Raw genomic sequence first — 72,089 nt, 5'->3', positions numbered from 1 at the left:
GCATGATGACCCGGTTTACCACATACAAAATAATGTCATTTCTTTTTAAAGGTGGGATTATTTGTAACGACCCCAAAAAGGACCGTCACCGGCGCTAGGATTCAGGTCGGCTTAAGGCCGCCAGAACCCGTAGCAAGCCTGTTATACTCTCTGTGTACCTGTAAACCTCATACATGATCATACATTTTCAGTGAAAATAAAACTCTTTGCTGAACCAAGGCTTAACCTGTGCATGCACTATCTCTGTACTCTGTACTCATGTACTCTGTACTCTGTATCCCTGACTAGAGCTTGCTCTAGATGGGTTCATTCATACCTGTTAAGCCTGGTTTTCACATACAGGAAAACATATATACATATACAGATCATGTACAAAACATACATCACTAGGTCTAGCAACAACTATTATATCTCTTTAATATTACATGTCTACTCTAAGCTATTACAGATCTCTTTACTTTTTCTGTACTCTGCTGGACTGTCCCTTCCTGTACACTGTACACTGAATACTGAACCTGCAAAACTGGGGTTAAGGGAGTGGGATGAGCTCTATAGCCCAGTGAGTAGAACAGTAAAACATCTCAGTAAAATATGATCTCATGGAATGCACCATATCACAGACAAGCCACATCAAGAGTAAACCTGTCACCACATAGTCCCAGTAACTCTGTGCCAGGGCGTAGAATCGAGCACCTGGTCTTCCTGTCATATATGTATATGTGTATATAACACCTGTGAACTTACCATTGCCAGGGCGTAGTCAAAGGCTCCTGGACTTTGCTATATACCTGCCAAGGCGTAGTCAAAGGCTCCTGGTCTTTGCTATACGTGCCAGGGCGTAGTCAAAGGCTCCTGGACTTCCTGTCTGTGACTATGGGATCATTCAACATTTACCCACATCAACAAATAACAATGCAATGCAACACATTCGTGTATACTAATGCAATCAACCTATGGCATAACCATGATGCATGAGGTATGCTAAAAGCAGTTTATAGTTCAATTTAAAGTCATAAGTTTAGTTCCACTCACCTCTGGCTGTCTGGACTGACTGACTCTGCAGGTTCTGAACCTCTGGAGCAGTACTCACTGCTGCTCTCTCTGGTTCCTCTGGTCTGTACCTATACAGATGGACTCAAATGAGGGACCAAATAAGCTTATGAATAACTCTCTTAAACTCCCCAAGAATCCCCTTACACTCACTCTAATATCCATGCAAAGCATGCAAAGGAAAGCTGGACAGGACACTTTCGGCGGCAGGTTCGGCGGCCGAATGTCCTCTCCAGAGACGAAACTCAAGCACCTTCGGCGGCATCTTCGGCGGCCGAATCCCCCAAACAAAGCCGAACATGCAAAAACACTCGGGGCAAGCTGTGGCAGCCTAAGCTACCATGCAAGAGGTTCGGCGGCCGAATGAACCTTCGGCTGCCGAACCTGAGTTCATCCAGAACTCAGCTTCAACGGCAAACCATCTCCTCCTTCCCTTCAACCACTCAAAACATGCTTACCTCCTCTACTCAACTCACATAGACTCAAGTATATGGTCACAGGGGTCCAAAACTATCTAATAACCCCAAACAACAAAACAAACATAACACATAATCATGTATACATGCATAAATCATCAAAACGCCCATTTAAAACCTCAACATGCATCTCTCTCTCTTAACTTCCATAAAACCTTCAGAAAACACATAAACAGATTTTTAGATCTTCCCTTACCTCTATAAACAGGAAGATGCACGTACTGAACAAGGGAAACGGATCAATTCGTCTTTACCCTCACAAACTCTCTCAAACTCACTTTTTTGCTTCAAACCCTTCAAAACTTGGTGAATGAGCAAACTCCTGCATGAGCTGCTCAAACTCAGCAAATAAAGCATAGGAGACGTGGCCAACTTCTGGACATGATCTGGTGATCACACCTGTCCAAAAGGCTGACTCAGGGATACAAACCTGCTGGCTAAGCAACTCAGCTTCGGCTGCCGAATCGCATGCAAAACCATGCAACATTCGGGGGCCGAACTTGAACTTCGGAAGCCGAACATTGGGTACTTTCGGCGGCCGAACTTATCTTCGGCGGCCGAACTTGGCAAACATCTCCATAGACTTTTCTCTTCCAATCTTAACCCAACTCAACTCAATTCACCTAACAACAACACACATAAAACACATAATAGCACTTAAGAACATATAACACACTTCGACATCCTGGATTCCACCGGTAAACAGGAATGCCGACGCCGGACTCTAGCCGGGTATTACATTCTCCCCTCCTTAAGAACATTCGTCCTTGGATGTTCCTAAAACACACAATTTAACAAATGAAACGGAGAAAACTAACCTCAAAACAAATATGGATACTGCTGGAGCATAGACTCCCGCGTCTCCCATGTGCACTCTTCTAGGTTATGGTGGTTCCATAGAACTTTCACCATCGGAATCTCCTTGTTCCTTAGCTGTCTGATCTGCGTGTCCAGAATCCGCACTGGCTGCTCTATATAGGTGAGATCTGTATGAATCTCCACCTCAGGCTCACTCAGAACCTGATTCGGATCTGACACAAACTGTCGTAGCATAGAAACATGAAATACCGGGTGAATCCTCTCCATAGAAGCAGGTAAATCCAGCTTATACGACACATTTCCGATCCTCTGCAACACCTCAAAGGGTCCAATGTACCGTGGAGCTAATTTACCTTTCTTTCCAAAACGAACCACTCCTTTCATTGGAGACACTTTCAGCAATACCCAATTACCCTCTTGAAACTCTAACTGCTTCCTACGAACGTCTGCATAACTTTTCTGTCTACTCTGAGCTGTTCTGATTCTTTCTCTGATCATGGGCACCATTCTACTGGTAAGGTCTACTAACTCTGGCCCTGCAAGAGCCTTCTCTCCTACCTCTTCCCAGCAAACAGGGGATCTGCACTTTCTCCCATACAAAGCTTCATAAGGAGCCATCCCGATGCTAGCATGATGACTGTTATTGTAGGCAAACTCCACCAAAGGTAGATGCTGCCTCCAAGAACCGCCAAAGTCTAACATACATAGTCGAAGCATATCCTCTATGGTCTGGATGGTCCTTTCTGACTGTCCATCAGTCTGTGGGTGGAAAGCAGTACTAAAATCCAATCTTGTGCCCATTGCACTTTGCAGACTTCGCCAAAAGCGAGAGGTAAACTGAGGTCCTCTGTCTGAAACTATAGATACTGGAACTCCATGTAATCTCACTATTTCATCCAGATAGACCTGTGCCAACTTATCCACAGAATAGTTACTCCGTACTGGAAGAAAATGAGCAGATTTCGTGAGTCTGTCCACAATCACCCATATCGAGTCTATCCTGTTGGACACTACTGGTAAACCCACTACAAAATCCATGGCTATGTTCTCCCATTTCCACTCTGGAATCGGTAATGGGTTAAGCATTCCGGCTGGTTTCTGATGCTCTAATTTCACCCTCTGACAAACCTCACAGGCTGTCACGAACTGCGCCACTTCTTTCTTCATGGCTGGCCACCAATAGACCCTTTTCAGATCTTGATACATCTTGGTGGTTCCTGGGTGAACACTATACTTCGCATTATGAGCTTCCCTCATAATGTCTTCCTTCACACTGCCCCTATCTGGTACACAAAGTCGACTCCCATAGCGAAGGATCCCTTTGCTGTCAAATCTAAACTCTGCATTGTTGCCTGACTGAACAGTCCTGGCAATTTTCATCAACTCAGGGTCCTCATGCTGTCTCTGAGCTATCTGCTCCAGAAACACAGGTGTCACTCTCATCTGTGCTATCAACGCACCTGTACCAGACAACTCTAACTGTAATCCTTCGTCAAAGAGCTTATAAAGCTCCATCACAACTGGTCTCCGCTCTGTTGCTATATGGGATAAACTGCCTAGTGACTTCCGGCTTAGGGCGTCTGCGACAACATTCGCCTTACCCGGATGATACTGGATCTTACAATCATAATCACTGAGCAATTCAACCCACCTTCTCTGCCTCAAATTCAGCTCTCTTTGACTTAAGATGTACTGTAAACTCTTATGATCAGTGAAGATCTCGCATTTAACTCCGTAGAGGTAATGCCGCCACATCTTAAGTGCAAAGATAACTGCTGCCATCTCTAGATCATGGGTAGGGTAATTCAACTCGTGCTTCTTCAACTGTCTAGAAGCATAAGCTATTACTCTATCACTCTGCATCAAAACACAACCCAATCCCACTCGAGATGCATCACAAAACACTGTGAAGTCCTCATTACTGACAGGCAGAGCTAACACTGGTGCTGTTGTCAATCTTCTCTTTAGCTCCTCAAAGCTCTTTTCACACTGGTCTGACCAGATAAACTTCTGGTTCTTCTGCGTCAATTTGGTTATAGGAGCTGCTATCTTTGAGAAGTTCTGAACGAACCTCCTGTAGTAACCTGCCAGTCCCAGAAAGCTTTTAATCTCAGTCACTGTCATGGGTCTGGGCCAGTTAGCTACAGCCTCTATCTTCTTGGGGTCTACCTCAATACCCTCTGCTGATACTACATGTCCCAAGAAGGAAATGCTCCGTAACCAAAACTCACACTTCGAGAACTTGGCGTATAAACCATGCTCTCTCAGTGTCTGCAAAACAATCCTCAGATGCTGGGCATGCTCCTCTGCATCTCTGGAATACACTAAGATATCATCGATAAACACAATGACAAAGTGATCCAGAAACTCACTGAATACCCTGTTCATGAGATCCATAAATGCTGCAGGGGCGTTAGTCAACCCGAACGGCATCACTAAGAACTCATAATGCCCATATCTGGTCCGGAAAGCTGTCTTAGGCACATCTGCCTCTCTGACTCTCAACTGATGATACCCAGATCTCAGATCTATTTTCGAGAAACAACCTGCTCCAGCTAGCTGGTCAAATAGATCATCAATCCTAGGTAAAGGATACCTATTCTTGATAGTGACCTTGTTCAACTGTCTGTAGTCGATACAAAGTCTGAGGGATCCATCCTTCTTTCTGACAAAGAGCACTGGAGCACCCCAAGGTGAGGTACTAGGGCGGATGAAACCCTTATCTACCAAGTCCTGCAACTGTGCTTTCAACTCTATTAACTCAGCTGGCGCCATCCTGTAGGGAGGTATAGAGATAGGTCTGGTACCTGGCAATAATTCAATGTCAAACCCTATCTCCCTATCAGGTGGTAGTCCTGGCAAATCGTCTGGGAACACATCGAGAAACTCTCGGACTACTGGTACTGTGGCTGGTTCCCTAACCTGACTATCTAGCTCTCTCACAAGAGCTAGAAACCCCTGACAACCCCTCCTAAGCAAACGACGAGCCTGAAGGGCTGAAATCATACCTCTGGGTGTACCTCTCCTGTCTCCTCTGAAGACACACTCTGACCCATCCTGGTCTCTGAGACTCACTAGCTTTTCTCGACAGTCCAACGTAGCACTATATGCAGATAGCCAATCCATCCCTAGAATGACATCAAAATCTGTCAAATCTAGAACCACAAGGTCAGCTGGAAGGCATCTACCCTCTATAAACACTGGACTGAAACGACAGACTGACACTGCCACTGATGGGTCACATCTAGGTCCACTGACCCAGAGAGGATACTCTAACTCAGAACTGATCAAACCCAACCTCTCTATGGCTCTCGAAGCAATAAAGGAATGAGAAGCACCGGGGTCCATCAAAGCATACACATCTGAACACCCAATGATGAGATTACCTGACACCACTGTGTTCGACGTGTTAGCCTCCTCCTGTGTCACTGTGAAAATCCGTGCTGGGGCTACCGGATTTCCACCTCGGGAACCTGCTGCTGAAGTAGAGGCTACCCCTCTCCCTCTACCTCTACCACTAGTCTGAGGCATGACTGGAGCTACTGGCCGTACAACTGGCTGTACCACACTGCCTGAACTCATCTGCTGGGATGGTGCAAAAGTCATCTGCGGACAATCTCGAGCCATATGCCCTTCCTGTCCACATCGAAAACAAGCTGTAGATCCCAACCGACAAACTCCTCCATGTGGTTTTCCGCATCGTCTGCAGACTGGAACTGTGCCAGAGCTTGAGCCACTACCTATTCCCAGACCTGACTTGACTTTATTCCAGAACCCTTTCCTTGTTCCTCTCGCTCTATCCCATCTCTTACTGCCTGTAGAACCTGAACTGGGGGCCTTAGAACCCGAAGCCTGTGCCGTTGACTGTTTCTGAATATTGGCACTAGCTTCCATTTTTTCTGGCTGCATCTATAATAGAGTGAAAACTCTCCTTTTCTGCTGGAAGGATCAAAGAAGAATACCTGGGATGAAGTCTCATGGTATATCTCCTCGCCTTCTTCTGATCAGTATCATAGGCCTGACCCACGTACTGAAGCAGATCCAGGAACTTATCTGTGAATTCATCAACACTCATCTCATCTGTCTGTCTCAATTGTTCAAATTCAATTATCTTCATCTCCCTGGAACTATCAGGAAAAACCCACCCTGCAAACTCATTGGCGAACTCTCCCCATGACATGCTGTCCATTCTAGGCTCCACATAATTCTTAAACCATTCTCTGGCTTTCCTACACTTTATTGTGAAACCTGCCATCTCAATGGCTCTCCTATCATCTGCTCCCAATTCACTGGTGATCATCCTAACTGCTCTGAGGTAATCAAATGGATCATCTCCTGTGTTGTATTTAGGAGCATCCAATTTCAAGTACTCCGTCATTTGAACTTTACCTCCAGATGAGCTAGGTTCATGTCTGTCAACAACAGGGGCTACTGGTTCTGGTGGTGGTACTGGTTCATTTGGCTCTAGGTGTGCTGCACTTGGATGGGTAGGGGAAAATGGATACATAGGATATGGTGGATAGTAGTGAGGATATGGCATATATGGCATGTATGTAGGATATGGGTCAAAACGAGAGTATTCCGACATACCCTCCATCGGATACTCTGGCTCCTGAAACAAGGATGGATAGCCATAACCTGAGGCCTGAACACCTCCCTCGGAATTGCCCATACCTTCATCCATAGACGGATCAGTCTCCATAGCCTCCCTCTCTTCCTCTGATCTTCCTCCCCTCACTGTTCCTCTTCTGCTCTCGTCAACAGACCTTCTAGGGTCTATTGACATGCCTTCCCTGCTAGATCTCTGAGACCTTGCCCTTGGCAATGCAGGAGGACGAGCAGCTGATCTCTCATTCTCTGGTGGGACTCCAGTCAATCGAGCTGATCGACGAGTTCCTCGCATCTTTACTCTGGAAACACAACATATAACATACCATTTTAGCACATAAACATCACATATCAATCATACACATACAACACTCATGGCATATCATAGCAGATAGGACTCAAGACCCTATCCTAGTGGACATGATTTCCTATTGTGCTTGACCACTTCTAACCTATCTGAGCCCAACACTGTCTCTATAGGTCCGATCATGTGAACCTAGGGCTCTGATACCAATCTGTAACGACCCCAAAAAGGACCGTCACCGGCGCTAGGATTCAGGTCGGCTTAAGGCCGCCAGAACCCGTAGCAAGCCTGTTATACTCTCTGTGTACCTGTAAACCTCATACATGATCATACATTTTCAGTGAAAATAAAACTCTTTGCTGAACCAAGGCTTAACCTGTGCATGCACTATCTCTGTACTCTGTACTCATGTACTCTGTACTCTGTATCCCTGACTAGAGCTTGCTCTAGATGGGTTCATTCATACCTGTTAAGCCTGGTTTTCACATACAGGAAAACATATATACATATACAGATCATGTACAAAACATACATCACTAGGTCTAGCAACAACTATTATATCTCTTTAATATTACATGTCCACTCTAAGCTATTACAGATCTCTTTACTTTTTCTGTACTCTGCTGGACTGTCCCTTCCTGTACACTGTACACTGAATACTGAACCTGCAAAACTGGGGTTAAGGGAGTGGGATGAGCTCTATAGCCCAGTGAGTAGAACAGTAAAACATCTCAGTAAAATATGATCTCATGGAATGCACCATATCACAGACAAGCCACATCAAGAGTAAACCTGTCACCACATAGTCCCAGTAACTCTGTGCCAGGGCGTAGAATCGAGCACCTGGTCTTCCTGTCATATATGTATATGTGTATATAACACCTGTGAACTTACCATTGCCAGGGCGTAGTCAAAGGCTCCTGGACTTTGCTATATACCTGCCAGGGCATAGTCAAAGGCTCCTGGTCTTTGCTATACGTGCCAGGGCGTAGTCAAAGGCTCCTGGACTTCCTGTCTGTGACTATGGGATCATTCAGCATTTACCCACATCAACAAATAACAATGCAATGCAACACATTCGTGTATACTAATGCAATCAACCTATGGCATAACCATGATGCATGAGGTATGCTAAAAGCAGTTTATAGTTCAATTTAAAGTCATAAGTTTAGTTCCACTCACCTCTGGCTGTCTGGACTGACTGACTCTGCAGGTTCTGAACCTCTGGAGCAGTACTCACTGCTGCTCTCTCTGGTTCCTCTGGTCTGTACCTATACAGATGGACTCAAATGAGGGACCAAATAAGCTTATGAATAACTCTCTTAAACTCCCCAAGAATCCCCTTACACTCACTCTAATATCCATGCAAAGCATGCAAAGGAAAGCTGGACAGGACACTTTCGGCGGTAGGTTCGGCGGCCGAATGTCCTCTCCAGAGACGAAACTCAAGCACCTTCGGCGGCACCTTCGGCGGCCGAATCCCCCAAACAAAGCCGAACATGCAAAAACACTCGGGGCAAGCTGTGGCAGCCTAAGCTACCATGCAAGAGGTTCGGCGGCCGAATGAACCTTCGGCTGCCGAACCTGAGTTCATCCAGAACTCAGCTTCAACGGCAAACCATCTCCTCCTTCCCTTCAACCACTCAAAACATGCTTACCTCCTCTACTCAACTCACATAGACTCAAGTATATGGTCACAGGGGTCCAAAACTATCTAATAACCCCAAACAACAAAACAAACATAACACATAATCATGTATACATGCATAAATCATCAAAACGCCCATTTAAAACCTCAACATGCATCTCTCTCTCTTAACTTCCATAAAACCTTCAGAAAACACATAAACAGATTTTTAGATCTTCCCTTACCTCTATAAACAGGAAGATGCACGTACTGAACAAGGGAAACGGATCAATTCGTCTTTACCCTCACAAACTCTCTCAAACTCACTTTTTTGCTTCAAACCCTTCAAAACTTGGTGAATGAGCAAACTCCTGCATGAGCTGCTCAAACTCAGCAAATAAAGCATAGGAGACGTGGCCAACTTCTGGACATGATCTGGTGATCACACCTGTCCAAAAGGCTGACTCAGGGATACAAACCTGCTGGCTAAGCAACTCAGCTTCGGCTGCCGAATCGCATGCAAAACCATGCAACATTCGGGGGCCGAACTTGAACTTCGGAAGCCGAACATTGGGCACTTTCGGCGGCCGAACTTATCTTCGGCGGCCGAACTTGGCAAACATCTCCATAGACTTTTCTCTTCCAATCTTAACCCAACTCAACTCAATTCACCTAACAACAACACACATAAAACACATAATAGCACTTAAGAACATATAACACACTTCGACATCCTGGATTCCACCGGTAAACAGGAATGCCGACGCCGGACTCTAGCCGGGTATTACATTATTAAACTTAGGTTTGTAATCAGGTTTCTTATTTTCGTACCTGTTATTTAGTTTGTACACTTTTTCTTATATAAGATTTGCTCTTGTAGCCAGCTCTTTACCTTTTGTAGCTTTAAGTTCCCTCCTGTTTGTATCTTTAATGATGATATGAGTGATGAGATTTGACAGTGTCAACTGCTTGTGCTTGTGTTTCAATTGTTGCTTGTAGTCCCTCCAGGAATTTGGTAATTTTTCTATCAGTAGTCCAACCACAAATTCATCTTGTAGAGTGATATTTTTTGCTCTAAGATTTTCTAGAAGTTTATGGTACTCATCCATTTGCATTTTGATATCTTTTTCTTCAATCATTTTCCATTTATAAAAATTGCCAATTATAAATTTTTGTTTTTCAGCATCCTCAGCAGTATATTTCAGGTTCATTGAATCCCATATTTCCTTGTAGGAACAGTAGACATCAAAGAGATCGTTAGAAAGAGTACTGGTAATTGTATGTCTACATACCTTATTAGAATAGGCCCAGATTTCATGCAACTTTGGATCAACAGCAGGTACAGGTCTTGATTCTGTGAGTGCTGAAGGAACGCTATGAATGTCAAGTATTGAAAAAATTCTCTCTTGCCATCTTTTAAAATTCTGATCCGAAAAAACTTCAATTTTCAAGATGTCAGGAAAAAGTTTGGCGTATGGAACAATAGGTAGAAGAAACCCACTATTTCCAGCAGTAGAAAGCGTGGTAGCAGGAAGCACAGTAGAAGCAGAGGCAGTGATAATATTATTGGAAGCAGGCAGTGCAGAAGTAGAGGCAGTGACAACGTTTGGTTCAACTTGTTTAAATTTCTTAAATCCTTAAGATTGTTGGAAAAATAGGATAAAATAATAAAACCTGAGTCGTGTTGGACACTATTCTTAAGAATTTATTTTGTAATCCCCAAGATTAAACAGGTTTTTCTGATATTTAATTTCAAGAATCAAGACAACAAAGATTTATCTCTAATTTATAACGCAGTAGAAAGCATAGAGAAGAAAGAAAAAGTAGAAAAATGGGATTGCCTTTCTTTGTAAAAATGGAGGCTATTTATAGTAAAAAAATGGCTGTTGTAAGCGATTATAAAAATCTTGAAATAATATAATAAAATCATAACGGTCAAATTTAATATTAGATTTAAATATCAAATCTGCAACAGCTAAAAAATCTCATAAATAAAATTTTCAACGATCATAAAATCTTTTTTTTTTTGAAATGGGAATTGGAAATTGAGGAGTAGAACTTGAGACCTTTCAGATTTACTCAGATACAATTACCACCAAGTTAAACCCGTGAGTGCCATAAAATCTTGAACGATCATAAAATTTTCAACGACCATAAAATCTTCAACGACTATAAAATCTTTTGAAATCGAAACTAATTTTACAACAGTTTCGTGGATTATTTGTTAATTAGGATTAATTAACAAACATTTCCTAATTAATTTACACATAGAGAGAGATTGGGTTATAAGAAGTATCTTCCATAATCAGAATTAATTTATTGAAATGAATAAAGATATTTTTACTTTAATGATCAATTTTTACAACTAAAATGAATCATATTCTTTAACTAAAATTTATTTGTATTGATTTTCTCTCAAGTCTTATATTGCTTTCTTTAATTATCTTATTTTTACTATAGTTTCACCCTTCATCAATTTTTTTTTACTTTTATTGTTTATTTTTTTAATTATTAATTGGAGATATTTAATGTCAATCTCTTATAGATTCGATCATATTCACTATATACACAATTTATACTTGTCGTTGAGCCAAAACTTTCTCAATCAGGAAGATTCATCAAGCAGTCCATCAGTTAAAATTTCTCTTCGCCCTTTAATTGTTGAAGAAATAGAACCAACTAGCAAAGTGGTTAATCAAGAAGAATGGTGGATCCAAAGTGAATAATTGTTAGCTATAGAGAAACTCCAACTTCTTGATGTGTTTCTCTTTCTTCAATTTTTTTTCTTCTGTTTTATATATTACATTAAGTATGGAGCATAAATTTTCTTTTTTTTTTTTTATAAAAAAAAAAATCAATAGTGGCAAAATGTAGTGTCAAATGACTGATAACCGTTGGTTGAATTACTGGCACTTAGCTGAGATTGAGCCCTAGTAGAAAAGTCAGGTCCAAAATCCATTAAATCTTACTATGTAAGTTGATCCATTAGCATACCACCCGATCGGCGGTTGAAGCAGGTTGAACTGACCGACTCATCAGAGAGGAATCCAACTCATCTGACGTAATGAGAAGTAGAAAAGTAAGCTCAGTTATGCTGCGATCCTATTAACACGAGTGCCGAGAGAGAATTAAATGGTCATCTGATGATAGTAGGTAAAAAGGCATACCTGTATGTACGACTCTGACAGTAATAAGTGACACTATAGCAGAGTAATAATTATACATCATTAGAGGATAAAAAAATTCCTTCATACTAAATTTACTTGTATACATACCTCATATTGTTATCCATAAGTATTCATTTAGGCTTTTTTTTTATTATTTTTTTTTTTTATTAGAGAGAGGCTCTTTAACCAATAAAGAAAGTCAATTTTGTACGTCACAAAAGATAACTAATCTTATAGCAGAAAATAATTTGATCCCTGAAATAATTCATTAACGATTAATTTTAACACCGTTTTTAATTCAACAACTAACAGGGGGCAGTTGGCAAAGAAACAATAATCAATAGAGGCTAATATTTCCACGCGCATGGAAGTATCGGCAAAAGAAAAGTCTACTGCACCTTACATAATCCATTACCCAAGCTTACGCCTTATTTAATTTAAATGAGTTAATTTTTTTAAAAAATATTTTTTAAAGATCACTTAATTAAATTAAAAAAAATAAAAAAATTCTATTAAATAAAAAATACCACTTAATTTTATAAAAAGTAAAAATATTAATCAAATGGAGGTTATTTTAATTTTTTTTCAAAATTTCAAAACTTTTTAATTCCTTTTTCATAATTATAGTGAATTCTTAAAATTATTTTAATTAATTTTAAATTAATATAAATATTATATCATATATTTTTATTTATTTTTTAAATATTTAATTAAATATATATATAATCAAATTTTATTACTCACATACACTAAAAATATTTACCTCTAATTCTATTTAATTTATTTTTTAATTAAATTATTTTTTAAATCAAATCAAATCCAACGCAGTCATTAAAAAAAATTTGTCACCGATTGTCCCAGGGCCTCAGCTTTAATTTTTTAGAAAAGGCCTTACCCAATAATAATAATAATAATAATAATAATAAAATTATTATTTAATCTTTATACTAAAAAAAATTTATTAGATAGTTATTCAATTTTAAAAAATATATTAAAATATATGTAATATTTTAAAAATTTACTACTTAGTAATGTCGTTAATTTTATCATTAATTATTTTACTATTTAATTTCTATGATTTAAAAAAAATATTGAATATAAACATTGAGTAAAATATTTTAATATATATATTTATATATGATGTTTTATATAATATAAATTTATTTAATATAATATATTTAATAATATATAAAATAAATATAAAATGTATTTAATTTGGATGTAAAATTTAAATTACATATTTTATAAATAATATAAAACCTTAAGAACAATTTATCAATTCAATTTTTAATTTTTATGGTTCTTTTCATAAAAATATTAATTGAAACAATGAGATTTATGAATACATAAATAAATTAGTAATATTTAATTAGAGTAAGAAGAAATTAAAGGAAAGATAAAAAAAATATATATATATATATATAATATTAAAAAGTAATTAAATAATAGCGATTTTAATAACGGATTAAAATATATTATTAAACAATTAAAAAAGAAATATAACATTAAAATATAATTAAATAATAATAATTTTAGTAACAGATTGAAATACGTTATTAAGCAGAAAAAGATTATAAATTTGTTAGTAATTGATTTCAATTCATTACTAAATTATTAAATTAATAAATTAGTAATATGCTTAAATTTGTTATTAATTTTTAAAAAAATATTTATTTTTTAATCAATTATTTGTGCAAATCATTTTATTCTTGAAAAAATATAAAAAAATAAAAAATATTTTATAGTTTTTCTCAATTTCAATTCAAAATATATAATTTAATATTTCTTATAATATCGTGTTATTAGCAAATAACGATAATTAATTATAAAAATATTAATATAAAATTATAATATGAAAATATATTATTTTAATATAAATGAAATTTTAAATATTCTATAAATATATAAATTATGAATATATTTTAATATAAATTATAAATATATTATTTTAATACAAATTAAATTATATTTTATTTATTATGTTAATATTTTCTTATAATATTTAAAAATTACTATAAATATTAATTTTATATAAATTAAATTACAAGTCCAAAAATGAAAAAAATGATGAAAATGCATAATTTTTTTAATTTATCTCTAAATAAAATTATATGTGGACTGGGGTATTATGGGAAATTTAAAAAAGATATTTTCTAGATGTATATATAAACATGAAATATTATTTTAGAGAATAAAAATAAATAAAATTGTCATTTTAGGAGGGAAGTAATATAATTAATTATTCAAAATTTTCAAAGGTTAATGGATTAGTCAAATTATAAGTTAAGAAAGAAAGAAGAGAGAGAATCTTTTCAGAGGGAAAGGGACATATCCAGGAATAAGACAACGTACATATACCACCGATTTTCCAACATATCCTTTTCATTTAGGTAGTCACGTTATCTCCTTTTTTTTAATGTATATTTAAAATTAAAAAATTTCACAAAAGTTTAATCAATTTTATTTTTATTAATTCTTTTATTTAAACTAAAAAATAATTCATTTTAAGTAAACTACATAAATTTAGTATATTTTCGACTTAAATTTTAATTCAAACTTATCAATTTAATTAAGAAACTACCAAACGAAATTCAGGTAGATGAATTATATGTAATTCATCATTTATATTGATGATCGCTGAATTTCTGACATCCAGACTAAAATCGAGTCGTGAAAAAAAAGATAAATTCAAAACCTATTAGAGCCCACTAAATAGATCGATCCATCAATACACTATTTAACTTGTAACTAAAGCAAGCCGGGTTGACGAGAGTCCGAACCTATTAAAAGAGAGCCTATCTCGTTTGATGTGATGAGAAAGGAAAGAATAGACTCATTTATACTGCGATTCTAATAATATGGATACCGAAAAAAAATTAAATGGCCGCCTAATGAGGATGGATAAAGAAGTACACGTGTATGTACAGTTCTACGTGACAGAGAGACAGGTGATACTGTACTGTAATATGATAATGGTTATGCGTCATTAAAGGATAAGAAAAAAAGAATAAAAGGATGAGCGTGACTTCTCCAAACTAAATTTTTCCATATATACAAAAATATTACTTTTTCTAGGTACAGTTCTGCGTGACAGAGAGCGAGTAGTATTATAGCAAGACGGCGGTTATGCGTCACCGGAGAATAAAAAAAAATAAAAGGAGGAGCGTGACTTCTCCAAACTAAATTTTTCTAATACACAAAAATTTTATTTTCTCTTAATTTCAGATCATCGTATATTAATTTATTGAGAATGTTAAATTTACTCAATTCATATGCACAAAATAAATTAATAAATGTAATATTATTGTTATATTTTCCATATAATTAATTAATTAACATTAACTATAATTAAAATTTGGATTATTATTTCTACATTTACAAAAACTCAATAAAATTAAATTAAATATTTAAATTAATTGTAGTTTAGACTTCATTTATTGTTGCAATTCAATTTTTCAGAAAAATTTATATGTACTATTAGTTTATTATAAATTTTAAAAATAAATAAATAAAAAAATTAAATAGAATTTACTTGTATTTTGAGACCGATTTCAAGTAAATATTTTCAAATTTTACTGTTTTAAAAGTTGATTTTTTTAGTCAAATGCATTATTTCACTCCAAGGGTCCTCCCAGTAAGACTAGACGGCTAGTGCATGTGAGTTGTGAAATGAGGGAGAAACTTAACAAACACATCACTCGGACAAGGCTAAGCAACCGACTTCTTTAAACTAAAATATGTTCTGCTGACGAAGGTCTGACATCTTTAAGATATGTATATAAATTGTCTTAATTTGTTTATGTTGTGTGCTAGTGAAGCCTGACTCAGCAAGTTAGAAGAAGCACAAAGATGAGCCATAGCAAGGAGATCATCGGAGATATTTCAAATGGAGCAAAAGTGTTCAGCAAACAGCTTGGAAAAACAGATAAAAGTCATCAACTAATCCTTCCAACTAAAGTCTTGGAGCAATTCCCAATCCAGAAAGGATTTTATGAAAGAGATTTTACTGCGTTTGATGGAAAAGGAGTGAAGTGGGATTTCGTGCTGGCAATTCGTCATACTGGTGAGTATGATAAACCATTTCTTCGGCAATCTAAATGGCATGAATTTGTGGTGGCACATGATCTTTACGAGGAAGACATAGATTATGGAATAGTGTTTTATATAAATAATGAAGGCAAAATGCAGGTAACAGGATTAAGGAGGAGTCCTTACACCTTACTAGGTCAGCCAATATGGCAACAAATATGAGAATTTTCATTTGGGGATGGCATTTTTCTCTTTTTTTTTCTTTTTTCTCGAATTTCCGAAATAACTTGTTTAATATGTGTGGTAATTACTATATATACTATGGTTTATAGAATTTAACTCTTTGGATTATTGTTGTCATCCAAACATATATATAAAAGGTAATTGTTAATATTAATCTATCATGCCGGATCTTGTACGTCTTGATAAGAGGCTAGACTCACGTAGGTTGTCTTCAGTCCAAGACCTGAAGAGATTTTCTGTTGGACCAATCCGACTCCTTTAATCCAGACTTATCCTCAGAGGGCAAATCGAATTACCCATAAATTCAGAGACGCCAACTACGAACTCAGTCCAATGACGTGATATGAGGAAAAACGGCAGATCCAATTATTTCGCAGTCCTGCACGCACGCTGGGAGAAATTAAATAACTGTCTATCATGGAGAGAATGTCTGACACTACCTATGCGTACAGATTTGTTCAATAAAAATATGTAAGGAGGCCGTTAGGAATGGCTAGCGGACAAATGAAAAAAATGATAAAAAAGAAAAATATCATCCTCACGAATTAAATTTACACACTATTATAAATTATGTTCTCTGAATTTCAGAACATTAATCTAAATAAATCCATTGATGTGATGAAGTTTTTTCAATGACCCTATATCACTTTTATTTGGTCCTAGGAGGTGATGCTGTTAGTGTTTTCACACTCATGGGTCCTCCCTCCATGGCTAGGAGCATGGCCATGTGGATGTACTTCACTGCGCCAATCAGCCGACTTTTTGTTAGTTGGAAAAAAGCAAAAACAAACACCTACTTTTCTTTAGCTCGAAAAGACAACCGAACGACATGTTTTAGTTTATAAAATAAAAAAAAAAAAAAAAATAGTTTTTAGCAAAAATATATAATATATTCTATTGAGAAAGGTGATCAATTCAATTAAAAACCCATAAAGGCAACTGCCTTCTAGCTTTGGCATAAAGAGACGTGCAAAATGCAACCTCTACTGATATTCCCGTTACCCGCTTACTGTCTTAATTTCTCCTAAAAAATATTATTTAATTTATATAAAATAAAAAACTTATTAATTAATACTTTAATTTTAAAATATATATTAAAATATTTTTAAATAATACATTAATGATCCTTTAAATTTTTAAAAAAAATTACTAATTAATTCATTCTATTTTAGATTTTTTTAGTCATATCAGGATTATTTTATATTTTTTAAAATTTTAAAAAAAATTCATATCAGGACTAATGTAATTTTAATTATATTTTAAAAAAATTAAAATAAAAATCAATTTGATTTAATTTAATGGAAGATTCTATTCAATTTTTTTACTAAAATTTTAATTTTGTAAATAGAATGTTCATAAGAAAAGTCAAAACACATGATCAGCTCACGTGTGGAAGGGTGACGGCTTACATGACGTAGTAACTGAATGTGGGTTGACGGCGTACCTGAAATCAAAAGACAAAAGCCGACAATCGACTTGCTGTATCCAAAATTTGAATAGAAAAAATTGTCACCAATTGGCCCACAGCATCAATCTCTTATTTGTTGAAAAGATAAGAGAAACGACAAAGTCATTTTCATGATTACTCGGAAAAAAAACATATATAATCAGGACAAGTGAGTAGATGAGACAATTCTCTTTCAAAAGCCCAACATCAAATCAGTGGGACCATTAACCCCATAAACATCAGCACTGATTTTAATCCTTCACCCCCATTCACATCCTTACCCAATTTATTTTAATTCACTTAATTCATAATTATATTATTAAAAGGATATATTATCAATATAAATATTATATTTTTTTATAAATTGTTTCTATTTTTTATTAAAAATTTGTTTAATATATGTATTTATAATATTATATTGTCTTATAAATTTTTTGTTAAAATATTAATTTATTAAATACTAAACTCTCCCTTTTTAATATTAAATATTTAAACTTTGTAGTTTAATATATTACTAAATTTATAATTGTCAAAAATAAATATATAACTTTCATATAATATATTATTTTAAAAATATTAAATTTATATCAAATTATGTCAAATAAATAATATTATGTCGTATGAAAATGTGTTAAATATATTAAATCATATCAAATAGTGTTAATAAATTTATCTTGTCAAATCGTATTAATGAATTTATTTATGTCGTATCGTGTTAGATAAATCATATCGTGTTAACTCAATACGATTAAATTAATCGTATTATATTGTATAATTATATAATAAAAGAATTGTGTTAGTGTTTAGATTTTTAATATGAACATGACTCACAAACTTGAATTAACACTCTAAATCATAGAGTTCTTAATTTCTAAAGATAAATTACCCTTTTTAACTTTGTCATTGATCTATAGCAAAAGATTGGAGCCAACTCCTAAGTACTATTCAATTCAAACGAAATCAAGTTTTAGCATAACCCTATTTCAATTGATATGTCAAAGTTTATGGAGGAGGATGGCTTTGCGTGATGGATTTGGAAGCTTATTTATCCAGATCGAGAGTATCTTGTAGGATTGTTGTTGGATCTAGGTAATTTGACTTCAAGTTTTTTTTTTTTTTCAGTTTTATTTTTTTATTTTATGGGATTGCATTTTTTGTAGGATTAAAGGTGTGAATATTGATAGTATTAATTTAACAAAATTAATTATTTTTTTTTTCAATTTTTATTTTGGATAAACTATAATTTAGTCCCTCTGATTTAGTGAAAAACAACCTTTCGTCCCTCTGTTTTAAAAAATCTTTAATTTAGTCACTGTGATTTTTAAAAATTATGCGTTTAGTCCCTCCCGTTAGATTTTCAGTTAAATCACCGTTAATTTTAGTTAAGAAGACTAAAATACCCATTCTCTCTCCTTTCTCCTCCTCTTCTTCTTCTTCTTCTCCTTCCTGATTTCTGTCAGTCAAAGCAAAAGAAGAACGCCAATGCAAAACGAACAGCAACCAAAGATGCGAGACACTATTGTCCTGTGCCCAGCTCCAACCATGGGCCATGTAGTCTCCATGGTAGAGCTAGACAAGCTTATCCTCCACCGCTACGGCCACCGCTTCTCCATCACCATCTTCCTTATCACCGTTGAATTCTTCGAAACCCCAGGCCTTGTTTCATACATCAACGCCATCTCTCAAACCTACCCTTCTATCTCCTTCCGTCGTTATCCTCCTGTCTCCTACGACACAACTCTCAATCGCAGCAAGTCTGCCGTACTCTTTGAGTGCATACTCCTCAACCATCCTAACTTTCTTGATTCCCTTCAAGAAATCTCCAAGAAAGATAAAATCTCTGCTTTTGTTATTGATCTCTTCTGCACTTCTGCTCTTTCTCTAGGTAAAGATCTAAAAATCCCCACTTACTATTTTTTCACTTTTGGTGCTGGTTGTCTTTCTGCCTTCTTATATTTCCTTAAAATCCATGAACAATACGATGAGAACTTCAAAGATCTTGCAAACACTGTCCTTTATTTCCCTAACTTGCCACCTCTTAAAGCTATTCACATGCCGGAACCGATGCTATCAAGAGATGATCCTTCCTATTATGACTTGCTATACTTCTGTTCGAATCTCCCAAAAGCTGATGGAATTATTGTTAATTCCTTCAACGATCTGGAGCCAGAAGAGGAAGAGAAAATCTATCTTTTTGATTTTAAAATATAAGAAGGCAGAAAGACAACCAGCACCAGAAGAAGAAGAGGAGGATGAGGAAGGAGAGAGAATGAACATTTTAGTCTTTTTAACTAAAATTAACGGTGATTTAACTGAAAATCTAACGGGAGGGACTAAACGCATAATTTTTAAAAATCACAATGACTAAATTAAAGGTTTTTTAAAACAGAGGGACGAAATGTTATTTTTCACTAAACTAGAGGGACTAAATTACAGTTTACCCTTTTATATTTTATTTTATAGAATTGCGTTCTTTTGTAGGATTAAAGGTGTGAATATTGATAGTATTAATTTAACGAAATTAATACTTTAGGGTTTATATACAATATTCTATATTTATTGCTAATCTCTAGACTTGGAAGCTCCAACTTTACCAGTTCGATATGCTAGACGTTGTTAGATCTATGGCAATACTGTTTGTAATACTCCGCTAAATTTTGATATTGGAATTCCAACTTTTCGACAAAATCTTCATTGGATTCTGAAATTTCAAAACCAAAAATTTTAGAAAGATATAATGAATTTTTATAAAATGAATTCTAAGTATTTCAAAATGTAAAAAAAGTAAAATAATAATTTTCAAAACAACAAGATTTGGCCGCTGAACCTTCCAAGTTCAACCACCAAACACAAACTGGCAGACCCAGTTATAAAAGGCCTCCAACTCGATTGTGAGAGGAGTTTTCTCTCTTCATCCGGATAAAGGTGAGTTTAAAATACTCTTGATGATTTTTGATTTGATTTTCCATAAATCCTTTAGAAATCATGAGTTTTACCTTTGTTGTGAAGAATCAAGCTTCATTTTTTGAGGCTTTGATCCATCGAACTCTTCGGAACTCATCTCTTTCTTCCTCTCAATTTCTTTCTTGCTGTGTTTGTGCCTTTTCTGAAGATGTGAGTTAGACCCTTATTTTCCTTTCAGTTTTGAGAAGTTTATAAATTGTTTTAAGTGTTTCTATTGCATGCAAGAGTTGAGAATTAAGTTTAAAGAAAAGTTTGAGGGTTGGATGAATTTCTTTGATTTGATGGTTTTGTTGAATGCATGTTGAAGTTTAGATTAGTTTTTAGTAGTTCTTTGTATTTGAGTTGTAAATATATTATTTTGAGTTGTTGCATGTGAGTTTAGTTGTTTTTTGAGAGCTGTTGGCTAAGGCAAAATCGGGTTCTACATTGCAGAAGAACTCAGATTTCGCTGCTGAAACTGTCTGTGAATGCTGCCCTTTAGTCGCTTAACTTGCCTATGAAAGTTTGACTTTTGGATCTGTAAGGGACTTTAGGCCGTCAAACCTCTTGAGATTATAGGAAGAAAACTGTTTTTATTTTCTTACCTCTTGTGTAGTAAGTTACAGAGTTTATATAGTACATGATATGAACAATTAGACCTTTGATTGAGCCCTCAATTATGTCCTAGAATCGTGCTATGCTAAATATGGTAAGATTTGATCACTGACTGATTTACAATCATGGCAGAGGATTCTTTCCAACAACTGATTGATTTACAATCATGGCAGAGGATTCTTTCCAACACTCCCCCTCAAGTTGGTTCATGTGGATCTAGCATACCCAACTTGCCCAAAACCTCATGGAATATTCGTCCAGCTTGTAATACCCGGCTAGAGTCCGGCACCGGAATTCCTGTTGTCTGGTGGAATCCGGGGTGCTGGGATTCGATAAAAGGGTAGGATTTTTGTTTTCTACGTGTTATGATGTGTTTTAAGGTTTGTAAGTTATATAGTTTTGAGTTTTGAAGAGAAAATAGTTCATGGCGACTTCAGCCAAGTTCGGCCGCCGAAGATAAGTTCGGCCGCCGAAAGTGCCCAATATTCGGCTTCCGAATTCAGGTTCGGCCCCCGAATGTTGCATGGTTTTGCATGCGATTCGGCAGCCGAAGCTGAGTTGCTTAGCCAGCAGTTTTGTATCCCTGAGTCAGCATTTTGGACAGGTGTTATGTCCAATTTGTTGCCAGAAGCTTGGCCACGTCTCCCCTGGGTTATTTGCTGGGTTTGAGCAGCTCATGCAGAGTGTGTTGATCGTTCACAAGGGTTTGAATGTTTTGAAGCAAAAAGCTCCGTTTGTGCGAGTTGAGAGTTTGAGGAGAGTTGGTTCGTTTTCCTTAGTTCAGAGTGTTCAGCTTCTTGGTACAAGAGGTAAATAATGCTCTTGAACCTGTTTATGTGTTTTCTGAAGGTTTTATGGAAGTTAAGGGAGAGAGATGCATGTTTAAGTGAGAAGTAGTGGTTTTGATGATTTATGCATGTCTATATGTTGTTTGTTTTGTTGTTTGGGGTTATTAGCTAGTTTTGGACCCCTGTGATCATATACGTGAGTATATGTGTGTGTTGAATAGTTGAAGTATGCATGTTTGGAGAAATTGAAGGGAAGGAGGAGATGAGTTGCCGTTGAAGCTGAGTTCTGGATGAACTCAGGTTCGGCAGCCGAAGGTTCATTCGGCCGCCGAACCTCCTGCATGGTGGCTAGGTTGCCACAGTTTGCCCCCGAGTGTTTTTGCATGTTCGGCTCTGTTTAGGGGATTCGGCCGCCGAAGGTGCTTGAGTTTCGTCTCTGGAGAGGACATTCGGCCGCCGAACCTGCCGCCGAAAGTGTTCTGTCCAGCTTTTCTTTTGTATGTTTTGCCTGAGCTTTAGAGTAAGATTAAGGGGATTCTTGGGTAGTTCATTTACGGTAGTTTGGTCCCTCATTTAAGTCTTTATGTGTTTATACAGACCAGAGGAACCAGAGAGAACAGCAGTGAGTACTGCTCCAGAGTTTACTGCACCTGCAGAGTCAGTCCAGAGCCAGAGGTGAGTGGAATTAAACTTAGTACTTTTAATGACACAATGGAATGTTTTAGCATATCTCATGCATCATGATTATGCAAATAGGTTGAATGCATTAGTATTCACGAATATGTTGCATTGCATTGTTAATTGTTGGTGTGAGTAAATGCTGAATGATCCAATAGTCTCTGAGCTAAGACCAGGAGCCTTTGACTACGCCCTGGCAGGTATAGTAAAGACCAGGAGCCTTTGACTACGCCCTGGCAATGGTAAGTACAGAGGTGTTATACACATATACATATATGACAGGAAGACCAGGTGCTCGATTCTACGCCCTGGCACGGAAGTTACTGAGGCTATGTGGTGACAGGTTTACTCTTGATGTGGCTTGTCTGTGTTATGACGCATTCCATGAGATCATATGTTATGAATGACTGATTTTATTATTCTACTCACTGGGCTATAGAGCTCATCCCACTCCCTTAACCCCAGTTTTGCAGGTTCAGTGTACAGTGTACAGGGACAGTCCAGCAGAGAACAGGAAAAGGAAAAGAGATCTGTAATAGCTTAGAGTGGACATGTAATATTAAAGAGATGTAATAGTTGTTGCTTGACCTAGTGATGTATGTTTTGTACATGATCTATATATGTATATATGTTTTCCTGTATGTGGAAACCAGGCTTAACAGGTATGAGTTAACCCATCTAGAGCAAGCTCTAGTCAGGGATATAGAGTACAGAGTACATGAGTACAGAGTACAGAGATAGTGCATGCACAGGTTAAGCCTTGGTTCAGAAAAGAGTTTTTATTTTTCACAGAAAATGTATGATCATGTATGAAATTTACAGGTACACAGAGAGTATAGCAGGCTTGCTACGGGTTCTGGCGGCCTTAAGCCGACCTGAATCCTAGCGCCGGTGACGGTCCATTTTGGGGTCGTTACAGATTGGTATCAGAGCCCTAAGTTCATATGATCGGACCTATATAGAGAGTGTCGGGCTCATAGAGATTAGAGTTGGTCAAGCACAATAGGAATCATGTCCACTAGGATAGGATGTTGAGTCCTGTCTTTTTGATGCTATGAGATGCAAATGCATGTGTTTTATGTTTGAAATATATGTTTATGTGCTGATTTGCTATAGTATGTGTTGTTGTACAGAGAGGTAAGATGCGAGGAACTCGTCGATCAGCTCGATTGACTGGAGTCCCATCAGATAGTGAGGGAGTAGCTGCTCGTCCTCCTGCATTGCCAAGGGCAAGGTCACAAAGATCTAGCAGGGAAGGCATGTCAATAGACCCTAGAAGGTCTGTAGACGAGAGCAGAAGAGGAGTAGTTAGAGGAGGTAGATCAGAGGAAGAGAGGGAGGCTATGGAGACTGATCCGGCTATGGATGAAGGTATGGGAGAATCCGAGGGAGGCGTTCAGGCCTCAGGTTATGGCTATCCATCCTTGTTTCAGGATCCAGAGTATCCGATGGAGGGTATGTCGGAATACTCTCGTTTTGACCCATATCCTACATACATGCCATATATGCCATATCCTCACTATTACCCATCATATCCACCATATCCTATGTAACAGCCCGGAAACCGAACTGCCACCGGCACTAGGATCCAGATCGACTTAAGGTCGCCGGGACCCGTAGTAAGCCTGCTATCCTGTCTGTATACCTGTGAAATCCCATACATGATCATACATTTGCTGTAAAAACATAAAACTTTTCTTCATTCCAAGGCTTAACCTGTGCATGCACTCTCTCTGTGCTCTACCAATCCCTACTAGAGCTCCTCATGGCTCTAGGCGGATCAATCTCATAATGTTAAGCTTGGTTTTGCTCATAAATATACAACAATAAAGACACATACATAAACTGATCATGTGACTCCAAGGGATTACAAGTCTTATAAGTCAAGCACCCTTCTATACACTATACATTACATTCTCTCTATACATTTACATGTCCATACTAGTTATTACAAGACTCTGAACTCTTCCTGTACCCTGCTGAGTTCTCTCTGACCTCTGAACCTGCACAACTGAAGTTAGGGGAGAGGGATGAGCTACGATAGCCCAGTGAGTAGAATAGGCAAATACAGGTGATAAAACATGCTCTCATGGAATGCAACACATAATCACATAACCTCGGCCGGACGGATCAAAACTCCCTCTATCTCATCTGGGGTACCTAAGTACCATGTGCCTGGTCCCCGTAGGGCTGTTCCAGGTCTTTCTGTGTGTGCCTGGTCCCCGTAGGGCTGTTCCAGGTCTTTCCTCTGAGGGCTAATGAATCCTCACGAAGTCCGTGCCGTCTCACATAAGCAATGTACAAGGAGCAATGCCAAGTACAAGGATAAATGCAATGCATCATCTTGGTGTACACTAATGCACTCACCCTATAGCATATTCATGATGCATGAAGCATGATAAAATATCAGTTCTCATATTAAAACATTAAGTTAAATTCCACTCACCTGTAGTTCTCTCTGAACTGACTCTGCAGGTTCTGACTCTGGACTCACTGCTGATGTCCCTGATTCCTCTGGTCCGTACCTACACAGGTGGACTCAAATGAGGGACTAAACTCACGCAAGAACATCTCTAAGAAACTCCCCAAAACCCCTCTAAACAATCCTCAAACCATCACATAAAACATGCAAAAGGAAGCTGGACAGGGCACTTTCGGCGGCAGGTTCGGCGGCCGAAACCCCACTCCAGAGACGAAACTCATGCATGTTCGGCGGCACCTTCGGCGGCCGAAGGTCTCGTCCAGAGACGAAACTCACACACTTTCGGCGGCCGAACTCCCTCTTTCGGCGGCCGAAAGTCCCTTTCTAAACCGAAAGCCTAGCCTTCGGGGGCAACCTTTGGCAGCCGAACTGCCTCCACAAAGGGTTCGGCGGCCGAACATTCCTTCGGCGGCCGAACCTGGTTTTGCCCGAAGGGCAGAACCCTACTCTGTTTCATGCAAACTTTGCCCAAAAACCTACCAACATGCACATCAACTACTCCCAACTAGCATATACACATATATATGCACAAAGGGGTCTAAAACTATCCTAAAACCCCAAACAAACATAGCACCTATCACTTAATCATGCTGGAACACCACAAATCACCAAAAACCTCACCTAAACCTAAACATGCATACTACCCATACAAACTTCATAAAACCTTTCAAAACCATCAAAGAAGCTCAGGATCTTCACTTACCTCTGAAAAACCTTGAGGATGAAGGATCCCAACGTGGAGATATGAAGAAAAGCTCTTCCAAAGCTCCAAGCTTCAAAACTTGGTTCTTTTGCTCAAAACCTTCATAAATCACCAAAACTCTTAAAACTCTTGAAAGATTTGATGAAAATCATGGAAAACATGAAAGTCAACGTAGGAGAGGCTGAAACTCACCTCTGGCTGCAAGTGGAGGAGAAATAACCTCCTTCCACCGACCCTTGGCCCTTTTATAGGTGGCTGGCCAGACCACCTTCGGCAGCCGAACGTGAAGCCGCAACCATGCAATGTTCGGCGGCCGAAAGTGACCTTCGGCGGCCGAACCTTTGCATTTCTCCCTTGTTGCTTTTCTTTCAAAACTCAAGTCTTTTAACCCTTCAAACCATGAAAACCAGTGAAAATACCTTAAAAAACATATGTATTACCCTTCTCGAGGGTTCCGACACCCGAGATTCCACCGGACTACAGGAAGTCCGATGCCGGACTCGAGCCGGGTATTACATTCTCCCCCCCTTAAGAACATTCGTCCCCGAATGTCCCTAACACAACAGAAACACATAGAAAAGGAAAAAAAACTAACCTTAAAACAGATACGGGTATTGCTGGAGCATGGACTCCCGAGTCTCCCAAGTGCACTCTTCTAGGTTGTGGTGGTTCCACAACACTTTCACCATTGGTATCTCCTTGTTTCTCAGCTTTCTGATCTGGGTGTCAAGGATCCGCACTGGCTGCTCTACATAGGTGAGATCACTTAAGATTTCCACCTCAGGTTCACTAAGAACCTTCTCTGGATCTGACACAAATTTTCTCAACATAGAAACATGGAATACCGGGTGAATTCGTTCCATAGAAGCCGGTAAATCTAGCTTATACGATACAGGCCCGATCTTCTGCAAGATCTCAAAAGGACCAATGTACCGTGGGGCTAGTTTACCCTTCTTTCCAAACCGAACCACTCCCTTCATCGGAGACACTTTGAGCAATACCATATCCCCCTCCTGGAACTCTATCTGCTTTCTACGGATGTCTGCATAACTTTTCTGTCTGCTTACAGCTGTTCTGATCCTCTCTCTGATGATAGGCACTAACTTGCTGGTTATCTCAACTAACTCTGGCCCTGCAAGAGTTTTCTCTCCAACCTCTTCCCAGCAAACAGGTGTTCGGCACTTCCTCCCATACAAAGCTTCATAAGGAGCCATCCCTATGCTAGCATGATGGCTGTTGTTGTAGGCAAACTCCACCAGAGGTAGATGCTGCCTCCAAGAACCGCCAAAGTCTAACACACACATTCTCAGCATATCTTCAATGGTCTGGATGGTCCTCTCTGACTGACCGTCTGTCTGTGGATGGAAAGCAGTGCTGAAATCCAACCTTGTGCCCATTTCATTTTGCAGACTCCGCCAAAACCTGGAGGTGAACTGAGGTCCTCGATCTGATACTATCGACACTGGAACTCCATGCAACCTTACTATCTCGTCTACATACACCTGCGCCAACTTGTCCACAGAGTAGTTACTCCTGACTAGAATGAAGTGAGCAGATTTAGTGAGTCTATCCACAATCACCCAGATGGAGTCTAGTCTGTTAGACGTCGCCGGTAAGCCCACTACAAAATCCATAGCTATGTTCTCCCATTTCCATTCTGGAATCGGCAGTGGGTTAAGCATTCCAGCCGGCTTCTGGTGCTCTAGCTTCACCCTTTGACATGTCTCGCAGGCTGACACGAACTGTGCCACTTCTCTCTTCATTGCTGGCCACCAATACACCCTTCTCAGATCTTGATACATCTTGGTGGCTCCCGGGTGAATGCTATACCTCGCATTATGAGCTTCCCTCATAATGTCTGCCTTCAACCTGCTATCATCTGGTACACATAACCTCTTACCATGTCGAAGAATCCCCTCACCGTCAAATCTGAACTCTGCACTGTTGCCCGACTGAACTGTACTGGCAATCTTCACTAACTCGGGGTCTTCGTGTTGTTTCAGAGCCACTTGCTCTAGAAACACTGGTGTCACTCTCATCTGTGCGAGCAAAGCACCTGTACCAGATAACTGCAACTGTAACCCGTCTTCCACGAGCTTGTAGAAATCCTTCACCACCGGTCTTCTCTCTACTGCAATGTGGGATAAACTGCCAAGTGACTTTCGGCTTAAGGCATCAGCTACAACATTAGCCTTGCCCGGATGATACTGGATCTTACAATCATAATCACTGAGCAATTCTACCCACCGTCTCTGCCTCAAGTTTAACTCTCTCTGACTTAAGATGTGCTGCAGGCTCTTATGATCCGTATAGATCTCACATTTTACCCCATAGAGGTAATGCCTCCACATCTTAAGTGCAAAAATAACAGCTGCCATCTCCAGATCGTGTGTCGGGTAATTCAGCTCGTGCTTCTTCAGCTGTCTAGAAGCATAAGCTATCACTCTGTCATTCTGCATCAACACACAACCTAATCCCACTCGGGATGCATCACAGAACACTGTGAACTCTTCATCACTAATCGGCAGAGCTAACACCGGTGCTGAAGTTAACCGTCTCTTCAACTCGGCAAAACTCTCCTCACAATCCTCTGACCACACAAACTTCTGATTCTTTCTGGTCAGTCTGGTCATAGGAGCAGCTATCTTCGAAAAGTCCTGAACGAACCTCCGATAGTAGCCTGCCAAACCCAGAAAACTCTTGATCTCGGTCACCGTAGTGGGTGTAGGCCAGTTGGCTACTGCCTCTACCTTTTTGGGATCTACTGATATACCGTCCTCTGATACAACATGTCCCAAAAAGGAAATGCTCCTTAACCAGAACTCACACTTGGAGAACTTGGCATACAAGCCATGCTCTCTCAAGGTTTGCAGCACTATCCGAAGATGCTGGGCATGGTCCTCTGCATTCCTGGAGTACACCAAGATATCATCAATAAAGACGATCACAAAACGATCCAAGTACTCCCTGAAAACCCTGTTCATGAGATCCATGAATGCTGCAGGGGCGTTAGTCAACCCGAACGGCATCACAAGGAACTCATAATGCCCATATCTGGTTCTGAAAGCAGTCTTGGATACATCTCCTTCCCTGATCTTCAACTGGTGGTATCCGGATCGCAGATCTATTTTAGAAAAACAACCTGCTCCTGCCAGCTGGTCGAATAGATCATCGATCCTGGGTAAAGGATACTTGTTTTTGATCGTGACTTTGTTCAACTGTCTATAGTCGACACAAAGTCTAAGAGGTCCATCCTTCTTTCTGACAAATAATACTGGAGCACCCCAGGGTGAGGTACTCGGGCGAATGAAACCCTTAGCTACCAAATCCTGTAACTGCTCTTTCAACTCTCGCAACTCTGCTGGTGCCATCCTGTAGGGAGGAATAGAGATCGGTCTAGCATTGGGCATCAACTCAATCTCGAACTCTATTTCCCTATCCGGTGGCAATCCTGGAAGCTCTTCAGGAAACAAATCTAGGAAGTCTCTGACAACTGGTACTGAGGCTGGTTCCCTAACCTGACTGTCTAGCTCTCTCACATAAGCTAGGAACCCCTGACACCCCTTCCTTAACATTCTACGAGCCTGGAGGGCTGATATCAAACCCCTAGGTGTCCCTCTCCTGTCTCCTCTGAAAACACACTCTGACCCATCCTGGTCTCTGACACTGACTACCTTGTCTCTACAGTTCAGGGTAGCATCATACGTAGATAACCAGTCCATCCCTAGAATGACATCAAAATCTGTCAACTCTAGAACCACCAGGTCAGCTGGAAGGTATCTACTCTCTATGCACACTGGACTGAACCGACAGACTGACTCTGCCAAAGATGGATCACATTTGGGTCCACTGACCCATAGAGGACACTCTAACTCAGACACCATCAGACCCAACCTCTCTGCAGCTCTAGAAGAAATGAAAGAGTGAGAAGCACCGGGGTCCATTAAAGCATACACCTCTGAACACCCAATGATGAGATTACCTGACACCACCGTGTTCGACGTGTCTGCCTCCTGCTGAGTCAGGGTGAAAATCCGTGCTGGGGCTGACGGACCTGCACCTCGGGAACCCATCCCTGATGAAGAGGCTACCCCTCTTCCTCTTCCTCTGCCACTGCTTGGTGGTACGGCTGAAGCTACGGGCTGAACTACACTACCCGTACTCATCTGCTGGGATGGTGCAACCAAAGTCGCCTGAGGACATTCCCGTGCATAATGTCCCTCCTGCCCACATCTATAGCAGGCTGTGGATCCCAACTGACAAGCTCCTCTATGCTGTTTGCCACACCTCTTGCACACTGGAAAATCTACGCCAGAACTGGAGCCACTACTCATTCCTAGACCTGACTTAAGCCTGTTCCAGAACTTGCCTCTCTTTCCTCTGAATTTCTCCCATCTCCTCTTACTTGCACTTGCTGTACCCTGTGAGGAGGAACCTGGTTTAGCACCAGAAGACTGTGCCTTAACTACACCTTGACTTATAGCACTGGCCTCCATCTTTCTAGCAGCATCCACAATAGAGTGGAAACTTTCCTTCTCCGCATGAAGAATCAAAGAGAAATACCTGGGATGAAGCCTTGTGGCATATCTCTTTGCCTTCTTCTGATCTGTATCATATGCTTGACCGACATATGGCAACAATTCCAGGAACTTATCTGTATAGTCATCAACGCTCATCTCCTCCGTCTGTCGCAACTGCTCAAACTCCACAACCTTTAGTTCCCTGGAACTGTCAGGAAAAGCCCATCCAGCAAATTCGTTGGCGAACTCTTCCCATGTCATACTCTCAAGTCTCGGGTCCACATAATTCTTGAACCATTCTCTAGCTTTCTTACACTTTAACGTGAACCCTGCCATCTCAATGGCTCTACCGTCATCAGCTCCTAACTCACTTGTTATCATTCTGACTGCACTGAGATACTCAAAGGGATCATCTCCTGTATTGAATTTAGGAGCATCCAACTTTAAGTACTCGGTCATCTTTACCTTACTTCCCCCTGAAGAACTGGGTTGCTGTGCTTCCACAACAGGGGCTACTGGTTCAGGAGGTGGTGGTGGAGGAACTGGTTCCCTTACTTCAGGTTGTACTGGACTTGGATGAACAGGTGGGGGTGGATACATGTGATATGGTGGATAAAAAGCAGGATAGGGCATATATGGCATGTAGGGTGGATATGGGGCAAAACTGGAGTAATCCGACATACCTCCCATCGGATACTCTGGGCCCTGTGGAAAGGGTGAATAGCCAAACCCCGAGGCCTGAACGCCTCCCTGGGACTCCCCCATACCTTCTTCTGACCTTCCTACACCCATGCTTGCATCTCTACTCTGATCCTCTTCCCTCACACCTCTTTCTTCTACTGACCTTCCCCCTCTGCTTACTCCTCTCCTGCTCTCGTCAGAAGACCTTCTAGGGTCTCGTGACGTTCCTTCCCTGCTTGACCTGTGCGATCTTGCCCTTGGCAAGGCAGGTGGACGAGCAGCTGTACCCTCACTTACGGGTGGGACTCCAGTCAATCTCGCGGATCGACGAGTTCCTCGCATCTTCACTCTCTGGGAAACAACAAACACAGAAAACATAAGCAACACATCAAAAATATGCACATGCATAACTCATGGCATTGCACATCAGCATATAGACAGGACTGACATCCTAGTGGACATGTTTTCCTATGGTGCTTGACCTGCTAAACCTCTCTAGGAGCCCAACTCTCTCTCTATAGGTCCGACCATATGAACCTAGGGCTCTGATACCAATCTGTAACAGCCCGGAAACCGAACTGCCACCGGCACTAGGATCCAGATCGACTTAAGGTCGCCGGGACCCGTAGTAAGCCTGCTATCCTGTCTGTATACCTGTGAAATCCCATACATGATCATACATTTGCTGTAAAAACATAAAACTTTTCTTCATTCCAAGGCTTAACCTGTGCATGCACTCTCTCTGTGCTCTACCAATCCCTACTAGAGCTCCTCATGGCTCTAGGCGGATCAATCTCATAATGTTAAGCTTGGTTTTGCTCATAAATATACAACAATAAAGACACATACATAAACTGATCATGTGACTCCAAGGGATTACAAGTCTTATAAGTCAAGCACCCTTCTATACACTATACATTACATTCTCTCTATACATTTACATGTCCATACTAGTTATTACAAGACTCTGAACTCTTCCTGTACCCTGCTGAGTTCTCTCTGACCTCTGAACCTGCACAACTGAAGTTAGGGGAGAGGGATGAGCTACGATAGCCCAGTGAGTAGAATAGGCAAATACAGGTGATAAAACATGCTCTCATGGAATGCAACACATAATCACATAACCTCGGCCGGACGGATCAAAACTCCCTCTATCTCATCTGGGGTACCTAAGTACCATGTGCCTGGTCCCCGTAGGGCTGTTCCAGGTCTTTCTGTGTGTGCCTGGTCCCCGTAGGGCTGTTCCAGGTCTTTCCTCTGAGGGCTAATGAATCCTCACGAAGTCCGTGCCGTCTCACATAAGCAATGTACAAGGAGCAATGCCAAGTACAAGGATAAATGCAATGCATCATCTTGGTGTACACTAATGCACTCACCCTATAGCATATTCATGATGCATGAAGCATGATAAAATATCAGTTCTCATATTAAAACATTAAGTTAAATTCCACTCACCTGTAGTTCTCTCTGAACTGACTCTGCAGGTTCTGACTCTGGACTCACTGCTGATGTCCCTGATTCCTCTGGTCCGTACCTACACAGGTGGACTCAAATGAGGGACTAAACTCACGCAAGAACATCTCTAAGAAACTCCCCAAAACCCCTCTAAACAATCCTCAAACCATCACATAAAACATGCAAAAGGAAGCTGGACAGGGCACTTTCGGCGGCAGGTTCGGCGGCCGAAACCCCACTCCAGAGACGAAACTCATGCATGTTCGGCGGCACCTTCGGCGGCCGAAGGTCTCGTCCAGAGACGAAACTCACACACTTTCGGCGGCCGAACTCCCTCTTTCGGCGGCCGAAAGTCCCTTTCTAAACCGAAAGCCTAGCCTTCGGGGGCAACCTTTGGCAGCCGAACTGCCTCCACAAAGGGTTCGGCGGCCGAACATTCCTTCGGCGGCCGAACCTGGTTTTGCCCGAAGGGCAGAACCCTACTCTGTTTCATGCAAACTTTGCCCAAAAACCTACCAACATGCACATCAACTACTCCCAACTAGCATATACACATATATATGCACAAAGGGGTCTAAAACTATCCTAAAACCCCAAACAAACATAGCACCTATCACTTAATCATGCTGGAACACCACAAATCACCAAAAACCTCACCTAAACCTAAACATGCATACTACCCATACAAACTTCATAAAACCTTTCAAAACCATCAAAGAAGCTCAGGATCTTCACTTACCTCTGAAAAACCTTGAGGATGAAGGATCCCAACGTGGAGATATGAAGAAAAGCTCTTCCAAAGCTCCAAGCTTCAAAACTTGGTTCTTTTGCTCAAAACCTTCATAAATCACCAAAACTCTTAAAACTCTTGAAAGATTTGATGAAAATCATGGAAAACATGAAAGTCAACGTAGGAGAGGCTGAAACTCACCTCTGGCTGCAAGTGGAGGAGAAATAACCTCCTTCCACCGACCCTTGGCCCTTTTATAGGTGGCTGGCCAGACCACCTTCGGCAGCCGAACGTGAAGCCGCAACCATGCAATGTTCGGCGGCCGAAAGTGACCTTCGGCGGCCGAACCTTTGCATTTCTCCCTTGTTGCTTTTCTTTCAAAACTCAAGTCTTTTAACCCTTCAAACCATGAAAACCAGTGAAAATACCTTAAAAAACATATGTATTACCCTTCTCGAGGGTTCCGACACCCGAGATTCCACCGGACTACAGGAAGTCCGATGCCGGACTCGAGCCGGGTATTACATCCTATGTATCCACCCTCCCCTATACATCCAAGTACAGCACACCCAGAAATAAATGAACCAGCACCTCCACCACCACAAACAGAACCAGTAGCCCCTGTTGCCCAAATTTTTCCATCTAGTTCATCTGGAAGTAAGGTAAAGATGACTGAGTACCTTAAATTGGATGCTCCTAAGTTTACCACAGGAGATGATCCCTTTGAGTACCTGAGATTTGTGAAGATGATTACTGATGAGTTGGGTGCAGATGACAGTAGAGCCATAGAGATGGCAGGATTTACACTGAAGTGTAAGAAGGCTCGGGAATGGTTTAAGAACTATATAGAGCCCAGAATGAACAGTATATCGTGGGGAGAGTTTGCTAATGAGTTTGCAGGGTGGGCTTTTCCTGATAGTTCCAGGGAGATGAAGATAATTGAGTTTGAACAGTTGAGACAAACAGATGAGATGACTGTTGATGAGTTCACAGATAAGTTCCTAGATCTGCTTCAGTACGTGGGTCAGGCCTATGATACTGATCAGAAGAAGGCGAGGAGATATACCATGAGACTTCATCCTAGGTATTCTTCTTTGATCCTTCCAGCAGAAAAGGAGAGTTTTCACTCTATTATAGATGCAGCCAGGAAGATGGAAACTAGTGCTAATATTCAGAAACAGACAAAGGCACAGGCTTCGGGTTCTAAGGCCCCCAGTTCAAGCTCTACAGGCAGTAAGAGATGGGATAGAGCGAGAGGAACAAGGAAAGGGTTCTGGAGTAAAGTTAAGTCAGGTCTGGGAATGGGTAGTGGCTCAAGCTCTGGCACAGCTGTTCCAGCATGTAGGAGATGTGGGAGACCACACAGAGGAACTTGTCAGTTGGGATCTACAGCTTGTTTTAGATGTGGACAGGAAGGGCATATTGCTCGAGAGTGTCCTCAGGTGACTTTTGTGGCACCTTCCCAGCAGATGAGTTCAGGCAGTGTAGCACAGCCAGTAGGGCAGCCAGTGGCTTCAGCTATACCTCAGGGTAGTGGTAGAGGTAGAGGGAGAGGGGCAACCTCTACTTCAGCAGCAGGTTCCCGAGGTGGAAATCCTGTAGCCCCAGCACGGATTTTCACTATGACTCAGGAGGAGGCTAATACATCGAACACAGTGGTGTCAGGTAATCTCATCATTGGGTGTTCTGATGTGTATGCTTTGATGGACCCCGGTGCTTCTCATTCCTTTATTGCTTCGAGAGCCCTAGAGAGATTGGGTTTGATCAGTTCTGAGTTAGAGTATCCTCTCTGGGTCAGTGGACCTAGATGTGACCCATCAGTGGCAGTGTCAGTCTGTCGTTTCAGTCCAGTAGTCATAGAGGGTAGATGCCTTCCAGCTGACCTTGTGGTTCTAGACTTGACAGATTTTGATGTCATTCTAGGGATGGATTGGCTATCTGCATATAGTGCTACTTTGGACTGTAGAGAGAAGATAGTGAGTCTCAGAGACCAGGATGGGTCAGAGTGTGTCTTCAGAGGAGACAGGAGAGGTACACCCAGAGGTATGATTTCAGCCCTTCAGGCTCGTCGTTTGCTTAGGAGGGGTTGTCAGGGGTTTCTAGCTCATGTGAGAGAGCTAGACAGTCAGGTTAGGGAACCAGCTACAGTACCCGTGGTCCGAGAGTTTCTCGATGTTTTTCCAGACGAACTTCCAGGACTACCACCTGGTAGGGAGATAGAGTTTGAAATAGAATTGCTGCCTGATACCAGACCTATCTCGATTCCTCCCTACAGGATGGCGCCAGCTGAGTTAACAGAGTTGAAAGAACAGTTGCAGGACTTGGTAGATAAGGGTTTCATCCGCCCTAGTACCTCACCTTGGGGTGCTCCAGTGCTCTTTGTCAGAAAGAAGGATGGATCCCTCAGACTTTGTATCGACTACAGACAGTTGAACAAGGTCACTATCAAGAATAGGTATCCTTTACCTAGGATTGATGATCTATTTGACCAGCTAGCTGGAGCAGGTTGTTTCTCGAAAATAGATCTGAGATCTGGGTATCATCAGTTGAGAGTCAGAGAGGCAGATGTGCCTAAGACAGCTTTCCGGACCAGATATGGGCATTATGAGTTCTTAGTGATGCCGTTCGGGTTGACTAACGCCCCTGCAACATTTATGGATCTCATGAACAGGGTATTCAGTGAGTTTCTGGATCACTTTGTCATTGTGTTTATCGATGATATCTTAGTGTATTCCAGAGATGCAGAGGAGCATGCCCATCATCTGCGGATAATTTTGCAGACACTGAGAGAGCATGGTTTATATGCCAAGTTCTCGAAGTGTGAGTTTTGGTTACGGAGCATTGCCTTCTTGGGACATGTGGTATCAACAGAGGGTATTGAGGTAGACCCCAAGAAGATAGAGGCTGTAGCTAACTGGCCCAGACCCACGACAGTGACTGAGATTAAAAGCTTTCTGGGACTGGCAGGTTACTACAGGAGGTTCGTACAGAACTTCTCGAAGATAGCAGCTCCTATGACCAAACTGACTCAGAAGAACCAAACGTTTATCTGGTCAGACCAGTGTGAAGAGAGCTTTGAGGAGCTCAAGAGAAGATTGACTACAGCACCAGTGCTAGCTCTGCCTGTTAGTGACACGAATTTCACAGTGTTCTGTGATGCGTCTCGAGTGGGATTGGGTTGTGTATTGATGCAGAGTGATAGAGTAATAGCTTATGCTTCTAGACAGTTGAAGAAGCACGAGTTGAATTACCCTACCCATGACCTAGAGATGGCAGCAGTTATCTTTGCACTTAAGATGTGGCGGCATTACCTCTACGGGGTTAAATGCGAGATCTTCACCGATCACAAGAGTTTACAGTACATCTTAAGTCAGAGAGAGCTGAATTTGCGGCAGAGAAGGTGGGTCGAATTGCTCAGTGATTATGATTGTAAAATCCAGTATCATCCGGGTAAGGCGAATGTTGTCGCAGACGCCCTAAGCCGGAAGTCACTAGGCAGTTTATCCCATATAGCAGCAGAGCGGAGACCAGTTGTGATGGAGCTTTATAAGCTCTTTGACGAGGGATTACAGCTAGAGTTGTCTGGTACAGGTGCGTTGATAGCACAGATGAGAGTGACACCTGTGTTTCTGGAGCAGATAGCTCAGAGACAGCATGAGGACCCTGAGTTGATGAAAATTGCCAGGACTGTTCAGTCAGGCAATAGTGTAGAGTTCAGATTTGACAGCAAAGGGATCCTTCGCTATGGGAGTCGACTTTGTGTACCAGATAGGGGCAGTGTGAAGGAAGACATTATGAGGGAAGCTCATAATGCGAGGTATAGTGTTCACCCAGGAGCCACCAAGATGTATCAGGATCTGAAAAGGGTCTATTGGTGGCCAGCCATGAAGAAAGAAGTGGCGCAGTTTGTGACAGCCTGTGAGGTTTGTCAGAGGGTGAAATTAGAGCATCAGAAACCAGCCGGAATGCTTAATCCATTACCGATTCCAGAGTGGAAATGGGAAAACATAGCTATGGATTTTGTAGTAGGTTTACCAGTAGCGTCCAACAGGATAGACTCGATATGGGTGATTGTGGACAGACTCACGAAATCTGCTCATTTTCTTCCAGTACGGAGTAACTATTCTGTGGATAAGTTGGCACAGGTCTATCTGGATGAGATAGTGAGATTACATGGAGTTCCAGTGTCTATAGTTTCAGACAGAGGACCTTAGTTTACCTCCCGCTTCTGGCGGAGTCTGCAAAGTGCGATGGGCACGAGATTGGATTTTAGTACTGCTTTCCACCCACAGACTGATGGACAGTCAGAAAGGACCATCCAGACCGTAGAGGATATGCTTCGACTATGTGTGTTAGACTTTGGCGGTTCTTGGAGGCAGCATCTACCTTTGGTGGAGTTTGCCTACAATAACAGCCATCATGCGAGCATCGGGATGGCTCCTTATGAAGCTTTGTATGGGAGGAAGTGCAGATCCCCTGTTTGTTGGGAAGAGGTAGGAGAGAAGGCTCTTGCAGGGCCAGAATTAGTAGAACTTACCAGTAGAATGGTGCCCATGATCAGAGAGAGAATCAGAACAGCTCAGAGTAGACAGAAAAGTTATGCAGACGTTCGCAGAAAGCAGTTAGAGTTTCAAGAGGGTAATTGGGTATTGCTAAAGGTGTCTCCAATGAAAGGAGTGGTTCGTTTTGGAAAGAAAGGTAAATTGGCTCCACGGTACATTAGACCCTTTGAGGTGTTGCAGAGGATCGAAAATGTGTCGTATAAGCTGGATTTACCTGCTTCTATGGAGAGAATTCACCCGGTATTTCATGTTTCTATGCTACGACAGTTTGTGTCAGATCCGAATCAGGTTCTGAGTGAGCCTGAGGTGGAGATTCATACGGATCTCACCTATATAGAGCAGCCAGTGCGGATTCTGGACACGCAGATCAGACAGCTAAGGAACAAGGAGATTCCGATGGTGAAAGTTCTATGGAACCACCATAACCTAGAAGAGTGCACATGGGAGACGCGGGAGTCTATGCTCTAGCAGTATCCACATCTGTTTTGAGGTTCGTTTCCTCCTTTTGTTGTGTTCATTGTGTGTTTTAGGAACATCCGAGGACGAATGTTCTTAAGGGGGGGAGAATGTAATACCCGGCTAGAGTCCGGCACCGGAATTCCTGTTGTCTGGTGGAATCCGGGGTGCTGGGATTCGATAAAAGGGTAGGATTTTTGTTTTCTACGTGTTATGATGTGTTTTAAGGTTTGTAAGTTATATAGTTTTGAGTTTTGAAGAGAAAATAGTTCATGGCGACTTCAGCCAAGTTCGGCCGCCGAAGATAAGTTCGGCCGCCGAAAGTGCCCAATATTCGGCTTCCGAATTCAGGTTCGGCCCCCGAATGTTGCATGGTTTTGCATGCGATTCGGCAGCCGAAGCTGAGTTGCTTAGCCAGCAGTTTTGTATCCCTGAGTCAGCATTTTGGACAGGTGTTATGTCCAATTTGTTGCCAGAAGCTTGGCCACGTCTCCCCTGGGTTATTTGCTGGGTTTGAGCAGCTCATGCAGAGTGTGTTGATCGTTCACAAGGGTTTGAATGTTTTGAAGCAAAAAGCTCCGTTTGTGCGAGTTGAGAGTTTGAGGAGAGTTGGTTCGTTTTCCTTAGTTCAGAGTGTTCAGCTTCTTGGTACAAGAGGTAAATAATGCTCTTGAACCTGTTTATGTGTTTTCTGAAGGTTTTATGGAAGTTAAGGGAGAGAGATGCATGTTTAAGTGAGAAGTAGTGGTTTTGATGATTTATGCATGTCTATATGTTGTTTGTTTTGTTGTTTGGGGTTATTAGCTAGTTTTGGACCCCTGTGATCATATACGTGAGTATATGTGTGTGTTGAATAGTTGAAGTATGCATGTTTGGAGAAATTGAAGGGAAGGAGGAGATGAGTTGCCGTTGAAGCTGAGTTCTGGATGAACTCAGGTTCGGCAGCCGAAGGTTCATTCGGCCGCCGAACCTCCTGCATGGTGGCTAGGTTGCCACAGTTTGCCCCCGAGTGTTTTTGCATGTTCGGCTCTGTTTGGGGGATTCGGCCGCCGAAGGTGCCGCCGAAGGTGCTTGAGTTTCGTCTCTGGAGAGGACATTCGGCCGCCGAACCTGCCGCCGAAAGTGTTCTGTCCAGCTTTTCTTTTGTATGTTTTGCCTGAGCTTTAGAGTAAGATTAAGGGGATTCTTGGGTAGTTCATTTATGGTAGTTTGGTCCCTCATTTAAGTCTTTATGTGTTTATACAGACCAGAGGAACTAGAGAGAACAGCAGTGAGTACTGCTCCAGAGTTTACTGCACCTGCAGAGTCAGTCCAGAGCCAGAGGTGAGTGGAATTAAACTTAGTACTTTTAATGACACAATGGAATGTTTTAGCATATCTCATGCATCATGATTATGCAAATAGGTTGAATGCATTAGTATTCACGAATATGTTGCATTGCATTGTTAATTGTTGGTGTGAGTAAATGCTGAATGATCCAATAGTCTCTGAGCTAAGACCAGGAGCCTTTGACTACGCCCTGGCAGGTATAGTAAAGACCAGGAGCCTTTGACTACGCCCTGGCAATGGTAAGTACAGAGGTGTTATACACATATACATATATGACAGGAAGACCAGGTGCTCGATTCTACGCCCTGGCACGGAAGTTACTGAGGCTATGTGGTGACAGGTTTACTCTTGATGTGGCTTGTCTGTGTTATGACGCATTCCATGAGATCATATGTTATGAATGACTGATTTTATTATTCTACTCACTGGGCTATAGAGCTCATCCCACTCCCTTAACCCCAGTTTTGCAGGTTCAGTGTACAGTGTACAGGGACAGTCCAGCAGAGGACAGGAAAAGGAAAAGAGATCTGTAATAGCTTAGAGTGGACATGTAATATTAAAGAGATGTAATAGTTGTTGCTTGACCTAGTGATGTATGTTTTGTACATGATCTATATATGTATATATGTTTTCCTGTATGTGGAAACCAGGCTTAACAGGTATGAGTTAACCCATCTAGAGCAAGCTCTAGTCAGGGATATAGAGTACAGAGTACATGAGTACAGAGTACAGAGATAGTGCATGCACAGGTTAAGCCTTGGTTCAGAAAAGAGTTTTTATTTTTCACAGAAAATGTATGATCATGTATGAAATTTACAGGTACACAGAGAGTATAGCAGGCTTGCTACGGGTTCTGGCGGCCTTAAGCCGACCTGAATCCTAGCGCCGGTGACGGTCCATTTTGGGGTCGTTACACAGCTACTGCTTTGGTTAGGATGTCCGCCCATTGATCCTCTGATCGAACAAATGGTAAAGATATCAGACCACTGTCCAACTTTTCTTTGATGAAATGTCGGTCTATTTCAACATGTTTTGTTCGATCATGCTGAACTGGATTTTCAGAAATGCTTATTGCCGCCTTGTTGTCACAACGGAGTTCAGCTGCATCCTTTGATGGGAATCCAAGCTCAAACATCAACTTTCTAATCCATAGGAGTTTTGCCAGTCCTTTTGCTATTCCCCTGAATTCTGCTTCAGCACTTGACAGTGCCACCACCTTCTGTTTTTTACTTTTCCACGTTACCAAATTTCCTCCGACAAAGGTAAAGTATCCTGAAGTAGATCGTCTGTCAGAGAGATCTCCTGCCCAACTTGCGTCCGTATATCCACTGATACTGAAATGACCATTCTTTTTGAACAACATGCCCATCCCAGCTGTTCCTTTCAAATATCGAACGATTCTTAATGCTGCCTCCATATGGTCTTGTTTTGGATCATGCATGAACTGACTTACCAAACTCACAGCATATGCCACGTCTGGTCTGGTGTGTGATAAATAAATCAGTTTTCCTACCAGTCTCTGGTACCTCCCCCTATCTGTGGGTCCTTCTTTTGAGTCCTTGCTCAACTCGTGATTGACCATTACCGGAGTATCGACTGGTTTGCAATCTATCATTCCTGTTTCAGTTAACAGATCAAGAATGTACTTTCTCTGTGATATTAGAATTCCCTGGTTTGATCTGAGAACTTCAATTCCAAGAAAATATTTTAGCATCCCCAGGTCTTTCATCTCAAATTCTTGGAATAAGTTGTCCCTCAGTTGTTTGATTTCGTCCACATCATCTCCAGTTATAATCATGTCATCCACGTATATAATCAAACACGTGATCTTCCTTCCTTGCCTCTTCAAGAATAGAGTGTGATCGGAGTTACTCTGTCGATATCCACTTTTCTTCATTGCTTGAGTAAATCTCCCAAACCATGCTCTGGGTGACTGTTTCAACCCATACAAGGCTCGCCTCAATCGACACACTTCTCCCCTTCTATATCCACTCATGAACCCTGGTAGAGCATCCATGTATACTTCCTCCTCCAGATCACCATGTAAGAAAGCATTTTTCACATCAAATTGGTGAAGTGGCCAGTCTAGGTTTGCAGCTAGAGAGAATAGGACCCGTATTGTATCAATTTTTGCTACTGGAGAGAATGTTTCAGAATAATCAACTCCATAAGTCTGAGTATATCCTTTTGCTACAAGTCTAGCTTTATATCTGTCCACCGTTCCGTCTGACTTATACTTTATGGTAAACACCCATTTGCATCCCACTGGTCGTTTTCCCTTGGGTAGCCAGCATTTTTTCCAGGTCTTGTTTTTCTCCAGGGCATCCATCTCGGTCTCCATCGCCTCAACCCATCTTTTGTCCTTCTGGGCCTCTGTGGCATCCTTTGGTATCCATTCTGAGCAAAATGTTTTTCTGTAGGTTGACCAACTGAGGTGATAGTCTTTCTCCTCTGGTAACATTTGCCACAGGGTATCTGGACCTGGCTGCCTCGAATTCTGGATCATATCTCCTGGGTGGAATTCCTTTATTATTCCGAGGGGGTAGGACATATTGGCCTGTTTCAGAAACCTCAAGGGAAATGGGTTCAGTAGTAAGGTTATTAGAACCAGGGGAAAGTTCAGATTCACATACCTCAGTTGTGTGTTCCTCAGGATATTCTACGGTGTCAGGTTCTGGTTGTGACGTTGAGACCGAGGACTGTACTAGATGGTCAGTGTCTCCCAGTTCTGGTGTAGACTCAGGAAGAGAAGAATGATCAAGTTCTGGCCCCTCCTGACTAAGCCAATTTGGCAGTGGTGGTGATTGTGCCGTTGTCTCCCCCTCACTGCTAGTTGGCGAGGGAAAAAAATATTCCTCTTCCAGAAAAGTGCAGTCCATGGTAGTGAAGAGCCGTTTAGAGATTGGGTCAAAACACCGATAGCCCTTTTTATGGACACCATAACCAAAGAAAACACACTTAAGAGCACATGGATCAAGTTTAGTGCGGTGTGTTTTAGGAATGTGAACATAAACTGTACAGCCAAAGATTTTAGGTCGAAGGTTGAGAAAGGAAGGGATGGTGTGATGAGAGGACAAGGTATGCAAGGGAGATTGGAAATTAAGGACGCGAGACGGAAGTCGATTGATGAGGTAAATGGATGTGGCAACTGCTTCATACCAAAACTTAGGAGGAACTTGGGCTTCAAACAATAGGGCTCGGGCAGTCTCAAGGATATGTCGATTTTTCCTTTCAGCAACCCCATTTTGCTGTGGTGTATAAGGACAAGTAGTTTGGTGAAGGATCCCATTATCCCGGAAAAAGGTTTGGAGATGTTATTGACAAATTCCCCCCCATTGTCAGATCGGAGGACTTGAATGGTCTTGTGAAATTGGGTTTTAATCATGCGGAAAAAATCACAGAATTTCTCAGCCACTTCACTTTTTTGTCTTAACAGGTAAACCCAAGTAACACGAGTGCAATCATCAATAAAAGTCACAAAGTATCTATAATCAGGGGAGACAGTTTCCGGGGCAGGCCCCCATACATCAGAGTGTATTATTGAGAAGGGAGTATCAGATTTATTTGTGGATATATGATAAGTACTCTTATGACTCTTAGCAAGCACATATGAAGAACAAACTGGAATGTCAATGGATTTAAACTCAGGAAACAAAGTACGAAGATAATCACTTGAGGGATGGCCGTAGCGCCGGTGCCAGAGCCATAACTGTCGGGTTGAGGACCCTTGAGCTAAATGAGCTGACCCAGTACTTGAGATCTCCTCCACATAGTACAGTCCATCTTTCTCAGTACCACGGCCCAGTACCGTGCCCGTATGAATATCCTGCAAAACACAAAAATGAGGATACATGAGTACTCTGCAATTTAACTGTTTGGTGATCTGACTGACAGAGAGTAATTTGCAAGATAAGGAAGGTACATAGAGGCTGTTGGAGACATTTAAAGTGGGGGTTATAGAAACGGTACCACCACCGATGACCGGGAAAGAGCCACCGGTAGCGTTTAGAATATTGGATTTTGAGGGTGGGGCTGACACAACAAAATCTGAAGAATCATTAGTCATAGTGTCTGTAGCTCCTGAATCAAATATCCACCCACTAGTATTTTGTACCTTGTTAGAATTAAAACAAGCAGAGGCACATTTAGATTTATTTAAAGAGACAGGGGTAGAAAGGTCATTTGCCCTCCTTTCTAACCCTAAAATACCTCCTTTCCGATCATAAGGGACACCCGTGCCTCCTCCTTTCGCGGCTCCTTGTAGTGCCGTGATAAACATCTCCATCATCTTTGCCCATACAACATAATTGGAATCATTCAATTTTATGTCGGACGGTGGCTGTGCTGAATTAAGAGTGAATTGGTTCACTGATTTCTGATTTCCATCTTGGCTATTCTGAATTAACTGGAATAGTTTTTGTGACAGGTCTGCTATTGGATCAATTATTGCCTGTGATTGGTCAACCGGGCTGGGGAGGTCGGCCATTTTTGTTTCAGTGAGAGAAAGAAGTTGGGAAGGGTATCTGGTAAAGGATTATTGCAGGATGGCTATAATTTTAGACCGAAACCTGCTCTGATACCATCTTGAGATTATAGGAAGAAAACTGTTTTTATTTTCTTACCTCTTGTGTAGTAAGTTACAGAGTTTATATAGTACATGATATGAACAATTAGACCTTTGATTGAGCCCTCAATTATGTCCTAGAATCGTGCTATGCTAAATATGGTAAGATTTGATCACTCACTGATTTACAATCATGGCAGAGGATTCTTTCCAACAACTGATTGATTTACAATCATGGCAGAGGATTCTTTCCAACAAAACCTGCCGCCGAAAGTCCCATGTCCAATGGTTTTTTGCTGATTTTCCACTGTTTTCTTATATGCTTTTAGGAATTTCTTGGAGTAATTTTAAGAGTTGTAAAAGTTATATTTGATCTCTTATTTAAGTCTATCTATGTAAAATCGGACTCGGAAGATCATAGAGACTGGCAATGAGATAACTGCTTCAGAGTTAGGCTTGAATCAGCTAGAAATGAGTAGAATTAAATTAAACTATTATTTTAAATAAATAAAACGTTTTAAGTATGCTCATCCATCATGATGCTATATGTATATGATTAGATTGTTTTGTATTAGAATTCATGAATATGATACATTGAACAATTAATTGTTATTGTGGATATATATTAGATGACACTAATCCTTGAGTATGTTATGACGGATACAGAAGTCCAGATCGAGATCCATTCTACTCCCATGACACTATATAAGAGAAAGATTAGGGTATCCATTTTATGCCCCTAACACTATGGATATGTTATGTTTAAGAGGAAGTTCTGAGGAGTACATATTGTGGGCTAGACACTATTGAAATTATGAAGGGTTATTATTGACAAGTCCATCTTGATATAAATTATTTGTGTCATGACGCATTCATAGAATATATATTTTATTGAAATATTTTTTGATTATGTTTCTGTTCACTAGACTTTAATAGTTTATCCATTTTCCCTAACATTAGGTTTTCATGACCAGCGTTAGCTCAGGAGGTCAACAACGTTTTATAGTATAAGTCTGATATAATAGTTATAGTTGTGGACATGTAATAAATTGTGGTTTAGAATTGTGTTTTGTTTGAATTCTTTTTATGGTCCCTTGTTTATGATCTTATTGTATAAAAATTTTAAGTTTAAACTATGTTTGAATCAAATTGAGACATATAATAATAACCATACAGAAGCCTTTGATGAGCATTTTATATAATGTTTGTATGCACATGTAGTGTTTTAGTTCATAAGATGAAAATGTTTTTATATTTTTTTAAGATCATATTTGGAATTATATTAGATGTAATAGATATATAATAAACTTGCTATGGACTTCAATAACTTTAAATCGATCTGAACCTTAACGCTAGTGGCAATTCGATTTTCGAGTTGTTTCATTGCTGATTAAAATGGTGATATTTGACTTGTTGATTTAATTTTTTTTTTTTGAAGAAAATTTTGTATAGTAAAAACATTTATTTTTTATTCATATAAAGAGAATTAATATAAAAAATATATAAATATAATTAATCACTTATATTCGAGCTATCAAATATTCAAAATGCAAAATATTGTATAAATTTATAATAAACTGTGTTTAGAGAAAAAAAAAAATCCCTGATTTTGATTTTATTTCAGACTCGAACAAGACGGCCGACCGCTATGGGCTGAAGTATAAGAAGTTCAGTACAATGAGTCAGGTGTGAGGATCAAATGATTTAGGCCGAACTCTTAGCCCAATGGTCAATAAGGTCCATGTTCGGCCCAACAGCAAAGGGACAGAGCTAGGGTTTTCTTTCTTCATGCTTTATATCTCTGATTTTTTGAAACCCTACTAGTTGCTCGCAGCCGAGAGAGGTTCCTCTTGCGAGGTGCTGCATTTTCGACGGCTCTTTAAGGTTTCTATCACTTGCTATTCTCTCCTGAGTTTCAATCGCTTTCATTGGCTTCCCCTTTGTTTGTTTACTGAGAAAATGGCCTTAGTATAGAGAACAAAAAAAGGGATGAATCAGAATTTGCTTAGGATCTAGTATTAGTACGTATGAAGTCGATGAATTAATTGAATTTGATTTGGTATAAGATATCTATGTAATGGTTTTGCAGTAGTAGACTTAATGGTTTATTGCTTTCAATTCTGAAAAGATAAAAATATGTGTTTTCGATTGTAATATTTCCTTTGATAAGAGGTTGCTTGCTAGTTACAACGAACAAGTAGATGGTTACAGGAAATTAGAATGACCTTGAGATGCAATTTTAATATTTGCAGGGGATGATGGCCTACATTTCTGCCCATTTCTAATTTATCATCTGTTGTGTTATATGTCATTGCTTGGAATATTTGGAGCTGAGATTTGTGTTTATTCTTTTGATGATTTTTCAGGTAAGTCATGGTGAAGCATAACAATGTTGTGCCTAATGGGCACTTTAAAAAGCACTGGCAGAACTATGTGAAGACATGGTTTAACCAACCTGCTCGAAAGACAAGGAGACGCATTGGTAAGATGCTCTTTTTTTTTCCCAGGGTTTGATGAGTTAATCGTTAACATCTTTTGTGTGTGCATTAATTGGCAAAATGTTCCAATTATATGATATATTCAAACTTGGCACCATTTACTTATGTTATGCTGTTTTGTATAACCTTTATCAGCTCGCCAAAAGAAGGCTGTGAAGATCTTCCCTAGGCCTACAGCTGGACCTCTTCGCCCTATTGTTCATGGACAGACTTTGAAGTATAATATGAAATTGAGGGCTGGTAGAGGGTTTTCTCTTGAAGAACTCAGGGTCTGTTGGTTGTCTTTATCAATATATGTTAATCTTATATGGTCACCTCGTGGTTTAATCATCTCCTCTTATTCTAACATGGCCTGTGTATCTGTATGCTGCAATTTCATAATTTTTCATATTTTATGATATGTGCTTTTGAATGCACTTGTTGAGACCTACTTTTGGACCTCACTTCACCATAACTGAGCTATGCATTTTCATGTTTCTCTCTTTTCGTTCTTTTTAGCAGTGACTAGACATATATTCCCACTAGGCAGAGGACCATATAAATGGCTATAAAAATCTCTTTATAGTATCAAGGACACTTTTGAATAGATAGCATTTTTATAGTATCAAGGACACTTCTGAATAGATAGCATTTTACTTTTGTTAATTTTAAAAGGTACAAGTGGATATGAAACAAAATACTGCCTTCTTTAATTTGTAAATTTCTTATATCTACTCTAGCTCTATTACATATTTTCATGATATTTACTTTTTACTTGTTATGATTTACCATTTCTTTCCATGCCAGGCTGCAGGTATTCCCAAAAAACTTGCCCCTACAATTGGAATAGCTGTTGATCATCGCAGAAAGAACCGTTCTTTGGAGAGCCTACAGGCCAATGTTCAGAGGTTGAAGACCTACAAGGCGAAATTGGTTGTCTTCCCAAGACGTGCTCGCAAGTTCAAGGTAATTTTTTTTGCTGATGTTCAGTCTGATATAGTTATCCAATATCCACTACATTTTTCAAATGCCATCTTTTATTGTTGCAGGCTGGTGATTCTGCACCTGAGGAGCTGGCAACAGCAACTCAAGTACAAGGGCAATTCATGCCAATTGTACTTGAGAAGCCATCGGTTGAGCTTGTTAAGGTCACAGATGAAATGAAGTCATTCAAGGCATATGACAAGCTACGACTGGAACGGATGAACAAGCGCCATGCCGGTGCCAGAATGAAGAAGGCAGCAGAGGCTGAGAAAGAAGAAAAGAAGTAGGAACTACAACCTTGTCAATTAGCTTTCAAAGTTGCTGTTGGTCTACATGTTTCAATATCCCCATGATTCTGTTTATTCTAATAGCCAGTCCAAATGTTGGATTTAAGTTTTATGATGTACAATATGGCTGGACTTGTATTCATTGAAGTTTTTTGGTCCTGTGCTGAATTGAGTTGATTTTAACATGGTTTAATTTCCATGGTAGCACTGGTAAGTGGTAAGCAGGATTTATTTTTTGATATATCAAACCTGTAATTAAGGTATGAGGTTCAATCAAAGGCACCTATGTCCAATGCCTTGGAACATATTTGTTTTAGTCTCTTCAAACTTTAATTAATTAATTAATTCACTTCTACTGTTATGGTAAATAAATTACAGTTGGCAATTGTGAATTTTTCTTTAAATAATAAAAACTTGCTTGCCTACCATATTTAAATTTAACGCTTTTGTTGCATTATCGTAACAAATCCAAGCAGACCCAAAATTTTTTCTAAAAGTAAAAATGGGAAAATAATTTATCAAAATATTGAATTAAATCATAAATTTATTAAAAATTAAGAATGCTTGGTAAAAGTATTGGCTTTTGTTTCATACATTGGAATATTTATCCATAAGACATATAATTAATAAATTTATTTCACCCTCTCCTCACACGACAAAACTATTACCATTTTATCGTCTCGTCTGCTTCTTGCTTCGTAGAGCTTATAATGAGGCCCTGAGAGGCGTTGCCTGCGTGTCGTTTTGACTTCATGCACGTTTTTAAGCTTGAAAGTGAAAATTGACATTTAAATTTCAGAATTAAACTACAAAAAATATTTAATTTTAAACACTTTAGTACGGTAATACGATGGCAACTGCCATCCGAGAAAATTTTATTATTTTAATTTTTACTTTATAAAATTGATAAATTTTATTTTAAAAATTTATAAAGAACCTATGGAGAATTTGTCTTATTATTAGGAAAGCAAATATTGTTTCAAATTTTAATATTATTAAAAATTTTTTGAAAATTATTAATTTCTTTTTAAAACAGAAATTTAAAAATTAAAGAGTAAAATTTAAGTTCTCTCGAATTTATTAAAATATATTTATTATTAGGTTAATTTTTTTTATTTAAAAATTATTAATTAATATTAATTTTGTACATTTCATTAATATATTTAAAATAATATTTCCTTTATAATAATTTAAATTTAATATTTCCCCTTCGACGAGAAGAAAAAATTTATCATTCTCTGGTGCTAAAAGTCCAGCCTCTTCCTTCGTGCTTCTTCTTCTTCCTCTCGTCTCTCTCTCTCTCTCTCTTTCTCTCTCTCTGTGATTCGCAAAAATATGCAAAGACGCACCTTATACGCATGGGGAGTGGCGATTCTTTGCTTCGTAGTATTGATGATTGTCACTCCGGCCATTCCTCAGTCTGAAGAATACCACGATTTCGCTGATCAACGCGAATTCTTTGGTAATTCAACCTAATAAATCTCTTTTCTTATCCTTTTATCTTTATTAATTGAGTAGTTAATAGAAATTTACATCTGAATCTGTCGAGAAATGGAGCAAAACCAGAAGGAATTCGAAGAAATTTAAGTACCAAATACGTTTATATTTTTGTTTGTGGAAGTTGAGTTGCTTAGTGTTAAAGTTTTGCTTGCATTTATTTCTGGGTTGAGTCTGATATTGTTGTATTTGTGCTACAATTGACCTCTAATCGTTGTTCTTTGCTTATAATCTTGATTCAGGAATACCCAATACTCTGAATGTGATTTCGAATTTTCCTTTCCTCGTTATTGGTGTGATTGGACTTGTGCTTTGCTATCATGGGAATTATTTTAAGCTGAGGTATTCATTGTTATTTATATTTAATCCAGCTGATCAATACCACGGAGCAAAAGTTATGTATTTTTATGCATTTTGAGGTTGTTCTTTGTGTATGTCTTGAAATTTTCGGTGAACCTTAAAAAGCCTGCAAGGTGAGCTTTGGGGTTGGACATGCTTTTTCCTTGGTGTGGCGGCTGTTGCTTTTGGCTCTGGATACTACCATCTCAAGCCTAATGATGCACGCCTTGTGTGGGATCGTCTGCCAGTGAGTTTTCTGCATGTTACTTATATGAAAAGGGATTAATGTATATATATAAATGTTGCTTTTTTAACTCATGTTGTTGGGTACTTATGTTAACATTTGAAAGTTACTAATTGTTCATCAATATTGCAGATGACGGTTGCATTCACGTCAATTATTGCTATTTTTATCATTGAAAGGATTGATGAGAGAAAAGGCACAATATCCATCTTACCTTTAATATTGGCTGGTATTATAAGCATTGCATATTGGAGGCAAGTCCCTTGTGTTTTTGTTCCCTATGAGAATATCTTTTTAAAATTTTAATATACTTCACTTGAATTATTATTACCTGGATTTGTTTGCATGGCGATGAGTGTATTGTCTGGATTAGGAAAAAAAAGAAAAACTAATTCTCACTATATATTGTGATAGAGTAAGGAATCCAAAACATCAAGAGCAACTAATTAAACAGAGCAGAAAAATGACAGCAGATAGAAGAAGTAAAGTTCTTATTCATAAAATGAGAGAGTACAGGTGGATTCAATATACAAATTCTCTCCCTCAATTTATGCTCCTCCTTTTCCACCTTTCCATCTGTCAATGCATGCTCCCAGCACCTCGTCTTTCTGTTACAATTGCCTCTAGAATTCTTTAGGATTCTCCTGGCCCTTCTCCACTATAAAATTATTTAGAACGTCAAGGGCTTTACACTGTTGAAAGTATTTCTATAGGTAAGTGACAGGGCAACTTCAGAGAAATATATATACTCTGCCGTGGTATGTCCTCATTATTTCATGTCCCTGCTATGATGATATCTGCATGGGAGTGGTAGGTAGGTCTTAAAGGTGGAGTTTAAATCATCCTGATGTAAAGTTGAGCCTTTTGACAAATTTAACCAGATGTTGTGGGGTCTATGCTTCATCTTAGGGCAATAACCTTTACACAACAAGGTTTAGAGCCTATGACCAGTATATTTTGTCAAATGTAGTTCCTTATTGATTCTCTATTGTCCACACAGGTTCTTTGATGACCTCCGCCCATATGCTCTAGTTCAGTTTGTTCCTTGCATTGCCATTCCACTAATGGCTATCTTGTTGCCTCCCATTTACACCCATTCTGCATATTGGCTTTGGGCAGCAGGTTTGTGTTTCCATTCAGCAGGTTCATTGGTTATATTCCCAAAATAATGTAGTACTTTTTTTCTATGTGGAATATATACTATTCCCACTTTTGCAGGATTTTATCTTTTAGCTAAGGTGGAAGAAGCGACGGATAAACCAATTTATAGATGGACTCATCATTTTGTCAGTGGGCACACCCTCAAGCATTTATGTGCTGCAATGGTTCCTGTCTTCTTGACACTTATGCTTGCAAAGAGGAGTATTGAAACACACAGGTTTTTTTTCTGTCCCATTTTCCTCCTTAAGGCAGTAGTTTTAGAATTATGATCAGAAATGGTGTTGGTATGGATGTAGGAAAGCCTTTACTATAAAAGAGTTACTAATAGATCAAGTGAGATTTTTTTTTAAATAAATTGTGAAAAAAGGTGATGTTAGATGAAAAAAGGTATTTGCCTTGTTAAATGCCAGTAATACTGTGGTTTTGTAGTTTGAAAGAGCCAGATTAAATGTAGGAGTAAATAGAGAAAATATTTTGGTTTTATTCTGTTAGCCAGTTTTTTTTTCTCTAACTTGTATTGTTCTGCATGAATTATTTCTCTTGATTTCTCCATTTGTTCCTGTTAATTCTCTGATCAATCGGTCTTTTGCATCATATGTAATGCTGAAAAGCTACATATTGAACTGATTGCTAGGAGATAAATATATTACACAAACTTAGGTATTTTTTGGGAATACAAATAGTTTTATCTGCTCTACCATCATCAAAGTAGAATTTGCAGTGTCTATTGTTTGTTTCTATGAGAGCATTTTTGTAAAATAGCGTGAATAAGGATGATTCTTTGCGTCTCTTGATACATCTGACATGTATCTTTTTGATGCAGAATAAGTCTCTACAAGAAATGGAAGATTTCATGGACAGAAGTCAGAGAAAATGGTGGAAAGGTGGAAAGTTACACTAGTACCTATAGAAGTGTACCGGTTGTCGAAACACCTTAATCTGACATACACTGATATCAGTAACTGTGAATGCACATTCTTATGTAAAACAAAACCAAAAAGTTCACACTAACCTTGCTACTGAATACTGGATCAACTGACGTAATAGAATTGTTTTCCTCATGCTATGGAATTTTGTATATATTGGATTGCTCAACTATTCTGTATAGATAGAAGGAAATATATGGACCAGTGAGTTGTTAGGGGTGTAAACGAACTAAATTATTCGTGAGCTGTTCGAGATTCGACTCAATAAAAGCTCGATCGGGCTCGACTCATCTTTTAAACGAGCTGAGTTCGAGCTCACGTTTTAGTTTCGTTTAATAAACGAATCGAGTTCGACTCATCTTTTAAACGAGCTGAGTTCGAGCTCACGTTTTAGTTTCGTTTAATAAACGAATCGAGTTCGAGCTTAGCAGTATTCAATTCGTTCAGACTCGCAAGCTCGACTTATTTTCAAGTTCGTGAGTAGGCTTATGAACGAGCCTGCTTAACACTAATCTTACGTCGAAAGTTGGAAGGATCGTGATTTTACTATTAAAAGATAATCCTTTTATATATATATTTTTTAAAATTTATTTTTAATTTAAATGAATTTGAATTATATTAAGCTTGTTTATTTTATAATATTATCGTGTTCAAATTCAGAGTCTAAGTGGAGTTTGAGTTGACTCGTTAACGTGATAAACGAGTTTATTATAAATCGAGTTCAAATCGAATTCGAATTTAATATATATTTTATGAATCGAGTTTGAATTTATAAATGAAGTTCGAGTTGAATTCAAACTTGAACTTTTAAATTTATTTTCCAATCTGAGTTTGAATTTTAATAAATTCAGTTCAGCTCGGTTTGATTACAGCCCTATGAATTGTGTTTATATGATTTTATTTTTATTATGCTATTATAGCCATATTAATGGATGTGTTGTGAATGTCAAGTTTGAGTCAGTTTTCTTGCATTGCCAAGTGACTAAGAGAGGATGATTGGGTTTTAATATTTATACAATCGCCCATGTTTACTAGAACGTATATGCTCCCAATCTTTTATCTTTATAAGCAATAGAATACTTCAATCAGACCTAATATTTTGCTCTTATTCTCTGTTAGTCATGGAAAATATTTCAAGGGAAAATATGAAGTTTGGTGGCATTAATAAACTTTTTGATATCTAGTAATTTTTAAAGCTTAATTTTCTTGATTCGATCAATTTTTCTATGTTACGTGAAGCCTTAGAAGAGAAGAAAAGAAAGGATTGTTTCTTTCTCAATCACAATTGAAACATCATAGCATTGGACAATTTTTCACAAAATTTCTGAATGTCAACTATTGGAAATAACTAATAAGATGAAGCTGCAAGTTCCATAATCAATACCATCCTCCTTTATTCTGCCAGAGGACAATCACAAGCCCTAAAATTTCTCAAAAACTCCTTGATTTCTTCAAGAAAATCTTGATGGTCACAAGAAAGAATATCAACCAACTGGCAGTAAAGATCATGCTTACCCATTTTCCCCCCTTTATACAAGTTCCATCCATGGACGAAATCTTTGTACGCAAACCTATCATCTTGGCAGTCCAGGTGTTGCCTTACCTTGTTCACAAAACTGGTTTCTTCCTGAGAAAGCAAAATCTTCTCCTGAACAGAAGACTCCTCAAGAATCAACTCGGCTTTATTGATCTGCTCTTCTTTTAATTGCTTCATTCTCTTCAATGTGGACTGTCGAGTGCTCTCTCTTGGATTGAGAGGTGAGTTTTGGCTAAATGGGTATCGGAGAATGTATATATAAGCTGTGAATCCTTACGTGTTGAGTGCTCTTGATATGAATGGTGACCCAGTATTGGAAGAGAATTATATTTATTGTGAAATTAGGAAGTCTTAGAATATTATTTGTTTAGTAATTCTATGTCTATTAGGTTTAGTAGTTTTATTTAGGAAATGCATTTTAATTTCGTATTCCTAAGTAGAGTTGAATTTGATTACTGAAATTCTAATGTATTCAGGATTTTAAAAAACGCTACAAATATGGGAAGTTTCTCTCTCTCTTTTTTTAAAAATTTTTTTTTTATATATGTGAATAAATTTTGAGAATTTATTATTTTTCACCCTAATCCGATCATACCCATTAGTTCTTATCAATTTGCTACTTCGAATTTGCCAATTTAGCTGTCAAGAAGTAGAATATGACTTAGTTTCCAACGATCATTCATATAAGCAAGGCTTTAGCCTTTATGTAGGCTTTATTTCTCTACGATATAATTTAGGACATAAACTGATCTCTTGACATTTTCTTAGCTGGATATTATGCTAATTGAGAGTGATACTTTTAAATTATTTAGATTTTGGTTTGGCCTAAAACCATAATTGAAGTTGATTTTATTGTCTTTTTGAATCTGAAAGGATCAGAAGTTGCACATCCAAACGTGACAGCACAAGTTTTCCTAGGCTTCATGTATTTTCTGAGCTTTTGCAAATGATTTTATTTGCTAAACTGTTAGACAAATCAAGAAACTCCCATCTTCTGATTTTGTAACTAATATAAAACCAAGTTGCAGAGCCAAAAAATATATCGAAGAAACAGGGGATATCAACAATCTTGTCTGATTGATGATATAAACAGGGGATTTATTAGAGTTAAATCTTGTCGGAAGCAAAACAGAGGATATCTCAGTAGTCTGCTATGTTTACTTTTCTTGAATTATTTTTTATGAATTATGACAATAAGAGGAAGGGCATTCACGTTGGGAACTACATGTAACTTATTCATGTCTTTTCTTAAGTAATTTTTAATTTAGAAGTAAATATTATTCCTAAGAGAGAAAAATTCATTTAATTGGCCTTTATTATTATTATCTCCAAACTGAGTCGTCTCACTCATTCAATTTATGCCAAATATATATCTATTGGTAAGAATACTCACTCCTATGCAGAGACAACCCTCTCATTTTCTCGTATGAACTTGTCTTTTATTGTCTGGAGCTCATTCACTGCATTGCTTATATCCATTCTTTGGTGAGGATACTCCATGGAACAAGCTAGCCCAACTCTGATCACAGAAATTAGACATTCTACTATGCAGTGATTCCTTGTTTGTATTGAACTTTCATTGCAGTTTACTCTTGCTTCTTCTTGTAAAAGGCTTGGGTCTGCAACTTCCAAAACTTGGTCAAGCAATGCCATTCTAGCAAATTTCTGAATGTTAAGACCTTCCACAAAAATATCATCAGTGGGCTTCTTTCCTGTCATCATCTCTAGCAGTAGGATCCCATAACTGTAAACATCTCCACTTGTCGACACCTCACTTCCAAAACCATATTCTGCAATTTGCAAAATTATATACATAGAATGTAAGCAAAGTGAAAAATTTAGCACAAAACAAATGTAAAAAAAGGTTGCAACAATAACCTGGAGCTGCATAGCCAATTGTTCCTCTGACACCAATTGAACTGCTTTGAACTGGATTAGTAAGTTCTGAGAGAAACTTTGCTAGTCCAAAATCTCCTACATGTGCAGTCATGTCATTGTCTAGAAGAATATTGCTTGGCTTTAAATCACAATGGACAATTGGCTTATGGCAATGTCGATGAAGATAATCTAGTGCATTTCCGACATCTAATGCAATGCTTATCCTTTGAAGAAGGTTAAGATTCTGATGTTCATCTAGTTTAACATCTATTCTTGAGTTCTGATGCAACCACTGATCTAAGTTTCCATTTGGCATATACTCATATACAAGTGCTCTAAAATCATTTCCCTGAAAATCAATGCTTGAGCAAGAAGTTATGATCTTCACAAGATTTCGGTGGCGTACGTTTCTCAAGGCTTTACACTCGGCCATAAAACTCCTAACAGCTCCTTCTTGTTGAGGATTGAATACTTTGATTGCAACAATTACTCCATCACTAAAAATGCCTTTGTAAACTGAGCCAAAACTTCCCACACCAACTAAATTTGTTGAAGAGAATCCATCTGTTGCTTTAAGAATCCTGTCATATGAAAGTCTGTACAATGACCCTGTTTCCAATAAATCAGGAGATTGCTGTCTTTTTATCTTTCTGCACCTATAACTCAGGAAGGTTAACAGAACAATGACACAAGAAGCAGATGATAAGGCTATTACAACAATTTTCACAAGATGTCGCTTGCTCTTTTGTTTCTTTGATGTTTGAATGATGCATTTAGGCAATTGTAATTCTGGAATGCCTCCACATAGCTTCTTGTTACCTTCAACTGATATTGCTTTTTTACTTGCAAAAACACCTTTGGCAGGAACTTCACCCTCAAAATCATTGAAGGACATGTTAAAAAATTCCAGTGCAAGATTCTCTAAAAATTCTGGAATTTTTCCTGAGATGTTGTTTTTTGAGAGGTCGAATAGTTTAAGACCCCTTAATGAAGCTAGGGACGCAGGTATGGTTCCTTGAAAGTTGTTACTGCCCATGTAAAGAAACTCAAGGCTATTGCACTGACCAAGGTTGATTGGAATTTCTCCAGACAACTTGTTTTGAGAAACATCCAATGTATTCAAATTGAATAAATTTCCAATCTGTGAAGGAAGAGATTCCACCAGATGATTTTCAGATAAATCTATTCCAACCAACTTGGATTGAATAGAAAAAAGCTGTTTTGGAATGGAACCATTCAATTTATTTTGAGAAAGATTCAAGAACAGTAACTCATGGCAATTACCAAGGCTGGAAGGTATGGTTCCTTCTAATTGATTTTGCTGCAAGTGAAGTTCATTCAGCAAAGATAAATTTCCCATAGAGGGAGGAACGGTTCCTGATAATCTATTCTGGTTCAGAAACAAGCGTTGCAGTTTTTGCAGCTTACCAAATTCTGTAGGAAGAGTACCTGAGATTTTGTTAAACTGAAGATCCATTGTTGACAAGTTGACAAGATTAGACAAGCCAGGAGGAAGACTACCGTGTATTTGATTTTCATCAATGGACATCCACTCAAGTGTAGAAGATAGATTAGCCATGGAGTTAGGCAACACTCCCTTAAATTGGTTCCTAGATAAATGCAGCCTCACCAAACTGCTGCAATTTGCTAAAGAAGTGATAAAATTCAAATCACCACCTTCCAGGCTTCCAAGATTATTTTCTGCCAAAATCAACAGCACAAGTCTTTGCATGCTCCCAAAATGGACACCTACTTTTTCTGTGAATTTATTTCTTCCTATGCTAATACGTTCGAGTTTTGACGCATTAGATAGTGATATTGGAATTGATCCTTCAAGTTGATTTCCTGATACTTGCAGAAACTCAAGATTTGGTAGGAGGAGACCAATGTTTGATGGAAGTTTTCCAGAAAGTGAATTATAAGGCATGGAGAATATACTGATGGAAGATATATTATAAATGGATGGAGGGATAATACCTGAGAGGTTAGTTCTACCAAGTCCAATAGCTGACAGGTGATTCAGCTTCCCCAGAGAATCTGGAATCCTTCCACCAAAGAAATTATCACTTGCAGATAAAGTTTCTAGCAAGCTAAGATTGGCGATTGATGATGGAATGCCTCCTGTCAAATAGTTGTTGTGGATCCAGAGTTCCCTGAGCCTGGAAAAACTTGTGATTTCAGTTGGAATCTGTCCTACAAGCTTGTTGTATGATAAGCGAAGGACTGTGAGGTTTGAGCAAGAGGACAAGTTGGCTGGGATTTTGCCTTCAAAGGAGTTGTTGCCCAGGTTTAGAACTTGCAGCCTCAACAAACGGCCTAGTTCTGAAGGGATGTTACCTTGTAAGGTGTTGTTTTGAAGTGTGATCTCTGTAAGGAAACTCATGTTTCCTATGTGAGGAGGCAAAGAACCTGACAAGCCTTTAGATTGAAGATTAAGAATGGTGACTCTGCTTTGTCTACTGCCACATGTGACACCTTCCCAATTGCAGAAATGCATGGAATCATTCCATGACTTCATGACATTTTGAGGGTCCTTAACAATCTTTGCCTTGAATTCTGATAAAGCAAGATAATCTGTCTCATTCCCAGCTCCTGTTGTAGCAGCAACAATGGAAGAAACTCCAAAGAAAAGATGCACAAGGGGTAAAAGGACATTGCATTTCTTCATTTCCAGAGACACAAAGGTTCTCTCTCTCTCTCTCTCTCTGTGTATGTGTGTGTCTCCAAATATGATTTTCAAAATTCGACAGTCATTAATTTGGATTAAATAGAGATCACGTAGATGGTTGCTTTGACCTGCATACTAGAAAATAGAACAGCCTAGAACGTATACTTTTCAAAAGAGATCTTGTACTGAAGTAGACAGTGTCCACAGGCATTGTCTATGTTCAACATACAGTAACATGGATGCAACATCCAAGTGTTCTTGCACCTGATTTTTTGGTTGAGCAAATTATTATTAGATCGTTTAGTTGATTGATTTTGTAAAATTAAATTTTTTATTTTTTTAAGAAAATGTGTTGGTCTACATGTTTTAATCTTTTTTTAATAAAAATAAAATATTTTTTTTTTAACAAACAACTAACAGAAGAATTTAAAAAAAATATATACTATAAAGTAAGTAAATATCTTAATTAGATTTAAAATAGAAATACTGAGGCATAATACAATATGCAGTTTGAAGCCTTTGAAATTAAATGGAAAAAAAAAAAGCAGCTCTCTTGTTTGCAGTCGGATCACGGCAAGGAGCTCACTAGGAATTCATTGTCAAGCAAATAGAACCATTTTTAATCATCAATGATAAGCATATCCTTTGACTATTATCACTCCTTGCATGAATTTTCATATGTTCCCACTTTAAAAATTCCAAATCTGATAAGGAACCATTTTTATTTATATTTTTTTATTGGACCTACTAATTTCTGGATCCACTGCAGCCACCTTAAAAGACTTGTTGAATATCATAGCTGCTGCAAAATAGAAATGTATTCTTATCAAGGATAGCTAATGAATTTTCTTACATACATTTTCTGGAACAAGCATAAATATTTCAAGTTGAATTACTTACTTCAATACAGAGATGGCCTTATTTAGTTTGCATAAAATTATTTTTGATTGCATGTAACTCTTTGATTGCATTACTCACGTCCATTCTATCTTGAGGAGACTCCATTGTACATGCTACTCCAACCTTGATTAGGCAAGTTAGGCATTCAACTTTGCTATCATTTCTTGCTTTTGTCGGAAAATCTTCTTGTAAAAGAATTGGGTCTACAATCTTCAACACTTGGTTGGGCATTGCCATCCTAGCAAAATTGTGAAGGTTAAAACCTTCAACAAAAATATCATCAGTAGGTTTTTTTCCTGTCACCATCTCTAATAATAGGATTCCATAACTGTAAACATCTCCGCTTGTTGATACCTCGCTTCCTAATCCATATTCTGCAAAATGAAAAAGAAAACGATTTGTGAAGTAAATGAGAGAAAGCATATATGGTCCAAGAGGATGACAAGTACCTGGAGGTGTGTAACCTATTGTTCCTCTAACTCCGATCGAGCTGCTTTGAGTTGGATTCATTAGGTGAGGAAGGAACTTTGCTAGCCCGAAATCTCCAATATGAGCAACCATTTCATCATCAAGAAGAATATTGCATGGCTTTAGATCACAGTGAATAATTGGCTTTTGACAATGATGATGAAGATAATCCAGCCCATTCCCAATGTCTATAGCAATGTTCAATCTCTGCAAAAGGCTTAGACTTGGTTGTTCATCAATTAGCTCGACAGGTCTTTCTAAGTCTGTATGTAACCAATCCTGTAGATCCCCATTCGGCATATAGTCATAAACAAGTGCCTTAAATTCATTTCCTTGAAAATCAATACTGGAGCAAGATGTTATTATCTTGACAAGATTTCGATGACGAACATTTCTCAAGGATTGGCACTCGGCCATAAAACTCTTCGAAGCACCTTGTTGTTGAAGGTTGAGTACTTTCACTGCAAAAATTGCACCATCCTCTACAAAAGTGCCTTTATATACAGACCCAAAGCTTCCCACACCAATCAAATTTGCTGAAGAGAACCCATCAGTTGCCTTAAGAATCATTTCATATGAAACATTATGAAATGACATTATGTCCAAGGAAGTGGGAGATTGCTCTCTTTTCTTCTTCTTAAAACCATACCACATACAAGTTAACAGCACAACAACGCCAAAAACACAGGAGATGATGATCACAGCTATTTTGAAACTGCGCAATTTGCTTCTCTTTGAAACAGGGCATCTAGGCAACTGTAACTCTGGTATACCCCCACAGAGTCTATTGTTTCCTGCAACTGATATTGCACTTGCATTTGCAAAAACTCCTTCAGTGGGAACTTCACCATCAAAATTGTTGGAAGATAAATTGACATGTTCCAATGCAAATTGCTCTAGGTACTCCGGAATCTTGCCAGAAAAATTATTGTGAGACAGATCAAGTATTCTTAGACCTTTTAAAGAGGCCAAAGATGGTGGAATGCTACCTTCCAAGTTGTTATTGCCCATGTAAAGCAACTCGAGGCTATTGCAGCGGCCAAGATCATTTGGAATTTCACCAGACAACAAGTTCTGAGAAACATACAATTCCTTCAAATTGAATAAATTTCCAATTTCTGAAGGAAGAGATCCGTCTAAACGGTTTTGATCTAGGGCTATGGAAACTAACATGGATTGAAAAGGAAAAAGTTCTTTGGGTATGGAGCCGCTAAGATTGTTTTGAGAAAGAGATAAGAACAATAATTTTTGGCAATTTCCAAGACTCGAGGGAATGGTGCCTTGTAAATTATTGCGAAGTAAACGAATTTCACCCAATGATGATATGTTTCCTAAAGATGAAGGAATTGATCCATATAATCTATTATCATTGAGTTTAAAATCTACAAGTCTTGAAAGTTTACCTAATTCAATGGGAATGGTACCTGTAATTTGGTTATATGCTAGATTTATATTCTCCAAGCTAACAATCTTTGATAACCACTGAGGGAGTCTTCCACCTATTTGATTAAAGTGCACTGAGATCCATTCGAGGGTTGAAGATACATTACTCACAGAATTTGGCAATTCTCCTTTAAATTGATTGTAAGATAAATCCACATCTTTCAAATTGCTAGAATTCAACAAAGAAGTGATAAAATCCAAATCATTTTCCCCCTCCTTTCCAAGATTGTTGTTACTCAAAAATAACCTGTAAAGTTGCTGTAAGCCTCCAAAATCAACATCTACTTTTCCATTGAAATTGTTATGCTGTAGAAGAATTCTTTGGAGTTTAGTAGCATTGGATAATGAAACTGGAACAGACCCACTAAAATTGTTCCTCGAAATTTGTAATATTTGAAGCTGTGGTAAAAGGAGGCCAATCTCTGATGGAAGACTTCCATGCAAGGAATTGTTTGACAAAGATAATACAGTGATGGAGGAAAGATTAAAAATGGCTTGAGGGACTATACCTGAGAGGTTATTGCTTCCAAGTCCAATAGATGACAAATGCTTGAGTTGACCCAGAGATTGTGGAATGTTTCCACTGAAGAAATTTCCACGAGCTGACAAAGCTTCAAGTGAGCTAAAATTTCCCAGAAATGATGGTATGTCGCCGCTCAAATAGTTTGCATGAATTACAATGTGTTTGAGCTTGAGCAAAGTGGCGAGCTCTACTGGAAAGTTGCCAAACAGCTTGTTGTAAGCTAATCCAAGGAAACTCATGTTCAAGCATCTGGATAAATTGGCCGGAATTTTCCCTTCAAAAGAGTTGTTGCTAAGATCTAAAACTTGGATTCTGAACAAACGGCCAATTTCAGGTGGGATTTCACCTTGAAGGCTGTTGTTTTGCAGTCTAATGACCTTAAGGAAACTCATGTTTCCTATGTAAGGTGACAAATTGCCAACCAACTCTTTAGAGTGAAGGTTCAGGCCGGTGACTCTTTTGTGTCTACGACTGCAAATGACACCTTCCCAGTTGCAGAAATGGGCAGAAGTATTCCATGAACTTGTGACATTCTGGGGATCATGCGAAATTTTTGCCTTGAATTCTAACAAAGCAAGATGATCTGTCTCATTCCCACCAATGGTTGTAGCAGCATCAATGGAGGGAACTTCGAAGCTCAGCTGCAAAGAGAGTACGAGGACGACAATGCATCTCACAGAAAGTGGAAAGATGACACTTGAGCTCCTCATTTTTGGTTGTGTATTTGTTTATGATTGTAATGCTGACACTTATTTAGTTGGATTATTTAGGCAAATGATGACTTTTTCACAAGAGTAATTAAAAATTAGAATATTATTACGTGCAACAATTGAGTTTACAAATCAATGTATATATTTAATAAATTAAAAATTAAAATATCATAATAATAAATAAATTTTAGAAAGATTTACAATTTAATCCCTAAATATTATCATTATTAACAAGTCAATTCTTACATTTTAAGAAATTTATTAAAACGTCATTATTTTTTCTTTCCGTCAACTAAATAGTCTTTCCGTCTATTTTTATCGTTAAAAATATAACAAAAAACCAAATTACCCTTCTTTTCCTCCTCATCCTCCCCTTCTTCTTTGATTCTTCTTATTCTTTAGTTCTTCTTCTTTTTCTTTTATTTTTCTTCAATTTTTTTTTTATTCTCTTCTTTAAAGAGAAGGTTGAGAAAAAGATTCTTCTTTTTTTTTCTTTCATTTTCTTTTTTTTTTCTCCTTCATCATCATCTTTTTTTTTTCTTTTTTAAGGAGGAGGATAGACTATTTCATTGACGAAAAAAATGATAAAAATATTTTAATAGATATAAAAAAAGATAAGAATATTTTAATAGATATAAGAAAATATAAGCACATTTTAATAAATTTTTAAAAATATAAAGACTGACATATTAATAATAGTAATATCCAATGACTAAATAAGAGATTTTATTTGAGTGTAAAATTAGATTTTAAAAATTTCAACTCTCATTCTCTATATATTTTTAACAGAAAAAATTATGGAAAGACTATTTTGTTGACGAAAAGAAAAGATAAGAATATTTTAATAAATTTTTAAAAATATGACTTATTAATAATAACAATACTAAAAAATTAAATTATAAATCTCTCTAGATTTTATTATATTTTAAATAAAATTTTTCTTAATTTTAAATAACGTGTCAACATTACGGTAAATGAGTGTACACGCTAAAATGAACTCATTAACATGAAGTAGTTAGGCTAAGAAAAGTAATCAAGTTGACTTTATAGCTGTAATGAGGTTCACATTCATATTTTGACAATAATGTTTTATATATCGTATCATAGTTTTTATTTTTTTTAGTTATTTAAAAATTATTATTTATGTTTTTTAGATTATAGTAATATATAAATTGAATATTATAATTTTATTTTTAAAATATTTTTAATATTTAATAAAATTTAATATATTTATATTGTATATAATTAAAAATTTAATAAAAAAATTATATTTCTTATTAGGTATGAAAAAATAAAGTAAACAGAAGAAATATTAAAGTGTAATAAATCTTGTATTTATATTTATGATGTAATAAATAATTTATGATACGATTTAAAATTAATTTAGTATTATTTAATTTTTAAAATTTTCAGTAAACATTTTGTTTTCATTTTGACGTAATGAATGTGTATAGTTGGCTAATTCTTAAAATATAGTAATCACCTTTTCTAAAAAATATTTTTGTAAGCATTAAGTCAGAGCTTATTGATAATACGGCATTGAATTGGCGAACTAAATAGAGAGCCCATCAAGATTTATTATTATTATTATTATCATTTCAAATCCATTGACTCAGAGAGTCAATGGAAACCAAAACCCATAATGATGTTCAATGGAATAGAATAAAAAAGCTATTTAAAATTGATTTATTTTAAAATTATTATTGAATGATAAATACGAGAAAGCATTCGCTAAATTCAGTTTAAAATTAAATTAAATTGAATAAATTTAAAATTAAAATTTTGATATTTATATAAATCGAAGCGATTTTATTCAGAAAGCGAATCGCACTGAACTGAACCGATCTAATTCAGTTTGATTCAATTCGATTTAATCAGTTTAAATTTTTAATAAAATTTTTATTTTTTTTATTTTTATTTTTAATATTTTAAAATTTAATTAAAATATTTTAATTTTAATATGATATAATTTTTTATATCATTGAAAATAATATAGTATTATTATTAATCGGTTCGATTTGATTTTTTTTTATCAAAACTGAGCTAAACTAAAACAATTGAAATTTTAAAATTAAAAACCAAATTAAATTAAAATTTATAAAAAAAATAAATTAAAATTTTAAATTAATTTAATTCTATTAATTTTTTTAATTTGAATTAAATACTAAACAGGGTAGAATGTTGAGTATGGCTAAGAAAGTATGATATTTTATTGATAATTAATTAATAATTTAATTATTAATATTTTAAATAGTTAATCATTTATTTTAATAATAATTATTATTATATTTATAATTTAATTAATAAATTTTCTGGTTATTTTATATTAAATAATATAAAAACAAACGAAAGAGGGACAAAGTCTATATTACATCAACTTCAACTATCAAATGAATCATCAAGCACGGAGTTGAATAAATACCTTTCGACATGCTCATTAATATTCCCATCGTTCTCTTGATTTTAAATTAAAAATTTTGTAAAAAAATTACTTTTTAATCCTTAAAATTTAACGTAATTAACACTTTTATCTTTCTATTTTGTCGACCCAATACTTAAATCTCTCACTTTCTATTCTGTCCAAACATATAGTTCTTCTATTCAAAATAACCGTTTGAAACACGCAAATTGACAAAATTAACCATGGCTAAAATATTTCAAAATCACGAAACTCTATCCTTTTCTCCCTCTCTCTCCAAATTTCTCTCTCAAAACTTTTTCTCCAATCGTGGAGGCTAATTTGTAGAATTTGTAGAAATGCAAGATGCTCTACTGGGCTTCGTTGCCACTACAGTGCCTCACTTTCAGAGATTGTTGCTCCGGGGAGTTCTTGGAGCTCTCTAAAGTAATTCTCTATCATTATTTGTATATTCTTTAAATTATTAAAATTGCATCAACTTAGGCAGCCGAATATAAATGTTTTTGCTTTTGTTTCATTTTAAGATAATTAAGAGATTGAATTTTATTGTATTATGATTAAATTGTTTTAAAATTTAATTTCGAACATTTTTTTGTGCGGCTTTTTGATTATGTGAAAGCTTTGATTTACAGAAAGAGAATAATTTCAGGAGTCCAGCCAACAGGATCTATTCACCTAGAGAATTAACTTGATGCTATAAAAAATTAGATAGCTTTTCAGGTTCTCTTCGGCTATTTTAGGATGAACTTTAAACATTTTGGAAATAATAGTAGTTCTTTCTATATTTTTATAATCTCTACATGAAATGTTTGGTATTAAGTAATTAAACTTCATTGAGTTTTTATCTATGCCTAAACTGCTTGATGTGAAACTTCATTAAGCTGTTTTTTCAAGATCATCGCTCAATTTGGCAGTTTTATGGTTATTCTCTTCTTTAATTATCAATGTAATCCTTTATAAGATATCAAATGGAAATTTTATTGATGAACTTGCAAATGGAGAGTGAGAGAGAAGAGAGATAGAATTTTGTAATTTTGAAATCAGTCTTTTAGTCAGGTCAGATTTAGTTTTGTCAATTCGTGTATTTCAAACGATTATTTTGGACGGAAAGAATGCGAGTTTAGATGAAATAAAAAGTGAGAGATTTAAGTGTTAGGTTGTTAGCTCTCTTATTTAATTGTTAATGTAATCCTTTATAAGATGTTAAATGGAAATTTTATTGATCAACTTGCAAATGGAGAGTGAGAGAGAAGAGAGAAGAGAGATAGGGTTTTGTAATTTTGAAGTCAGAGTCTTTTAGTCAGGTCAGATTCAGTTTTGTCAATTGATGTATTTCAAATGGTTATTTTGAACGGAAGGACTGCAGGTTTAGATGGAATAAAAAGTGAAGGACTTAAATATTAGGTCGTTAACTCTCGACACCCAACTCAACTCTCTTGACTAAATTGAAATTAGACGATTAGTCATCTAAATGTTTTGAAGAAATTATCCTATTCTTTCTTAGTAATTAAATATATTTATACTATTATTGTTGTGAAATAATTTGTACTATTATAAAATAATATTCGCCGAGCATAATTGATGTAATAGGTTTTACTACTTAAAAAATTGACATATTCAAAGAAAATTGTGAAAAAATATATAATTTTTTTCTTTTACTACCACCACTATTACCACCGTCCTCTACCATCGTTGGAGTTGAGTAAATTTTTTTTCATACAGTTTCTTAAATAGAATTTATTATTATATATTAATAGTATTCGATAATAAGTATTAAATTTTTAAAATTTTTTTGTTATAATTGAGTTTGATGACGCATGAATTTGTCTTTAATTATAATTTTAAATTTAAAATTTTAGAAAAAATATTTTGTTTCTCATAATAAATAGAATAAATTTATATAAAAAATATTATTTTATAAAATAATATTATACAATAATAAAATAAAACATTTAATATGTGTAACAGTGCGAACAAACTATTAATTCATAAAAATAAACATTCAAAAATTAAATAATTATTAGTTATACACTAATTATCTCACACAAAATAAATTTATCTTTCTTTTTCATCCATCCTAATTATACTTAACTTTATATATATATGCTTTTTTTAATATGAATTGTGAAAGTAAAATTTATTATTTTAGCTATATTAATTTTATTTTTTTAATCCACGTGAAAAAAATATAATAATTAAGAGAGTAATTAGTAAAAATTTATAAAATTACAATTTTATCAAAAAATAATTAACCTAGTATATATATAATACGCATATATATTAGTAAACTCACTTTGTATATCTAGCTAAAGCTCTAGGAATTTGTTGGATATTGAATATGCAAAATACTAAAATCAACCATAAAAAATTTTTCTGCAAAAGAAAAATATAAAGTTTATTGCAATAAATTTATGTTACATATTTATGCTATAAAATTATAGTTGTAAATATTTTTTATAAAATTATGATGGCCGTTAAAATAAATTTACTCGCTAAAAATAAATTTTTATTAATATTGAAATTTAAAAATAATAATTTTATTAAATTTAATATTTAAATTAGTTTTACCACCATCATGAAAATGGAATAAATATTGAAGTAATTTTATTTCTTTAGACTCACATTCTGTATCTAAACCATGTGGGGGATTCGGTCGATTTGATTTAAAATTAAATCGAATCGAATAAATTAAAAATTAAAATTTTAATATTTATAAAAATTGAAATAAATTAATTCTGATAAAAAATTGAACGAATTGAATCGATTTGATTCAGTTTATTCGGTTTGGTTTGATCAATTTCAATTTTTAATAATTTTTTTTTACATTTTATTTTTAATATTTTAAAATTTAATTAAAATTCTTTAATTTTAATATGATATAATTCTCAATGTTATTGAAAATAACATATTATTATCGCTAATCGGTTCGATTTGATTTTTTTCTGATAAAAATCGAACCGAACTGAAATAATCGAAATTTTTGAAATTAAAAACTGAATCAAACCAAAATAAATAAAAACTCAAACCAAATTTTCAAATTTATTCAGTTCGATTGATTTTTTTTTTTTCGGTTTGAACCGAATACTGCTCACCTGATTATATATACAAACATCCAAAGTTGAAACAAAAAGGAAAATAGACACAATAAATTCAAACCAAAACAAACAAAACAAGAGAGAAAGAAAACAATACTTAAGAGACAAATCAAAACATAATTGTAAGAAACCAACAAGTAAAACCTATTCCCAAAATACAGAACCTTCAAGATAGCTGGGAGGTAATGAGATTGTGCTCTTTAAACAAAGTTGACAAGGTTTGAGGGAAACAAGAACAATGTTGAAAGGGACATGGAATTTCATGTACCTGCTGCAAACCGTAAATGCATATCATCAATGATAAAAGTAACAATGTTCTTGAACATTTTTCCAGAGTTTCAACTTAAAGCTGAATACTTACTTTGATGCATAGATGGCTTCCTTCTAGCTAGCATAAAATTATTTCTGATTGAATGCAACTCTTTGATAGCGTCGCTTATGTCTATTCTATCTTGAGGAGACTCCATAGAACATGCTACCCCGACCTTGATCATGCAGATAAGGCATTCAGCTTTGCTATTATTCATGACTCCTTCATCATCTTCTTGTAAAATAATTGGGTCTACAATCTCCAATACTTGGTTGGCCAATGCCATCCTTGCAAAGTTGTGAAGGTTAAGACCTTCTACAAAAATATCATCAGTGGGTTTTTTTCGTGTCACCATCTCTAATAATAGGATTCCATAACTATAAACATCTCCACCTGTTGATACTTCACTTCCTAGTCCATACTCTTCAAAGTGAAAGATAAAATGATTTAATGATTTTATTGATGCCAAATAAAGAAATGTAATGAAAGGATAAAGAAAGATCACACCCACCTGGAGCTGCATAACCTATCGTTCCTCTAACTCCAATTGAGCTACTTTGAGTTGGATTCATGAAGTGCGGAAGAAACTTTGATAGCCCAAAATCTCCCAGATGAGCAACCATATCATTGTCAAGAAGAATGTTGCTTGGCTTTAGATCACAATGAACAATTAGCTTTTCACAATGGTGATGAAGATAATCCAGCCCATTTCCAACATCTATTGCAATGCTTAATCTCTGCAGAAAGCTTAGACTTGGTTGTTCATGAGTTACATTTGTATGTAACCACTTGTTCAGATTCCCATTTGGCATGTAGTCATAGACAAGTGCCTTAAAATCATTTCCTTGGAAATCAATACTGGAGCAAGACGTTATTATCTTGACAAGATTCCGGTGACGTGCATTTCTCAAAGCTTTGCACTCGGCCATAAAACTCTTTGAAGCACCTTGTTGTTGAAGGTTCACTACTTTCACTGCAAAGGTTGTACCATCCTCTGCAGAAGTGCCTTTGTAGACAGATCCATAGCTTCCAACACCAATCAAATTTGCTGAAGAGAACCCATCAGTTGCTTTTAGAAGCATTTTGTATGAAACTCTCTGAAGTGACTTTGCTTGTAAGGAAGTAGGAGATTTATCTCTTTTCTTCTTCTTGAACATGTAATAAATGGCAGTTGATATCACAGTAACACCAAAAACACATGGGATGATGATCACAACTATTTTGACATTATGCATTTTGCTTCTTTTTGATGTTTCAACAAAGCATGTAGGCAGTTGCAGCTCTGGTATACCCCCACAGAGTCTATTGTTTCTTGTAACTGATATTGCACTAGCATTTGCAAAAACTCCATTGATGGGAACTTCACCGTCAAAATTATTGAAAGATAAATTGACATATTCCAATGCAAATTTCTCCAAGTATTTTGGAATCTGACCAGAGAAGTTATTTTGAGAGAGATCTAATTTTCTTAGACCTTTTAAAGAAGCCAAAGATTGAGGCAAGGTACCTTGAAAATTGTTATTGTCCATGTAAAGGAACTCAAGACTATTGCACTGGCTAAGGGCACTTGGAATTTTGCCAGACAATATGTTTTGAGAAATAGAAAATGTATTCAACTTGAACAAATTTCCAATTTCTGTTGGTAGAGGTCCATTTAAATGATTTTGATGTAGTGCTACTTCAACCAACATAGATTGCATGGGAAAAATCTTTTCAGACATAGAGCCACTAAGGTTATTTTCAGAAAGATACAAAAATAACAATTTTCGACAATTTCCAAGAGTAGAGGGAATGATGCCTCGCAAATTGTTACGAGAAAGATTAATTAAACTCAATGATGATATGTTGCCTAAAGATGAAGGAATTGGATCAAGCAACCTGTTATCATTAAGGAGAAGCCATTCTAGTCTTGGAAGCTTACCTAATTCAATAGGAATGGTACCCGTAATTTGATTATATGATAAATCCAAAGCTTGTAAGTTAACGAGCATTGATAACCAGTGGGGAAGGCTTCCACTGATTTGATTAACCTGCAAGCTTAGCTGTTCAATGGATAAAGAAATATTGCCCACAACATCTGGTAAGTCTCCCTTAAATTGATTGTAGGGTATATCCACTCTTTTCAAATTGCTACAATTCAATAAAGAAGGGATAAAATCCAAGACATCATCTCCTTTGTTTCCGAGATTATTGTTACTCAGAAATAACCGAACAAGTTTTTGTAGGCCTCTGAAATCAAGGTTTAATTTTCCGTTGAATGTATTACTATTTAGATGAAGTTCTTGGAGTTTGGAGGCATTGGATAATGATGCAGGAATGGATCCACTAAAATTATTGAATGACATTTGTAATCTCTCAAGTTGAGGGAGAAGGTGGCCAATATCTGATGGAAGACTTCCATGCAGAGAATTATATGGCATAGATAACATACCAATTGAGAAAACATAACATGGAACAACTAGTTTTGAACTTTATGACAGATTTGAACCGAATTTAACTTTTGCTATCGACGTTCGATGGAGACTCACGATACCTTTTTCCGGAAAGGAAATTTTAAAACGCTCGATTTTAAAAAATATGACGAGATTCAATATGAAAATTCCATCGGGTCAATTTTATATTTTAATTATTATTTTTAAATATTTTAAATATTTTTATAATTTTGTATATTATGGTTTTGTTTCTATTATAAATAGTATTTTTTAACTATTAGAAACTCACTTTTTAATTTTTGAGATTGTTCGTCTTTCAGTTTATTTTTTCTTTTATAGAGTTTTAACTAAACGATATTGATTCAGTTTATTTTTTCTTTTATAGAGTCTTAACTAAATGATATTGATTAACATTCGTGACAGAATTTATTTAGTTGTTTATCAAAATATTATAAAAGGACGACGGACAATACCCAACAAGTTATTTCCTCCAAGTCCAATAAATGACAAGTGCTTGAGTTAGACCTAAAGAATATGGAATATTTCCACTTAAGAAATTGTCAGAAGTAGAGATATCTTCAAGTAAGCTTAAATTTCCAAAAAATGGTGGTATGCCTCCGCTTAAATAATTATTATGAATTAAAATTATTTGAAGCCTCGACAAAGCAACAAGCTCTGCTGGAATATTTCCAACTAGCCTGTTGGAACTTAATCCAAGGCCAATAATATTCAAGCATTTGGATAAGTTGGATGGTATTTTACCTTCAAAAGAGTTGTTGCGAAGATCTAAAAATCGAAGCCTGAACAAATGGCCTAATTCCGAAGGAATTTCACCTTGTATGGTGTTGTTTTCTAGGAAAATCCTCCTAAGGAAACTCATGTTTCCTATGTAAGGTGACAAACTACCCACCAGGCCTTTAGAACCAAGGTCCAAGATGGTGACTCTTTTGTGTTTGCGACCACATACAACACCTTCCCAATTGCAGAAATTCGTAGAAGCATTCCATGAACTTGTGGTATTTTGGGGATCAAACACAATCTTTGCCTTGAATTCTAACAAAGCAAGATGATCTGTCTCATTCCCACCAACAGTTGTAGCAGAATCAATGGAGGAAACTTCGAAACTCAGCTGCAAAAGGAGTATGAGGAGAATCATTTCTTGTTTTTAGAGGTGTGTGTCTAAGTTTATGGTTTGCTTGGCTAACTCTCATTTCGTTTATAGAAAAATATAGGCATGCACGATGACTTTGTCCATAACAAATTTAGAAAATGGGGTAGTCAATGGAAGCAAAAACATGATGTTCAATGGAAATGCCATTAATGAATTAAAGAAATAATGTAAGAACAAACGAAAGAGGGACAAAGTCTATATTTCATCAACAATCAAGTGAATCATCAAGCACGGAGTTGAATACATATCTTTCCACATGCTCATTAATATTTTCATAATACTTTTCTTTGAAAAGATTTTCAAAAATTTAATTGATTCAATTTCTTCAAAAGAATTTTTTTTAA

At 37.5% G+C, this 72,089-nt stretch overlaps 5 protein-coding genes and 1 pseudogene across 6 annotated transcripts; 3 read left to right on the top strand and 3 right to left on the bottom strand.

The window, feature by feature from the left end:
* The first annotated feature begins 19,252 nt into the window (after positions 1–19,252).
* On the top strand, positions 19,253–19,981 carry LOC110619566 (UDP-glycosyltransferase 88F3). The gene has a single exon (XM_021763077.2). The coding sequence runs from the start codon at positions 19,253–19,255 to the stop codon at positions 19,979–19,981; it is 729 nt and encodes a 242-aa protein (XP_021618769.2).
* A 26,025-nt stretch (positions 19,982–46,006) lies between these two features.
* LOC110618439 (60S ribosomal protein L13-1) lies at positions 46,007–48,228 on the top strand. The gene is made up of 5 exons (XM_021761570.2): positions 46,007–46,160; positions 46,643–46,758; positions 46,910–47,043; positions 47,561–47,719; positions 47,803–48,228. Exons 2-5 carry the CDS (start codon positions 46,650–46,652, stop codon positions 48,022–48,024), a joined length of 624 nt encoding a protein of 207 aa, XP_021617262.1. The 5' UTR covers positions 46,007–46,160; positions 46,643–46,649; the 3' UTR covers positions 48,025–48,228.
* Positions 48,229–49,239: 1,011 nt separating this feature from the next.
* LOC110618593 lies at positions 49,240–52,329 on the top strand. The gene is made up of 7 exons (XM_021761760.2): positions 49,240–49,486; positions 49,764–49,863; positions 49,987–50,107; positions 50,237–50,358; positions 51,105–51,226; positions 51,323–51,482; positions 52,089–52,329. The coding sequence occupies exons 1-7, from the start codon at positions 49,360–49,362 to the stop codon at positions 52,201–52,203; spliced, it is 867 nt and encodes a 288-aa protein (XP_021617452.1). The 5' UTR covers positions 49,240–49,359; the 3' UTR covers positions 52,204–52,329.
* A 2,676-nt stretch (positions 52,330–55,005) lies between these two features.
* LOC110619192 (probable LRR receptor-like serine/threonine-protein kinase At3g47570) lies at positions 55,006–58,630 on the bottom strand. The gene is made up of 2 exons (XM_021762465.2): positions 55,607–58,630; positions 55,006–55,518 (listed from the first exon to the last, which is right to left on the bottom strand). Exons 1-2 carry the CDS (start codon positions 58,272–58,274, stop codon positions 55,124–55,126), a joined length of 3,063 nt encoding a protein of 1,020 aa, XP_021618157.1. The 5' UTR covers positions 58,275–58,630; the 3' UTR covers positions 55,006–55,123.
* A 96-nt stretch (positions 58,631–58,726) lies between these two features.
* On the bottom strand, positions 58,727–62,395 carry LOC110618881 (putative receptor-like protein kinase At3g47110). 2 transcript variants are annotated; one of them, XM_021762154.2, is made up of 3 exons: positions 59,624–62,395; positions 59,175–59,548; positions 58,727–59,076 (listed from the first exon to the last, which is right to left on the bottom strand). In XM_021762154.2, the coding sequence occupies exons 1-2, from the start codon at positions 62,316–62,318 to the stop codon at positions 59,193–59,195; spliced, it is 3,051 nt and encodes a 1,016-aa protein (XP_021617846.1). In that variant the 5' UTR covers positions 62,319–62,395; the 3' UTR covers positions 58,727–59,076; positions 59,175–59,192. The 2 variants fall into 2 exon arrangements, with proteins under 2 accessions (XP_021617846.1, XP_043814508.1); XM_043958573.1 differs by having other exon boundaries at positions 59,175–62,395.
* A 5,620-nt stretch (positions 62,396–68,015) lies between these two features.
* LOC110619563 lies at positions 68,016–71,730 on the bottom strand (annotated as a pseudogene).
* Between the last annotated feature and the right edge of the window lie 359 nt (positions 71,731–72,089).

The sequence above is a fragment of the Manihot esculenta genome, chromosome 7 (assembly GCF_001659605.2).
Source record: "Manihot esculenta cultivar AM560-2 chromosome 7, M.esculenta_v8, whole genome shotgun sequence".
Lineage (NCBI taxonomy): Eukaryota > Viridiplantae > Streptophyta > Magnoliopsida > Malpighiales > Euphorbiaceae > Manihot > Manihot esculenta.
Note: the sequence above shows the minus strand (reverse complement) of the source record. Positions and strands in the feature narration are given on the sequence as shown.

Excerpts from the sequence above, each read along its gene's own strand:
- LOC110619566 (XM_021763077.2), top strand. The coding sequence starts at position 19,253 with ATGCAAAACGAACAGCAACCAAAGATGCGAGACACTATTGTCCTGTGC.
- LOC110618593 (XM_021761760.2), top strand. The coding sequence starts at position 49,360 with ATGCAAAGACGCACCTTATACGCATGGGGAGTGGCGATTCTTTGCTTC. Across the intron at positions 50,108-50,236 it reads TTGTGTGGGATCGTCTGCCA|ATGACGGTTGCATTCACGTC; the intron begins GTGAGTTTTCTG and ends TCAATATTGCAG. Across the intron at positions 50,359-51,104 it reads ATAAGCATTGCATATTGGAG|GTTCTTTGATGACCTCCGCC; the intron begins GCAAGTCCCTTG and ends TTGTCCACACAG.
- LOC110618439 (XM_021761570.2), top strand. The coding sequence starts at position 46,650 with ATGGTGAAGCATAACAATGTTGTGCCTAATGGGCACTTTAAAAAGCAC. Across the intron at positions 46,759-46,909 it reads AAAGACAAGGAGACGCATTG|CTCGCCAAAAGAAGGCTGTG; the intron begins GTAAGATGCTCT and ends AACCTTTATCAG. Across the intron at positions 47,044-47,560 it reads TTTCTCTTGAAGAACTCAGG|GCTGCAGGTATTCCCAAAAA; the intron begins GTCTGTTGGTTG and ends TTTCCATGCCAG.
- LOC110619192 (XM_021762465.2), bottom strand. The coding sequence starts at position 58,274 with ATGAAGAAATGCAATGTCCTTTTACCCCTTGTGCATCTTTTCTTTGGA. Across the intron at positions 55,519-55,606 it reads AATTGGCTATGCAGCTCCAG|AATATGGTTTTGGAAGTGAG; the intron begins GTTATTGTTGCA and ends TGCAAATTGCAG.
- LOC110618881 (XM_043958573.1), bottom strand. The coding sequence starts at position 62,318 with ATGAGGAGCTCAAGTGTCATCTTTCCACTTTCTGTGAGATGCATTGTC.